Genomic DNA, 72,089 nt, shown 5'->3' with positions numbered 1-72,089 from the left:
GTGATTCCAATACTTTCGAGAATATTTTAATTTCGAATTTGAAGTCGGATAACAAATGACAAAATAAATATTTTTTCCTGTGTTATAATTATAAATTTACAATTATCCGTTTTCTTTCCCTTTACCTGTACTGTGAAATCTTCCTTCTTGCCAAATTTAATGATTCTGCGTCAAGTAGAAGTACCCTATAGACTTTAATAAGCGAATTTGCGTGGCTCAGCAAATGTGACATAAATGGCCGTATCTTTTGAATGCATCGACGTAGAAGCTAAGGTTTATTATAGCGCCAAGGGACCATATATCTTAATAAGTGAAATAAATTTCAAATTGACATATCTACGCGTTCCTGAGAAACAGGAGTCTTAACGGACGGACAGACTGACAGTCAGATAACAGATGACAAAAAAAATGTTTTTTCGTGTGATGTAATTAAAAATTAACAATTTCCAAATTTTTTCATTTACTTGTAGTGTGAAACTTTTCTTTTTGGAAAGTTCCATGATTCTAAGTCAACAAGAAGTAACCTGTGGGTTTTTGTGTCTGAGTTTGCGAGAATCAAAATATGTGACATAAACGGCTGCATCTTTTGATTGCGTTGACTTAGCAACTTCACTTTTATACATCGCAAAGGTACCGTAGACCTCAATACGTGACATAAATTTCAACTTGACACGTCCGCCCGTTCCTGAGAGAAAGGGTTTTGAACAGTCGGACGGACAGTTGGACAACGAAGTTATCCTATAAGGATTCCAACTTTTGCAGAACATTTGAGAGAAAATAACCACAAACCTACTACATGAGAAAATATGAAAATAATTAGAATAAATAATGACAGACATCTCCTAACATTACAGGAAAATTATCATATGTACAAAACAAACGCTGAAAAGAAACCACTACTAAATGACCAAGTAAATATGACTAACAACTCACTGTTTACACTGATTGATCATATAATAGACAGAAATCCCAACAAATGATTACACAACAGATTCCTCTCATACGAATATACAGGAAAATATAATAATAATAATTATATTATTATTTTTAAGAATAAATAAATGAATAAAAAATTGTAATAAAAATAAAATAAATAATTTTTATTTTATTAAAAAATAAGAAATCTCTCTCCCTCTCTAATACACACACACACACACACACACACACACACACACACACACATATTCGCAAAACAGTTGCAGGCCGGAGTGGCCGAGCGGTTCTAGGCGCTACAGTCTGGAACCACGCGACCGCTACGGTCGCAGGTTCGAATCCTGCCTCGGGCATGGATGTGTGTGATGTCCTTAGATTAGTTAGGTTTAAGTAGTTCTAAGTACTAGGAGACTGATGACCTCAGAAGTCCCATAGTGCTCAGAGCTATTTGAACCATTTTGAAGCACAAAACAGTTGAATGCAGAAAACTGAGAATGTTGGTAACAGAAAAACAAATGAAACTCTTTATTAAAAAGATGGCAGCTACAGTGATGTGTGACGTAAACAGTGAACTGAAAGTGAACTGTAAGATGTCCACCTGGTTGCCAGATGAGAAAAGCAGTCTGATTGGATGCAATGAATTAGAAGTTACCTGTAAGTACCTTTTCATTTCATAAAAAGACGTTAAGGAACTGTTTTTAAATCTATAACCTAGATGTGAAACCATAACCTATGTGTAAAAATGGACAAATCATGTAATATTTCAGGACACCCACTGAAGATGCCTTTAAAAAAGACGAAACGCGTGTGGGTGTATAAATAAAAATTTCGATGTGCAGCATGCAAAATAGGCATTTTCTTTGAAACAACGGCAAGGATTCCTTTTTTACCGATTGAGGTACAGAACCGTAAAAAACAGATTCACTGGCAGACTGACATTGAAGAGCCAACCAGAAATAAAGAATTACATTCTGGAACACTGATACATTCCTCAGGGTTCGCGTTGGTCGAGATTTCAAGATTGTCAAGCGAATTTGGAATCGATGGGTACATGAGGGCCATACTGAATATCATTCAGGATCTCAACGGCACCACGCGACTTGCGCCCAAGAGGAGAGACATTATTCATCGCTTGGTCGTGCAGAATCTTACAGCCACGTAGCGTAACGTAAGTTAGGAAATGAGACTGTTAGCAGCAAGATACGTATCCACACGGACAGTCCGATGACATCTGCAGTAGCCCAGACTGTAACCACGACAACCATTGTTGTCAGCTGCGAGGCGCGCCGACATTGATTCGCCCAATGACAGCACTGGACACAGGAGTGTCACCACGCTGTCTTTCGCTACTAATCTCGAGTCTGCGTACATTATCCCGATGATCATACCCGTGTGCGGAGGCTCCGAGGAGAACGAAAGTTCCCAGTTTGCTATCGTACTGTGCGCTAAGAGCCTGGCGCTATTGTTTCGGCTGCTATGGCGTACGCAACACGATCTGATTCGCCTAGCCGTCACATTTTTGGCGTGTTAAGGCCAGTAGCTGAGCCATATCTTCGAGGCCTCCTTGACTTTGTCTTTCAGCAAGATAGCAAAAGACCGCTTGTTGCCCGTACTGCCCTGACGTATTTCGAAACGGAGGGTAGACGAATGTCGCCCTGGCCAGTACGTATCTCTCACCCATCGAAATCATCCGGCTGTAGATTGGTGAAAGACTGGCACGCCGTGACTCGCCAGCCACAGCGATTGATGAAGCCTGACAGAGATAAAGCAGCATGTAACGAATTCCTCTTATCTGTCATCCAAGCTCATTACGACTCGATATCCAGTGGTCTAGGTGTAGCGACTTTGATTCATAATCAAAACGTCTTCTGTCCCAGGTTCGATCCCCGCCACTGCCTAAATTTTGATAAATAATCAGCATTGGCGGCCGAAGACTTCCGGCATAAGAAGTCAGTCTCATTCTGCCAACGGCCTTGTCAAAGAGGGCGGAGGAGCGAATAGAGGTTCAGGGCACTCTCTTGCCCTAGGGGTGGGAAACTGCCCCTAAAGGCGGAAGAATCAGCAATGATCAACGACATGAGGATGCAGAAGGCACTGGAAACCACTGCATTAAAGACACGTAACGTGTGTCCACAGGATATGTGGCCTGTAATTGAAGAAGTGTCATGATGATCTCTCCATTGGCAAGAGATTCCGGAATAGTCCCCCATTCGGATCTCCGGGAGGGGACTGCCAAGGGGGAGGTTACCATGAGAAAAAGATTGAATAATCAACGAAAGGATAACGTTCTACGAGTCGGGGCGTGGAATGTCAGAACCTTGAACGTGGTAGGGAAACTAGAGAATCTGAAAAGGGAAATGCAAAGGCTCAATCAAGATATAGTAGGGGTCAGTGATGTGAAGTGGAAGGAAGACAAGGATTTCTAGTCAGATGAGTATCGGGTAATATCAACAGCAGCAAAAAAATGGTATAACAGGTGTAGGTTTCGTTATGAATAGGAAGGTAGGGCAGAGGGTGTTACTGGCTCTGAGCACTATGGGACTCAACATCTTAGGTCATAAGTCCCCTAGAACTTAGAACTACTTAAACCTAACTAACCTAAGGACATCACACACACCCATGCCCGAGGCAGGATTCGAACCTGCGACCGTAGCAGTCCCGCGGTTCCGGACTGCAGCGCCAGAACCGCTAGACCACCGCGGCCGGCAGAGGGTGTTACTGTGAACAGTTCAGTGACCGGGTTGTTCTACTCAGAATCGACAGCAGACCAACACCGACAACGATAGTTAAGGTATACATGCCGACGTCGCAAGCTGAAGATGAACAGATAGAGAAAGTGTTTGAGGATATTGAAAGGGTAATGCAGTATGTAAAGGGGGACGAAAATCTAATAGTCATGGGCGACTGGAATGCAGTTGTAGGGGAAGGAGTAGAAGAAAAGGTTACAGGAGAATATGGCCTTGGGACAAGTAATGAAAGAGGAGAAAGACTAATTGAGTTCTGTAACAAGTTTCAGCTAGTAATAGCGAATACCCTGTTCAAGAATCACAAGAGGAGGAGGTATACTTGGAAAAGGCCAGGAGGTACGGGAAGATTTCAATTGGATTACATCATGATCAGGCAGAGATTCCGAAATCAGATACTGGATAGTAAGGCGTACCCAGGAGCAGATATAGACTCAGATCACAATATAGTAGTGATGAAGAGTAGGCTGAAGTTCAAGACATTAGTCAGGAAGAATCGATACGGAAAGAAGTGGGATATGGAAGTACTAAGGAATGACGAGATACGTTTGAAGTTCTCTAACGCTATAGATACAGCAATAAGGAATAGCGCAGTAGGCAGTACAGTTGAAGAGGAATGGACATCTCTAAAAAGAGCCATCACAGAAGTTGGGAAGGAAAACATAGGTACAAAGAAGGTAGCTGCGAAGAAACCATGGGTAACAGAAGAAATACTTCAGTTGATTGATTAAAGGAGTAAGTACAAACATGTTCCGGGAAAATCAGGAATACAGAAATACAAGTCGCTGAGGAATGAAATAAATAGGAAGTGCAGGGAAGCTAAGACGAAATGGCTGCAGGAAAAATGTGAAGACATCGAAAAAGATATGCTTGTCGGAAGGACAGACTCAGCATACAGGAAAGTCAAAACAACCTTTGGTGACATTAAAAGCAACGGTGGTAACATTAAGAGTGCAACGGGAATTCCACTGTTAAATGCAGAGGAGAGAGCAGATAGGTGGAAAGAATACATTGAAAGCCTCTATGAGGGTGAAGATTTGTCTCATAGAAGAAGAAACAGGAGTCGATTTAGAAGAGATAGGGGATCCAATATTAGAATCGGAATTTAAAAGAGCTTTGGAGGACTTACGGTCAAATAAGGCAGAAGGGATAGATAACATTCCATCAGAATTTCTAAAATCATTGGGGGAAGTGGCAACAAAACGACTATTCACGTTGGTGTGTAGAATATATGAGTCTGGCGACATACCATCTGACTTTCGGAAAAGCATCATCCACAGAATTCCGAAGACGGCAAGAGCTGACAAGTGCGAGAATTATCGCACAATCAGCTTAACAGCTCATGCATCGAAGCTGCTTACAAGAATAATATACAGAAGAATGGAAAAGAAAATTGAGAATGCGCTAGGTGACGATCAGTTTGGCTTTAGGAAAAGTAAAGGGACGAGAGAGGCAATTCTGACGTTACGGCTAATAATGGAAGCAAGGCTAAAGAAAAATCAAGACACTTTCATAGGATTTGTCGACCTGAAAAAAGCGTTCGACAGTATAAAATGGTGCAAGCTGTTCGAGATTCTGAAAAAAGTAGGGGTAAGCTATAGGGAGAGACGGGTCATATACAATATGTACAACAACCAAGAGGGAATAATAAGAGTGGACGATCAGGAACGAAGTATTAAGAAGGGTGTAAGACAAGGCTGTAGCCTTTCGCCCCTACTCTTCAATCTGTACATCGAGGAAGCAATGATGGGAATAAAAGAAAGGTTCAGGAGTGGAATTAAAATACAAGGTGAAAGGATATCAATGATACGATTCGCTGATGACATTGCTATCGTGAGTGAAAGTGAAGAAGAATTAAATGATCTGCTGAACGGAATGAACAGTCTAATGAGTACACAGTATGGTTTGAGAGTAAATCGGAGAAAGACGAAGGTAATGAGAAGTAGTAGAAATGAGAACAGCGAGAAACTTAACATCAGGATTGATAGTCAATGAAGTTAAGGAATTCTGCTACCTAGGCAGTAAAATAACCAATGACGGACGGAGCAAGGAGGACATCAGAAGCAGACTCGCTATGGCAAAAAAGGCATTTCTGGCCAAGAGAAGTCTACTAATATCAAATACTGGCCTTAATTTGAGGAAGAAATTTCTGAGGATGTACAGCATTGTATGGTAGTGAAACACGGACTCTGGGAAAACCGGAACAGAAGAGAATCGAAGCATTTGAGATGTGGTGCTATAGACGAATGTTGAAAATTAGGTGGACTGATAAGGTAAGGAATGAGGAGGTTCTGCGCAGAATCGGAGAGGAAAGGAATATGTGGAAAACACTGATAAGGAGAAGGGACAGGATGATAGGACATCTGCTAAGACATGAGGGAATGACTTCCATGGTACTAGAGGGAGCTGTAGAGGGCAAAAACTGTAGAGGAAGACAGAGATTGGAATACGTCAAGCAAATAATTGAGGACGTAGGTTGCAAGTGCTACTCTGAGATGAAGAGGTTAGCACAGGAAAGGATTTCGTGGCGGGCCGCATCAAACCAGTCAGTAGACTGATGAAAAAAAAAATAATCCAGTTGGATTAAATGGAGGTGACAAAAGTCATGGGATAGCGATTGCACGTATACAAATGACGGTAATATTGCATACACAAGGTACAAAAGGGCAGTGCAATTACGGGGTTGTCAGTTGTACTTAGGGTATTCATGTGAAAAGGTTTCCAATGTGTTTATGGCCGCCCAATGTGAGTTAACAGACTTTGAATGCGGAATGGTAGTTGGAACTAGACGCATGGGATGTTCCATTTCGAAAAATCATTGGGCAGTTCAATATTCCGAGATCCACAGTGTCAAGAGTGAGCAGAGAATGCCATATTTCACGCATTATCTCTCACCACTGGCAATACAGTGGCCGATGGCCTTCACTTAAACGAGAGCAGTAGCATTTGCGTAGAGTTGGCGCTGCTAACCGTCAAGCAACACTGAGTGAAATTACAGCAGAAATCAATGTGGGTCCGCAGCTCGTGGTCGTGCGGTAGCGTTCTCGGTTCCAGCGCCTGGGTTACCGGGTTCGATTCCAGGCGGGGTCAGGGATTTTCTCTGCCTCGTGATGACTGGGTGTTGTGTGAAGTCCTTAGGTTAGTTAGGTTTAAGTAGTTCTAAGTTCTAGGGGCCTGATGACCATAGATGTTAAGTCCCATAGTGCTCAGAGCCATTTGAACCATTTGCAATCAATGTGGGACGTACTACGATCGTATCCTCTAGCACAGTGCGGCTAAACTTGGGGTTAATGGACTATGGCAGCATACGACCGACGCGAGTGCCTCTGCTAAATGGACGATATCGCCTGCGGCGCCTGTCCTGGGTTCGTGACCATCACGGTTGAACACTAGATGACTGGAGAACCGTGGCCTGGCTAGACGAGTCCGGATTTCTATTGGTAAGAGGTGATGGTAGGGTTCAAGTGTGGTGCAGACCCCACGAAGCCATGCATCCAGGTTGTCAACAAGGCACCGTGCAAGCTGGTGGTAGCTCCATAATCGATGGAATGGACTGGATCCTCTGGTCCAAATGAACTGATCATTGACCATTTGCAGCCTTTCTTGGACAGTTCTCAAACAACGGTGGAATTTAATGGATGATAGTGCGCCATGCCACTGGGCCACAGTTGTTCGTGACTGGTTTGAAGAACATCTTGGACAGTTCGGACGAATAATTTGGTCACCCAGATCACCCGACATGAATCCCATAGAACGTTTGTGGGACATGATCGAGAGGTCAGTTCGTGCACAAAATCCTTCATCGACAACACTTTCGCATTTATGCAAGACTTTAAAGGCAGGATGGCTCAATATCTCTGCAGGGGACTTCCAACGACTTGCTGAGTCCATGCCATGTCGAGGTGCTGCACTAGCCGGGCAAAAGGAGGCCCGACATGACATTAGGAGATATCCCATGACCGTCATCTCAGTGTAGAGCTATACGTTTGTACGTATCTTCCATATTTGCTCCAAAATCACTGGGCCGAATTCAACTAGACTTGGTACACATATCACCTACTGTCTGGAAAATATCTCTGCTGGGGTTAGAACCACCTACCCATCAAAGTGATTTGGGTAGGGGGTGAAATAGGAGCGTAACTTACAACGCTCTCAAAATGGTTCAAATGGCTCTAAGCACTATGGGACTTAACATCTGAGGTCATCAGTCCCCTAGACTTTGAACTACATAAAGCCACTTAACCTAAGGACATCACACACAGCCATGACCGAGGCAGGATTCGAACCTGCGACCGTAGCAACAGCGCGGTTCCGGACTAAAGCGCCTAGAACCGCTCGGCCACAGCGGCCGTCTTATAACGCGCATTTAGCGGACTTTGTTCCTCTAGTATTTGAGAATGAGAGCACTTGGTCACCTGCAACAGACTTTACACGTAACTTCAAACCTTTCTCAAACTTTTTCTCTCTGACAACTCACACAGATTCATGAAAGGAAAAGTTTGCTGTGCTTGCAGTAAAACTGCCGCACCAAGCATGCCGTTTTAATGTATTACATCTTTACTGCCAACTGTATTCGCGATACATTTTGCAGACAGGATTCACATCTACCATTAAATGTACAAACGAAATTATATCATTGTACGACACAGACATCCTAAACACTGAGATGCGTGAAAAACTTCCGCGTTATGCATGACGTTTTATTTTATCACTATTTTACTTGGGTCTCTACTCGCAATACATGTCGCACATACTATCCACATATGCCATTGGATATACTTGCTAAACCATTTTGTACGACAAGGTTCAGGAGATATGACGTCATAAACATATAGCTGCGTGGAAACGAAACTGCGGGGCACATTTCGATATAGATACAGGTGAAACACGTGTACAAATATGTATGAAATACGTTAAATACATGTGAAATATATGTGACAGGTGCGTTCGCAGGCAAAGCCACTGGTAAAAAGCTCCTCATAAACGCCTTGGTCGATTTCGACCAAATTTGGTACACGTATTACTTACTGTCTGGAAAGAAATACTGTGAACTAGCAAATTCCTGTTGGGGTGGGGGTGAAATTTTGGAGCGAGAAGGGGGCAGGAGGAGATGGATAGACAGAGGGGAAGCAGGAGATAGATGCAGACAGGGGCAGGAGGAGATGGACAGCGAGAGGGAGACGAGGAGATGGACTGAGAGAAGGAGAAGAGGAGATGCACAGAGAAAGGAAAGAAGAAGAGATGAACAGCGGGGAGATGGAGGAGGAGATGGAAGGAGGTGGACAGAGAAAGGAAACGGACAAAGAGAGAGGGGAGGAGGAGGAGATGGACATAAATGGGAAGAAGATAGACGAGGAGGAAGGAGCAGATGGACAGAGAGAGAGGCTGGAGGAGATAGAGAAAGGAAAGAGTGCGAGATGGACAGAGAGGGGATGTACAGTTGGAGGGGGGGAGGAGCCAAAGGACAGAGTGGGGGGCAGGAGTAGATGGACAAGTAGTTGAGGGTGGTGGAAGTGGGCACAGAGATGGTTGTAGGGGATGTAGGAAATGGACAGAGAGGAAGGGAAGGAGAAGATGGACAGAGAGAAGAACAGAATATAGGTAGAAACAGAAGGTCGGTATAAATACATGCCCATGTACTTAGCTAGTCACCTATAGATTTATTATGGTCTTCCTGCTGTAATGCGTAGACATGGTAAGAATAATTTAGTTATTTTCTGCTTTCCCTAGCGTTACAATTTTAATGGCTAGCAGTGTACTTCTGGTTAACAGACAGAAACGCCACTAACACCCTAAACTAATGTATCAAACAATGGGAAATCCAGGATGGAATGTAACAATACCAGAGAAGGGAAGTTGCTACTCACCATATAGCAGAGATGCTGAGTCGCGATAGGAACAATAAAAAGATTCACACAATTAAAGCTTTCGGCCATTAAGGCCTTTGTCGGCAGTAGACACACACACACACACACACTCACACACATAAACGCAACTTGCACACACGTCTGCTGTCTCAGAGAGCTGAGACCACACTCGACAATAAAGGCAAAAGATGCGAAGAGACTAACAGCCTGAGAAATTAAATTCTTGAGACGAACTGCTGGTTGCAGCAAATGGGATCACAAAAGGAAAGACGATGTGTTGAAGGAACTGAAACTGAAGCCTATCATACATTATACACGGTGATTCAGCTGCCCCTACCGATCTCGTTTTATGCAACCCGCGATATTATCCTGGCCGTCAACTATTAGTGCTACAGAAAAAAAGAACACACGTTTTTGAAGGACATTTATAGTAGTTATATTTTGTATTGGGATGCATTTATGCTGGAGGCCACGGTTTTCGATTTATTCAGGAAAAACATACAAAAGTGACCTACAAACGCGCTCCCACCGTTGAGGATTTCTAGTATTTCATTCATGGCACTTCCTCATAACGCTGTACGAATTATTTCCCACCTTGGACCTTTTTCTTGGCACTCATTGACTGGTCTTATTACGCCACCAGCTTAGTCGACCACTTACAAATTGTAAAGCTGATGTTTGAGTACATTCTACCTAACAATTTTGAGAATTTAACAGCATAAAACAAACAATTACATAATTATATTCCGTAGGCCTTCTAACAACAAAACTATTGTGTTTGTGACGGTTAAGTATGGATGAAATTGTCAACGCAATTAGGTTTAGCGTAACGTTTATAAAAGTCGATTTTGTCTCATTACCCTCACAGGCACGTTTAAATTAATATCGTTTACGAAATAGCCAACTAGTGCACAATATTCCAGTCAAAGGAGATCAAAACAAGTCGAATATCGGGAATAGGTCGTTTAGTCGGAAATTTTTGTCCAGTGGTAGGAGGGAGTGCCGGGCACAACATACTAGAAATCCAGGCTGGTTAGGGGTGACTGTGGCGGTGGAGGTGCGTTTGAGAATTGAGATCACTTTTTTTATGATTTTCTTGAATAACTCGAGAACTGTGGCCTTCAGCGAAAACAAATTCAGTACAAAATTTAACTGCATTAAATTTTCTACAAAAAGATCCTGTCAATTTTTTCTCTAGAAGTAATAATTTGCGCGTGGCTAGCGAGAGAATATATAAAACTCACGCGTGGTTTTTGAAGGCCAGATGTAAAACTGCGGGTTGCATAAAACGACATCGGTAGGGTCGGCTAAATCATCCTGTGTACAGATATACTAAAACAACTAAAGGAAACATCTACAACGAATGAGAAAAAGAATTCCAAAATCCATGCTACACTAATATTCCTACGACGTAACAGCGTTAGGACAACCAGTGAAAAGATGGCACGAGAAGTTCTCGGGGAGACCTTTAAAGGCCAAGAGGGCTAGCTAGCACTTGGATGGAAGAAGAGGTAGTTGTCAAGGTAGTGGAACCATGCACATAACCGAGGTGCAGGAATTTTTGCTCGATTTTATGCAGGATGCAACGGCGTCCGAAGTAAAGTGTTTTTTTTCTGGGCAACGTAGAAAGGGTACGGGTGAGATACATCATGGAGATTGACGGGAAAACTAGTTATAAGCCGTCATCCCCTCCCGTGATTCAAGAATGAGGAACATTTATCTAGGAGGAAATTCGATCCGTACGAGAGAGAGCCACGTGAACACGACATTGGGTGCTAGCAAAAGCATTCGACGTTCATTTTGTGTCCCCTCCATCTCCCCCACCCAAACCTCTGCCCCCACCTAGAGAGCCGCGCTCCCTCTTCAAGGTAATGGTGATAGGGCTACGTGGCGTGCTTGCTCTTTAAAAAGCTTTTTACGACAGCTGTTAAATATTAGCCGCCCCGAGGGCCACTTGCAAGCGAGAACCGTAATTTATACACAGATTCAAGGTGAACCGCTGGACTAGCATTTTTACGGCGCAGCGGCGGACTCGCGAAGGAAACTAGTCATTTGGCGCGCTCTAGCCGGCCTAGGCGGCCCAACGCGCCGCCACAGGCAGCCAGCAGGGCCCTCGCCGCCCACCTGCCGGCTTCTGCCCGCTGCGTTCCCCGCATAAATCGGCTCCCCTGTCATTTACTGCTTATTATTTCGTTCGCACTCCACTTTATTTACTCGTGTGAAATTTCTGCCCGAGGTCGGGGACGCGGTGGAATCTCTTCGGTGGAAAGACTCCTTCCGCGCGGGCATTATCTCTGTTTTCTAGTGCCAGCTGACCCAAAACAAGTCGAAAACTGCGAAATCAGTAACACGAAAAATACTGGCAGTGATACGATGCAATTTCCGTACGGATGCACAGAATACTTGCTACGGAGCAAGCGTTAAATTCGACATATATTCTACATCCACATCTACATGATAACAATTCGCAATTAAGTGCTTGGCAGAGATTCTTCGAACCACCTTCAGAGTATTCCTCTACCGTTTTGCTCTCGAATAGCGCGTGGGAGAAACTAGCATTAAAATCTCTCCGTGCGAGCTTTGATTTATTTTATTATGATGATCATTTCTCCCAATGTAGGTGGGCGCCAAAAAGATATTTTCAGACTCTGGTAAGAAAGTTGGCGACTACAGTTTCCTGAGAACAGCCTGCCGCAACAAAAAACGCCTTTATTTTAATGATACCTTTCGTACCTTTTGTGTTAGCAGAAGAGCCAACCAACACCGTGTTACGAGTGGAGACCAAAATGCACGCTTTTTAGCTCACGCAGGCTGGCGTGAGGAGGGAAGAACTATACTGGCGTGAGGTCTGGAACATGACAAGGAATGAGAATTCAGAAAGCGGACGTAATTAGTTCGATACTTAACTTTAATCCATTAATGATGAACGTCGCTCTTGACGGTACATGAATCACAATACTATTTGTTCAGAATACATTCTTGAAGAATATGGCGCCTTGCTAGGTCGTAACAAATGACGTAGCTGAAGGCTATGCTAAACTGTCGTCTCTGCAAATGAGAGCGTATGTAGACAGTGAACCATCGCTAGCAAAGTCGGCTGTACAACTGGGGCGAGTGCTAGGGAGTTTCTATAGACTAGACCTGCCGTGTGGCGGCGCTCGGTCTGCAATCACTGATAGTGGCGACACGCGGGTCCGAAGTATACTAACGGACCGCGGCCGATTTAAAGGCTACCACCTAGCAAGTGTGGTGTCTGGCGGTGACACCACAGTACCCGTCCAACTCTCTCTCAGATTTCACGATAATACAAAACGAGCTGCCGTTCTTTAAACTTTTCGGTGTCCTCCATCAGTTCTATCTGAAGTGGGTCCCATACCGCACAGCAGTACTACAGAAGAGGATGGACAAACGTAGTGTATATAGTCTGTTTAGCAGACCTGTTGCATATTCTTTCTGCCAATAAATCGCAGTATTTGGTTCACTTTCCCCACAATATTATTTATATGATCGTTCGAATTTAAATTATTCGTAATTGTAATCCATAAGTATCTAGTGGAATTTGCAGCATTTATGTTTGTGTGATTTACTGTGTAACCGATATTTCTTTGGGGAATGCCAGATATTTCTTCTGTTTTACTCGACGACTTTCCGTCAGTGCCTACGAACTGTGACCTTACTGATAGGAAATCACGGCTCCATCGCACAACTGAGACGATATCCTACAGGCACGCAGTGTGATTAGATGTCAGCTGCGGAGAACGGCGTCAAAAAGTTTCTGGAAATCCAAAATTATGGAATCAGTTTGACATCTCCTGTTGGTAGTACTAATTACTTCGTGAGAATGAAGAGCTACTTATGTTTCTCAAGAACGATATTTTCTGACTACTTGTTGGCTATTTGTTAATAAATGGTTTCTGTCAGATAATTCATAACGTTTGAACACAGTATATATTCTGAAATCCTGCTGAAAATCTTTCAGCGAAAATGCAGTGACTGAAATTTGGGGTGGAAAGGTAACTGGTGACATTACTACCCGCAGTGAAAGTGCGGAAGAATTACAGGATCAGTAGAATGAAATGAACAAAATACGGGATTGAAATTAAACCGTAGAAAGACTAAATTAACGAGCACCAGCAGAAATGAGATTAGTAATCAACTCCACATCAAAATTGGGGACTGCGGACTAGAGGAAATGCAGGAATTCTCTTACCTTGGAAGCAAAATAACAAGTGGCGGACGAAGAAAGAAAGCAGACTAGCAAAAGGCGGACTAGAACAGCAAACTAGAGCATTCATGTGTTAAATTACGGTCTTAATTTGGGAAGAATTTCTTAGAATGTATAAGGGGCAGTCGGATGAAAACGAAACAGATGGGAGAAAAATCCGGATACGCGCGAGTCGGTCTCGCGCACCGAGGGTTCCGCAAAAATTTAATTATCTGTATGGACGGTTTATCAATACATTCAGAGAACCGAGAATTCCGATGAATTTAGTCCTTTTACCGATATCGATACTGGGAAGATATTAAAATACGTGACGTAAATGACCGTATCTGTTCATCGCATTGACGCAGTAGCTTAAATTTTTTACACACGCACTTTAGTGACGTAAATGTCAACTTGATATGTGTACCTGTTCCTGACAAAGAGGGATCCTAACAGGAAGACAGGCGGTAGTATATCCGTGTGATATAATTACAAATTAACAGTTTTCGGATTTTTCCCTTAACTGCATTGTGAAACCTTGCTTCTTGACAAATTTCGTGGTTGTAGGTCAATGGGAAGTACCGCATAAGTTTTGATGAGTGAGTTTGCGAGTATCAAAACATGTGACATAAATGGTCGTATATTTTACTTGAACTGGCGTACAATCTTAAATTTTTTACGTCGCGAAGATACCATAGACGTTAGAATGGGGTATAAAGTTCAACTTGATACGCCCTATCGGCCGGCATGTGTGGCCGTGCGGTTCTAGGAGCTTCAATCCGGAACCGCGTGACCGCTACGGTCGCAGGTTCGAATCCTGCCTCGGGCATGGATGTGTGTGCTGTCCTTAGGTTAGCTAGGTTTAAGTAGTTCTAAGTTCTAGGCCATTTGAACCATTTTTGAACGCCCTATCGCTCTTGTGAAAAAGGATTCTTAACTGTCGGACGGACAGACAGGCAGAATGACTGACAGAGGGACGGACGGACAATAAAGTGATACTATAAGGGTTCCTTTTCTACCCATAGATATACAGAACCCTAAAAAGTGAGTTGTCGACATAACTGTTAATACGTTTATCCCACTGGCAGACAAGACGGTCAATGCCTTCATGACCCGCCCGCGAGTTGCCATCATTGTTTCGGCTACGCTGTTGAAGTTTCGCTGGGAAGCCCTGACACGTACTCCGCCCAGTCCCGATCTACTCCCAAGATAATTCCATATTTTTGGAGACCTGAAAAAAAGAACAATCGTGGCCGTCGATCTGCTTCGGCCGAACAGATTCACGCCTAGGTACGGTCATGATTCCGCAGGCAACTGCAAACATTTTTCCAAGGCGTTAACCGTCTTGTCTCACAGTGGGATCAATGTGTAACAGTTATGACGATTACTTTTGAAATAATAAACAGTTTACTTACAATTTTTACATCTTTCTTGTTCTCATTTGACTGCTTCTTATACATTTGGAGCATAGCATTGTATTCAAGTGAATCATGAAGTGTAGGACAAGATAATCGAAATTTGGCCTGTGGTGCTATAGAGGGTGCTAAAAATTGGGTGGGCTGACGCCGAAAGGAAAGAGGAGGTTCTCCGTGGAGTACATGAGGAGAGATAAATGTGGAAGACATTGACAAGAAGAAGGGGCCGTTTGAGAGGACGTGAATTAATATATCACAGAACCATACTGCCTGAGAGAGCTTAGAGGATAAAAACTGTAAAGGAAGATAGGAACTGGAAGGCAGGTTTCCAGCAACTGCTGGGCAGTAATTTCTAAGAGAGTATCATTCATAGTGGGAGAACGAAATGGCCAGTTGAAATGCTCCTAAAAATGACTGATAGAAAGACTTCGACGTAAAATAATTTAATACAACGGATGGAAAGTCGCGAAATCTAAAATTCGGCTGACGGTCCTCTTAGGAGTAGGCTGGCTCGTGCCCTACGTGGCGGTGTATTTCTAAAGTCGGTAGTCAGTGATTCTTAGTAATCAATTACACTGTTTTTCTAATTCGGAAAGCCTGCAGTTGCCCGAGAGCGTGTTTCCGCGCGCGGGTATGCAATATTGATTGAACCAGTACCTGTTTTCTAGGCCAGCAGTGCCATTTGGAGGGTCATGCACATGGTCAGAGGGGAAATATCTCAAATTAGGTTATGGAGACATTTAGCTAGGTCGATGGTTTTGTTTATTTAAACGAGATGTTTCTGTGTGATTTTAATTACTGACTTCCAACTATTATCCTGATCTTGTTCTTGTGAAGATTATCGACGGAGTTGAGTGATGAATGATTGGCTAGCGATATATATTTTTCAGTCCCGCGGTGGGATTTCAGAATCTTCCTCAAACTTTATACCGCTTTAATTATTGACTTTGGAGCACTGATGAGCTTAACCGTGTCTCGGGACTCAAAACGCGGCAGTCGACCTTCACTTGGGCTGATTTTATTAATACTTCAGAGGATCAATCCTGGTCCGTCAGGAAGCTATTCTAGGTAAATCTTCGTTGTCCGTAGAACCTGTTACAGTCAGACTCTGTTATTTTCCATTAGTTCAACCGAATAAATTTACGAGGGCTATCCACAAAGTACATTACGTTTTGGAATTAAAAATAAATAAAGTATTGAATTTTTTTTATTATATACAGATGAAAGCCACACTTAAATACTACTTTTCTACATAGTTGCCATTGAAATTAAGGCACTTATCGTAGCGATGGACGACCTTGGAAATTCATTCGTCGTAAAATTCGGCCGCCTGCGCCTTCAACCACGTAATGACTGTTTTTTGGAACAGAAAAGGTGTGATTTTTGTGGATTTCCTGGAAAGAGGCACTACAATAAACTCTCAAAGGTATTGTCAAACTCTGCACAACCTCAGAAGAGCAATACAAAACAAGCACAGGGGAAAGTGGGGCTCGAAGATCTTGCTGATTCACGACAACGCCCGGGCCCACACGGCAAATGCCACTCGTGAAGTTCTCGAATCTTTTAAGTGGGAGTTGTTTCCTCATCCGCCGTACAGTCCCGACCTGGCACCGAGCGACTTCCACTTATTCCCAGCAATGTAGAAGTGGTTGGCTATGCAGCGTTTTGATGACGACGCACAGCTTCAAGAAGAGGTAACCAAGTGGTTGAAGGCGCAGGCGGCCGAATTTTACGACGAAGGAATTTCCAAGCTCGTCCATCGCTACGATAAGTGCCTTAATTTAAATGGCAACTATGTAGAAAAGTAATATTTAAATGTGGCTTTCATCTGTATATAATAAAAAAAATTTCCAATACTTTATTTATTTTTAATTCCAAAACGTAATGTACTTTGTGGATAGCCCTCGTATTTTAACAAGATCGAACAGAAGCTCTGAAACCGCTGTCACGCCCACATACCGTGCAAAATTATACAATGAGCATACTTTTATCATGTAAAAGATAAGTCTTTCTACGCACTTATTTCAAAGTAGATATAGTACTTGGCGAGTGGGTTTCTTCTTCATTTAAGGCATGAGGTGTAAGTAGGTGCCGGCAACGGGGGCTGAGCGGTTCTAGGCGCTCAGTCCGGAACCGCGCGACTGCTACGGTCGCAGGTTCGAATCCTGCCTCGGGCATGGATGTGTGTGATGTCCTTAGGTTAGTTAGGTTTAAGTAGTTCTAAGTCTAGGAGACTGATGACCACAGATGTTAAGTCCCATAGTGCTCAGAGCCAATTTGCACCATTTTTTGTAAGTAGGTTGTTTATGTTTTTATGTTGGTACCGCCACGTAGTGCTTTGTATGAAAATCGCTGACTGCGCCATGTGCAGTCTGTGGCTGGTTTGATTCATTGTTGGAATATTCGCTAGTGTAGTGTCGGGCAGTTGGATGTGAACAGCGTGTAGCGTTGGGTAGTTGGAGGTGAGCCGCCAGCAGTGGTGGATGAGCGGAGAGAGATGCCAGAGTTTTGAGAGGTCACTATGAACGGACGATCTGGACGTGTGTCCGTCAGAAAAAGGAGATTTGTAAGACTGGATGTCATGAACTGATATATAATGACTTTTGAACACTATTGACGTAAATACATTGTTTATTTATTTTTTATTTATTTATTTATTGTTCCGTGGGACCAAACTAAGGAGAAGTCTGCATGGTCATGGAACAAGTCAATACATGAAATTATAACACGATAGTACAAACAGATAAAATGAAATATAAGAAACATATTCAGGCGACAAGTCGTAAGTTTAAATAAAGAAAATCAACAATGTAACACTGGAATTTGCTTAATTTTTCAGCTCTTCCAGGAGCTCCTCGAGAGAATAGAAGGAGTGATCCATGAGGAAACTCTTCAGTTTAGACTTAAAAAGTGTTTGGGCTACTGCTAAGATTTTTGAGTTCTTGTGGTAGCTAATTTGTTCTCCATCAAAATCTTTCATTTGCTAACTATGCCTATCAATAGTTAGTTCCTTCAGTAGTCAGAATCTTTTATTTAGCTGGCAGTATTGGCGCTCGCTGCATTGCAATAGTTCGAGTAACGAAGATTTTTGTAAGTTATTCATGAAAGGTATAGGTTATTGTTAGTCAGGGCCATTATTTTGTAGTCAGATTGCGATGCGCCAAAAATATTGTGTGTCAGTTTAGTGATTATCAGAATAAGTAAAGAGAGAACTGCCTGAGTACGTTCAGTTTTGCTCAGCTGTTTGAAAATCAAATAACGTAAGAGTTTTTCCAGCACTGTCATTCTTTACATTCAAAGGAGATGTTTCAGAGGGAGCTGACCGTCCCAACTTTACAGTCTGGCTCATATTCTACGTATATTTTCCTACATTCTTCTTCCTTGTCGAATGTAATTCCACGACTTGTTTGCATAAAATGTCGTCGTCCATTCGTTAGTGCCAGGTATTAGATTGTATCTATCAGAAAGTAAAAGAAGACCACCAGAAGCGTGTCAACAGGGCTGAGCGCGGCTCGCAAACTGCGGCAGCGCTGGCCAGAATCCAGGTTTCTGCCGTCCCTGGACACAGCTGACCTTCCGGCTCTAGCCAGAAGAGAACACAGCCACGCGCCATTTGTCTGCCGGCATCGGCTGAAGGTGACCCAGCGTTATCCGTATTAAGTTTTCCCTTGCTCCGCTGTCTATCATTCCAGTCACGGGTAACAAACACGGAGAGCCAGAGTATAAGTCTTCACTAAAAGAAAATAACTCCCCTCATAAAGTACACGCTCTCAACCATCGCGCAAGAGTTTACAAAGGTGAGGCTATTTGTGTGCTTATTCAATCCGAGCAGACAACCACGGACATTTATGCAAGAACGTAACTACTCTTTTTCCGAAGTGCAGAAAAATTAAGACAATGAAGAAACAATAAGGCTGCCTGTCCCTCCGGTATCTCTCTTTTATACGAGTAACTAACTTTTCAGTGCTTAAAAACTTAGGTAAGTGAAAGCTTTGAGTTACAAGTTTCTCCCTCAATCACAATCCGGTATTTTTACGATCACTCAGCCGATTTTACCTCACGTCTTTCTTACAGCTCTGATGTGAACACAGTGATTGCAACTGTAGTAATTCTAACTGTGGAACACTGAGACTAGTAGCCTTGTCCTGTTGTCTCCTGAAGATGGAAATTAATTCTATGCTCAAACGACGATAGGACAAGGCCAGTAGTTTCGATGGTTCTTTTGTGTTTCTTTACAGTTAGAATTACAACACTCTCAGTCATTGTGTTCATTTCCAGTTTAATAGCTAACTAAAGCTATTTTATACTATACGCTCGTACATCAACGGCTTAACATCGGTACAGTTAGGATGCAGATAGATAAATAACGTTTTCCGAGAACTTTTCACAGCATATTAGACAACTTACGTAAAACAATCTGACGTTGAATGAGTTAAAATGTTATCCATTACATACACTCTTTAAACACTTATCAGATGAACAGAATTAAGTTCACAATGGAGCAGGTAGACACGGTTAGAGACATTAGCACACACAAACGCTGTTTCAGCATTTATTGAAAAAAATATAGTTACTAATGCAGTAATCCCTGCAAGCTCCCGGGACGCAGTACGTTACATGCATGTAACTTTCTGCTCCATGGGGCATCACTTGAAATCTGCGTCATTACCCGAATCAGTCGCTCAAACAGAATGCCCCATTCAGACACTTACCATTCAGTAGCTGTTATAATTGAGGCCTGATTTCCTTCTGTGTAGACGTTTACAAAGATATAAAATTACTTAAACTCTTTCTGTGTGCTGCTCAAAATGAACCAATCATCAGTGAGAAAAATGGTTCACTGTCCTATGTATTCATATATTTTCAAGGGCTGCAGCAATAAAAATTGCCGGACGTTGTGGCCGAGCGGTTCTAGGCGCTTCAGTCTAGAACCGCGCCACTGCTACGGTCGCAGGTTCGAATCCTGCCTCGGGCATGGATTGTGTGATGTCCTTAGGTTAGTTAGGTTTATGTAGTTCGAAGTTCTAGGGGACTGATGACCTCAGATGTTAAGTCCCATAGTGCTCAGAGCCATTTGAACCAATAAAAATTATAAATCCCACAAATACAAGTATGCATTTTATAATAATGATATAGTTAGGATTTTTTCAACAGTAAAGATACTACACAAATATAGGTTGCATGTATAGATACCGTGGAAAGTTGTACGGAGGTTGACACGACAGTGCTGCGACAGTTAGGATGTCTGAACATGAAAGAAGATGGCTACAGAAGACAGATTCGCAATATCTTGTAACGGGAAACCATCCATTTCAAGTACTTACTGACCTCCTTCACACATGGAAGGAAGGCAGAACCTTGACACCATTGGAAATACTAGAAACAATAACACGGGATATCAGCTTAGTTTTAAATAAAAACAATAAATTTCTTTTCCTTCTCCCTACTAAAATCCATTTTAATTTCTCTGTACACAATGCACCTAGATATCAGTCAAATCTGTTGTAAAATGTAAAACTATGATTTTGTTTTACATTTGTATTTACCATAAACTTCATAATTTGAAGTCTCATATCGTCTGCATCACCTAGTTCCTCGGGCACCCAAGACGCTTCATTAGTGGTTTCCACAGTCATCAGCTGCTGACGGCCTAAGAAGCCGGAAGCTGGTTATTGAGAAAATACATGAATGAAGTGTTTGTTTTTTGTTCTTATTGTCATGTGCTGCCAAGCAAACGAAAATAATTCAATTAATGAAGAACTTGTTACGATATTGTGGTTGTTCAATATTGCACAAAGATTAGAACATTTCATAGTTTTAAGTCAGTGTATTACGTTGAAACAAAATTTGTGTTGGACTTCTGTTCATGTCAGAAAGACTCATCTCGGTGGGATTGGTAGCACATTTTTGTTTTGTTTAAGTCGTTGGTGTTTAACTGATTTGAGACTATCATCCAACTTTCCCTCTTTTGTGCGGATTTTTTCATCCCTACGTGACTGCTACCAACAAAAAAATCAAGAATTTGTTTTGTGTGTTCTAATCTAGATCCACCCCTTACTATATTTCCTTCCCTCACACTCCTTCCAGCGCCAAATCATCTTGGATGCAGTAGCACGTAGCAGACGTTATTCTGATCTGTCCCCTTCTTCCGTTAAGTAGATACGTAAATGTAGTATGCCAGTCCTAGCTGTGATATCCCACGGGATGGTTTCAGCAGCCTGAACGAAAGAGTGTTCTTCCTCTCCGTACATTGACCACTTCGTGTCTTATGTGCTTTGTGGAGTGTAGGTGACTGTAATGGATCCGTGAATAGTGTAGTGTTATGTTTGTGTTATATGATGAAGAGAGAAGGGAGAGGGTGACACAGCCCCACTTAAATAGCACCAAGGGAGCCGTCACGCCTAGTGTCGCCACCCGACGGACGGATGTATCAAAGGACGGATCGACAGTGTCACATGCCCTCACTTCCTTAGATAAAACGGAGAGGTTTTTGAAATTTATTCCAGGACATTGGCGCAAAGACTTGTGATCAGGAACTTAACGCCACAGCCTCTCGTCCTCCTGCCGGCAAAATGATTGCAGAGAAATTTTCATCCGCCACCAGGATTCGAACCGGCTTCCCTCCAAGTCGAGCGCCACTACAAAGGCGTGCGTTGGCGACCTCGCTTACAAAGGAGGTTTCTGTTATGTATTTTTATATATCCATTTCCGCAGTTATTCTTTCATGTACTTCTTCACTTCATACTTTAACTGTCCATTCAATTATCAACATCCTTCAAATGGTTCAAATGGCTCTGAGCACTATGGGACTTAACATCTTTGGTCATCAGTCCCCTAGAACTTAGAACTACTTAAACCTAACTAATCTTAGGACATCACACACATCCATGCCCGAGGCAGGATTCGAACCTGCGACCGTAGCGGTTGCGCGGTTCCAGACTGAAGCGCCTAGAACCGCTCGGCCACAGCGGCCGGCCCAACATCCTTCGATTAAAATGCTTCCATTTGCTCCTTCTTCAGATTTCTGATGTTTCGGGTTTCACTGTCTTACAATGTTGTGACCCAGGTTTCTTCTTAAGTTGCGTTTAACCATCCGATACGAAAAGAACTCTTTTACTGAAGAAACATTTCTTCGTCAGTCATCCTGATGCATTTCTTTTTTTTCGGCTGTCCTGCATAATCTTGCTTTCCAGAAGAGAGAATTCTTTCGCTTCATTCACTACTATTGTTGTGATGCTTGATGTGGAACAAGTCGGTATTTCCCTTTCTATCACTCATCATTATCTTCTTCTTCCGCTTCCTTGCCTTCTCCAGTTCTGTAAGGGGTTGGCATTGTTACATGGATTTTGGCAAAGTTAGTGATGGTGGCCGGATGCCCTTCCTGATGCCCGTTCGCGTCTCGAGTGCAAGTGTAACAACGTTTCCTAATTTTTGCCTAGCTTATATCTGAGGCGGAACGAGGGCACTACGTTGGCCGGCTCACCAGCCCTCGTAGTCAATCCGCGATGAAGATTCGATCCAGACAGGCTCGCCTATCTGATCCTAGCTTTACAGCTCCTCATCGTCTTTTAGAAAGGACAAAATTTTCTGCCTGGTCTGCTTATTATGCCATTTTCAAACGATAACTCACTGTGATGTCCTTCAGTGCATCGTCCATTTTAAGAGAACACTGCCCTCGTGTGATCCAGGTTTAAACATTCCATGCGTATAATAAGTCGTTTAGTTGTTAAGCGTCACACCTGGTAAACGCACGTAGTTAACTATGTGCAGAGATGACACTGATTCAGTATCAAAGTGCTAGGTTAATTTATGAAAATGACGTAGACTCCTGTCTTAATATATGCATGGAATAAACACGGATGACGCGAGGCCAGTCTTCTCTTAAAAGGAACGACGCATTGGCGCACGTCATGGTAAGCTATTATTTGTAAATGGCACAATAAGGCGAAATCGCAATGATGGTGGATAAATACATTTCAAAACAGTACAGGAGAAAAATTCTGCCGTTTCTAAATATTGCAAGACCGTGGACAAAGAAAAACCGGAAAATAGCCTTCGTCTTTGCTTTATTTAAACTTAAGCCATTGTAATGCTAAGAGGGATGTCCTTTCCATGCCACAGATACTACACACTACCTGATAGAAAAAGGTATATGGTCACTTGTCAGTTGACATTTATACGAAGTGTGGGCACCCTTCGCCTTTATGGCAGCTTGAACTGTACTGGGGACGTTCCAGTTCATTCCATGTCAGAACTCTGGACAAGACAGTTAATTTCAGGAATGTTATTGTCTACAAACTATTGCTTCACACATGTTTCTTTAAGACAGGTGCATTGCCATGCTCATACAAGCGATCATCGTCTTCGAAATGTTCGCCTGCTGTACGCAGTATACAGTACTGTAAAATTTGTTCATATCTTTTCGCATTTGGCGTTTTCTTAAGCGCAATAAGGGGAGCACACCTTAACTACATAAACACCTCTACACGGTAACACCAGCTCCTCCGTACTTCACTGTTTGCACTACATATGACAGCAGGTAACGTTCTTCAGATATTCGCTGAACCAAACCCCAGCATTGCTATGCCACAGAGTATCGCGTTATTCGTAATTCCAAATCAATTGTTTCCAGTCATCCGTTGCCCAGAGGCGGTCGCTCTTTATGGCACCTCAAAGGTCGCTTAACACTGAAAACAGAAATGTGAGGCTTATGAGGAGATGCTCGACCACTGTGTTTCATTCTTTTGAACTCCCTATACCTAAACCCACAGTCATTGTGCTAGACTGTTAGTGGCACTTTGGAACTCACGACTGATTCCTTCCGCTAATTGCAAGTGATTTTTTTTTATCTTTAGAAGGGTGGAAATGACCCTGATGAATTCGTTACTCAGGTCAAATGAAATGATCGTACGACATTATTGGCCTTTGGTTTATTTGACCACCTGGTACAAGTCTTTCTGTTCGATGTCATCTACGTCCATGATAATGAGATGATATGATTACTCGATCCCCGAGTGAAGAAAACATTCGACCCCATCGGGAATCAAACCCGGAACTCGTGGTCTAGAGACAGTGACACAACCACCAGGTCCCAGGCTACGGGCGTTACTCATGAGGAGAACACGGCAAGTTCCATCACCCGATTTCTCAGAAACTTCACTGAGTGGATGAGGGGCCAAAATAGGTGAACACGTATCTCGGCTTATTCGTAGACGCTCGATCATTTCTTAAAAACAGACCGTCAAAGTTTTCGAGGTTTTTTTTCAGGTACACTATGTGAGTTTTACCGAGCGATAAATTCAAACGAAATGGTGGTACAGTAGTTAGCGTCGCGGTTTCTTAATTTTGCTCCCGTGTTCGAAACCTGATTATTACTTTTACTTTCGTCTTTAATTTATATACCCACGTCTGTCGAAGATTACTACAAGAATGTTTTCTAGTGTATACTGATATAACGTTGTCCTTATTCGTCTGCTAATCGTATGTTACATGAATGAATTAAAAAAGAAAAAAAACAGAATCAGAAATTATTTAAAATTGTTCCTTTGTTCTTTAGTGTATCTTCATTCATAATCAACTGCAAGCGCTACATCTTAGAAAAGTGATCCGTTATGCATTATTGGAAACGCGCGAAATCTTGACCAATGATAACGATGTGTCTTTCCCGAATGAGATTCATACGAAGAAATGCCACTGTCGCAAACCTGCCTTCGTTCGAAGCTCGTTGTGTTCGGAATATTCGAATCTATCATCCAAGGGAATGCACAAAATGTTCATGAAGAACGAACGTTTGAATAAAATATGAGAATTAATGTATGAGAAATACCACAATATGAAAATTTAAAAAGATTGTAACCCCTCAACATACCATACACATATATATTATATAGTAACTGGGTGGCACTTATTGTGAAATCCAGTTGTAATTTTACCGTTAATACAACCTCTTTGGATTTCCTAAGTTGATAAGAAACATTCGTGTAGTAACCATCTACGGGTACGGGTAGATAAATAAAAGCAATAAAAATAAAAAAAAATTAAAAAATCACATTTCGAACACGGTGAGCAAAATTAAGAAGCCGCAACACTAACCACTTAGTCATCAGTTCGTCTGAGGACACAGCGAAGTAAAATACCCATAAAATACCTCGAAAACTTGGAGCGTCATGTTTTCAGAAACGGTCGAGCATATACGGACAAGCCAAGACACGTGTTGGCTTACTTTGACTCCTCAAAAAAAAAGTGGTTCAAATGGCTCTGAGCACTATGGGACTCAACTGCTGAGGTCATCAGTCCCCTAGAACTTAGAACTACTTAAATCTAACTAACCTAAGGACACCACACACATCCATGCCCGAGGCAGGATCCGAAACTGCGACCGTAGTGGTCGCGTGGTTCCAGACTGTAGCGCCTAGAACCTCTCGGCCACCCCGGCCGGTTTTGACTCCTCTTCCACTGAGTGAAGTTCCTGGGATATTGTCATGGCACTTGCGTGTTCTACTCATTAGTTGACATGCAATGAGTAATCGACTTTCGATGTCAGTGAGCTCTCCTGATCAAACCAGTCTGCTGTTATAGCTTTCCTGCTGACAACAATATGCTCCCTGTGCTGGCGCCTGCGCCTTTCGTGAATCCAGTGGTCGATTGCGCATTACATACGTGTTGTACTGATACTTTTGATCGGACAGTATAAGTATTCCTTACCTGCGACTAGAAGGCCTGTGTCCTTAACGAACCTTAACATTTTAATATGTATTCTCTTACAGTTTTATTACTCTACAGAAATCTCTTCCATGACGTACAAGGCGAACAGCAATGGTGATAACCTGCGACCTTGCGCTACACTCTTCTTGCATCGATCTTGCAGACAGAAGATAATGTAACTCACCGACCAGTGCCTTTCGGAGAGGGAATGCTTGTCCAGCCCAGGTGACGCCCGTATCTTTGCACATTGCCAGCGTGGTACTGACTAGGGGAACCTCCCATCGCACAACCCTCAGATTTAGTAGTAAGATGGTCCAGTGGATATTCCGCCAAAAACTGAACGCAGATAAAGCATGAAAACAGGAAGAATGTGTACTTAACTGAGAAAGAAGAAGCGAAACAGAAACAGTGAATGGTCTACATCTACATGAACATCCATACTCCGCAAGCCACCTGACGGTGTGTGGCGGAGGGTACCTTGAGTACCTCTATCGGTTCTCCCTTCTATTCCAGTCTCTTATTGTTCGTGGAAAGAAGGATTGTTGGTATGCCTCTGTGTGGGCTCTAATCTCTCTGATTTTATCCACATGGTCTCTTCGCGAGATATACGTAGGAGGGAGCAATATACTGCCTGACTCCTCGGTGAAGGTATGTTCTCGAAACTTCAACGAAACCCCTTACCGAACTACTGAGCGTCTCTCCTGCAGGGTCTTCCACTGGAGTTTAGCGTCTCTCCTGCAGGGTCTTCCACTGGAGTTTATCTATCATCTCCGTAAGGCTTTCGCGAGTACTAAATGATCCTGTAACGAAGCGCGCTGCTGTCCGTTGGATCTTCTGTATCTCTTCTATCAACCCTATCTGGGACGGATCCCACACTGCTGAGCAGTATTCAAGCAGTGGGCGAACAAGTGTACTGTAACCTACTTCCTTTGTTTTCGGATTGCATTTCCTTAGGATTCTTCCAATGAATGCTCAAGATGCTCAAGATGTGCAATATCGAGCGAATTTGAATCGACTCGGCAAATTGGTGTGGGCACGGTGTTGGACTGCGAAGGCGAGATACGTATTCATATCTCGCTCGTGCTCCGCCCTTTCTTTTTCACAAAATTATAAACTGTCCATGCGGTCATTTATGTGTATGTTCGCTGTATTCAAATTTGTGTCTGTGTCGTGGTGTAACATCCATTTACAACAGCGAGGTATAAGGAAGGATTCTCAGACGTACGTAGCTCTCATTTGTTCTACACAAGTACGACATGTTATGACCCTTGCGTTCTGTTTTGTAATTTTATAGCCTTGAATTCCTTTGTTATGACATAGTTCACACTCGTTTACCTTTTTTTTCATTTCGCGATAGTTCTATGCGGCGTCTCGACTGCTCCCACTATTCATCACATTTACTTGCGTCGGTAAGATATTCTTACCACATGACTCATATTTTGTAACCAATGTACAGTAGGACAATTGGCAAGAATACAGAAGAATAGACGCGTCGCTAAACGGACGGAACGTTCACAATTTTGTAAAAAAAAGAGGGGGATTCGAGCGAGAGTTGAACACACACATAGCCGGCCGCAGTGGCCGAGCGGTTCTAGGCGCTACAGTCTGGAACCGCGCGGCCGCTACGGTCGCAGGTTCGAATCCTGCCTCGGGCATGGGTGTGTGTGATGTCCTTAGGTTGGCTCTAGGGGACTGATAACCTCAGAAGTTAAGTCCCATAGTGCTCAGAGCCATTTTTTGAACACATACCTCTCGCTGTGTAGTCCAACACAGTTACCGGACAACCACGACGCCGCCATTATTGCAGTTCTCTCGATGTTGCACATCTTGTGCTTGGACAGTACACTGTTTCGATTTTGCTTCTTTTTTCACAGTGCAGTACACTTTATTCCCGTTTTAATGCTCGATCTGTGTTCAGTTTTTGACGGGCTATGCACTGGGCCATTTTACTACTAAATCTGAGGGGGTTGCGGCGGGGAGTTTTCCCTAGCGAACGGCTCACACGGGCGTCCCGACAGCGCGCGGCGGCGGCGGCAGTTGGGCAGGCGAGCGTTCGCCATCCGGCGGTTTTTTCGCGTCAGAATTCCCCGGCGCGATACTCACTTCCGCGGCGCAGCTCGCCGGCGCTGTCGTAACAGCGGCGTTACGTAAGCGCGCGCCGCCCGCCCACGGCCCAAACGCCGACTTCCAAATCGATACGCTAATAGTATTAACTGGCCGCAAAGCTGCGCTGCGCACGCCGAAAAATAGGTCGGACGCGCCTGACTGGGTCGCCTCTCGGACCGAATGTGTGCCAGCCGCGGTCTGTGCCGGCGACTTCCTGCCCAGCTGGCCCACCCACCCACCCCCGCTCCAACTGCAAACACGAACGTCACTATTCCTCCGTACTGCACGTTTTCCCCTGTATCGGTCCTACTGTTCTTTTTGTGTGCGGCTGCGCTATCTGTACGATTGTGTCAGCCTCCACTTTATTTCTGCCCACGTTACATAATGCGACACCGGCTGTTCTGTTAGCTGCAGCTGCGATATGGTTTCCATAAATCAAAGACACGCGCAATCGTTTATTCTCCTAGCTAAGCCGCAGTCGATGCATCGACGCGTGATAGCGCACGTTAAAGACTCTTTAGCATCCGACCAAGGTGAAGTTCGCCTCTTTCACTGCGAGGTGCCGGGGCTAGTAGTGTATTTAACACTAAATTCTTCTAGAATCTTCATATGGAGATGATGCTCTAACCCCTCCCCCCCTTTTCTAACTCCGACTTTTGCTGTTGCACATGGATTTAGAAGAAACGCAAACTGACTCTAATCGGATCTGCAAGTGGAGTAGAAAAGAGTTTGGCACCTGCAATAATTTAATTTGATAGAAATTAATTTGATAAATAAGTTTCATTAACGTGGTGAGAAGTAAAAGGGTTGCTCTACCGAGCTGCCGGCCGAAGTGGCCGTGCGGATCTAGGCGCTGCAGTCTGGAACCGCGAGACCGCTACGGTCGCAGGTTCGAATCCTGCCTCGGGCATGGATGTGTGTGATGTCTTTAGGTTAGTTAGGTTTAACTAATTCTAAGTTCTAGGGGACTAATGACCTCAGAAGTTGAGTCCCATAGTGCTCAGAGCCATTTGAACCTCTACTGAGCTACAGAATGAAAGTTCTGCCCAAAATAACAATTTGATTTATTATGACTAAACTCAAAATAATAAACACAACACATGAAACATTTACAATACGTCAAAATGGATACTCAAATAAATGCTGTGAAGGTGAAGTTGTCCGCAAACTAGCTTGTGACGTTTATGGCCAAGTGGTATGTGGAGCCAATTCCTTGAAACTCAAATCTTAAGAGAAACACCCAGCCAACCCAACATTAATTGCTGTTACAGTATTGAGAACTCAATGAACACCCAAGACAGAACCACGTAAGAAAAGACGGGAACAGGCGCGCTCTGCTGAGCTCTGATTATCACAGAGAAAAATTCCCTAATATGCCGGTGCTGCGGACATACATTAGCAAGCTGTTTTCTTAACTGCAAGGACACGATGTGACGTACCGGAAGCGATGGGTGGTTGCTTCGACGCCCAGTCCTGGTGATGATAATGTCACGAGTATAGCCTGAAATAAATTATCCTGGTCTGGTTGTTCCAAACTAAAGACTTCCTATCACTACAAATGCGCCTCTGAGGGAGACGAAAAAGGCTCGCCACACAATCACTGACGGTACAGTGATTGATTTTAACAAGCGAAGTCACACAGTAACTCCGTTACAGTCAACTTTAGCCAAAACTGCTCAAGACTGACAACATAGGCCGCTTGTACGCAGAACGCTCAATTGCCAACTGTACTCGGAAAGTCGAAACTTCAGCAACTTCGTCAAACATTTACAATTAAATGAAAGTATATTAGACAGCCAACGGAAGGCAGGCTGTCCAGAGCAGCGAGAGCTCAGTCTTGTGACCTACCCTGACCGAAAGGCGAGAGCCGACTCCCTCAAGAGCACCCGTACAAGCCAAACACAGAACATTCCCGCCCCCACGACAGTGGCCGTGGTTAAACGTTCCAATCAGCAACTCCAAAACCGGCGGAAAATTCCACTCTATTGCCGACGCACTACTATTCCACCAATAGAGATACTTGGCCCCAATTTCTGCGCCGATTTTGCTACTTCACGGGCTATGCCCTGAGCAAGCCAATCACTGTTATGATTTTGCAGAAAACGCGGGAATTTGCCCACAAAGACTGCCTGGGAACACAAGTCATTCCCACGCCTCTCTGGTAGCCCGCCAGAAAGTGTTTTCACTAACTTTCTGCGAAGTAACGGAATCTCTAGCCCAGCCACTCCGTCAGGCCCCTGTGGGCGTGTCGCCACCGTTCTTATGACAATGTCAGCGTCTGGAAAGCATACACTCGACTCCCTCACACCCGTCGGCTTAACCCTTTCAAGATCAGCAGAACCCGCCTGTCACCGGCCCATCCGGGTGACGAGAGACGCTGCATGGTGGGAAGTCTGCGTGTGAAGGAATAGTAACTTTTCACTGCATGCAATTAGAGAGGAAAATCGAATTAGAGTAAGATAGAAATATGAGAGGGGGCTCATGCCACCTCTCATCACCTCGCACTCACTCACAGCTACACTTTCAGACAATCTTCTGGCAGGCAGCAAAGCGAGCAGTCTTCTTCTGCCACCAGGTTTATCAACAGGACATTGGACCTCAAACAAGAAATACCGGACGAGTGCGAGTAGGACGCGCTCTCAAAGGGTTTCATGCTAACTTAAACCTCTGTCCACAATGTGGGGTGGACAGCCACCTGTCCGCCCCATTTCCTTAGTGCGCATGGGCTATGTAGCTCAGGTCTTATCCCCAGCTAGTGTATGCTTCTAGCTCGTAACACTCACAGTACTGGACGGGTAGCTTGCTCCGTGCTGTGTACTACCCGGGTCGAATTCCACCCAACTTTGTTTATTCGAGGCGTGCTGCCATGGTGCTTAGGAAACTGGATAATTTTTTATTTCATCCGTCTTAGTTGCACTGATATAAAATTCAGCTGTAGTTGTTACCGATTTCGGGCTGACAAGCCCATTTTCCAATCACACACCTAGCTATTAACCGTAATTATTCATACAATATGGTGCCAAAGGCACAGCAAAGTATAAAATAGTCAACAGGTACCCTTACTGATCTTAGCCTACGCATCCGTTGCTACTGACTGACACAACCAAACTCAATGAGGGGTAGCTGTTGCCCACTGTATAGTTTTCTGTGCCTTTGGCACCATATTGTCTGAATAATTACGGTTAATAGTAATGTGTGGCGTTTGAACATGGGCATGTCAGCCCGAAAACTGGTAACCACTACAGTTGAATTTTATATCAGTTCAACTGAGACGGGCAAAATAAATTATCCAGTTTCCCCATCCAGCTTTGTTGTTTTCGACCCTCCAATCCATCTTGTGAGGAGAGGAAAATCAAGAGTCTCGACGATTTTTCCGTATCATCGATACCGACAGTGGTAAGGTATCCGTCGGGGGAATACCAAGGCTTCCGTTCAAATGTGTGTGAATCCCTGTGGGATCAAACTGCTAAGGTTATCGGTCCCTAGACTTACACACTACTTAAGCTAACTTAAGCTAAGGACAACACACACACCCATGCCCGAGGGAGAACTCGAACCTCCGGCGGGAGGGCAAGACTTCCGTCAATGTGTTAATATTTTGTTTTAAGTTTATATTCATTATACGCGTTTGCATTCGGTATGGTAATTCTTCATTTAGTTTATTTGAAGTTTTACTTTGCTAATTGGCAACTGCAGATGCTCCGACTTCCATCTGATTTCGCCCCGTTTGCGATTACTGGTAAGATCTGACGGAAGGCTCTAAAGAAGAAAACGGTAAAGCCAGTCATACGGCTGTTGTTAGGGAAATGTCTGACTGTTCTATGGAATACTTCAGTGAATATTTTATGGGTATTGGTACATCATTCCACAGTGGAAGTGCCATCGTGCGTGAATTAAATGTCTTATTTTGCTTTGAAAGAATACCGGTGCTGTATGTGTCGTAAGCAGAGACAGACTTTGAGGGAATGATTGTATGTAGAACATTACACCTGTCATCGCTACGTGCCAAATGAGTCGTTTTTCAGCGGCACGAGACTACACTTCATCATCGCTCAGCCATTTAGCAAGAGATAGTTATAAATTATATACGCAAAGCTTCCTCGTGAATCTCTCTGCCTCTTACTGAAAAACAGATCAAAATCCTTACAGTATTTCCTCAGATTTTTGACAGATGCAATGTAAGTTCGTGATCGCAAAGAAAAAGCGGCACAATTAAGATTACCAATTTCGGTTTTTTGCTTCACTTACATTGCAAAAATTTGCTTGTTGTCAAGTTCCATGACTCTAGGTCAACGGGAAGTACCTTATTGGTTTTGATGAGTGAGTTTACGAGTATCAAAAAATGATGATATTTTTTGTTGCATTTATTTATAAATTCAAATTTTTTGCACCGCCAAGGGATCGTAGAGCTTAATATGTGACAAAAATTTCAACTTGATACCTCTAACCATTCCTGAGAAAAAGAGGTTTTAATAGTCGGATAGACAGACAGTCGGAAAACGAAATGCTCTTACAAGGGTTCCGTTTCTACTGATTGAAGTAGGAAACCCTGAAAAAATGCAAAGAAAGTTGAATTAATACTAAGTTTATTCAAGCGCTATTAATTTCAATAGACGTCGCCAATGAGAAGCTTCAGTACTTACAGTGGTTTCACGAACAGTGTGGTTTAAGTTCCAGCGACTGTGTCTTCTAAAAAAACTTCTCTCGGTTATTACGTGTTTGCTAATGTTGCGGCTATGTTATAGTGCAACGAATAGCAATCGCAAGGCCTTATTTGAACACGAACTACTTCTAGGTATTTTGTTAATGAAACTTCTGCCATTTGACTGTATAGATCGTTTATTGGACTGCACAATCAAGATTTCGGCCCGGCATTTGCTCATTTTCAAGTACCAATGTTGGGCATTATGAGACTTCTATAAACGAAGTCATCGTTAAAATACATCAAACTTAGGTGCACAACGCAGATGTCACAGCTGTGCGTTACATAACGAAGTTTAATAGACACATCAAAAAAAGTTTTGCATCACCTCTGTTCCGAGAGTTCCGGAACTTGTACAGAAAATTGGAATAGAGATCAACATAAACATCATTTCCGCCATTTTTATTGCTCATGACAACCACACATTGAATGTTGTACCACCATACAGCGAGACCTTCAGAGGTGGTGGTCCAGATTGCTGTACACACCGGTACCTCTTAATACCTAGTAGCACGTCTTCTTGCATTGATGCATGCCTGTATTCGTCGTGGCATACTATTCACAAGTTCATCAAGGCACTGTTGGTCCAGATTGCCCCACTCCTAAATGGCGGTTCGGCGTAGATCCCTCATACTGGTTGGTGGGCCACGTGGTCCATTAACAGCCCTTTTCAATCTATCCCAGGCATGTTCGATAGGGTTCACGTCTGGAGTACATGCTAGCCACTCAAGTTGAGCAATGTCGTTATCCTGAAGGAAGTCATTCACAAGATGTGCACGATGGGGGCGCGAATTGTCGTCCATGAAGACGAATGCCTCTCCAATATGCTGCCTATATGGTTGCACTATCGGTCGGAGGATGGCATTCACGTAACGTACAGCCGTTTCCGCGCATTCCATGACCACCAGCGGCGTACCTCGACTCCACATAATGCCACCCCAAAACAGCAGGGAACCTCCACCTTGCTGCACTCGCTGGACAGTGTGTCTAAGGCGTTCAGCCTGACCGGGTTGCCTCCAAATACGCCTCCTCCGATTGTCTAGTTGAAGGCATACGCGACACTCATCAGTGAATAGAAAGTGATGCCAATCCTCAGCGGTCCATTCGGCACATAGTTGGGCCCATCTGTACCGCGCTGCACGGTGTCGTGGTTGCAAAGATGGACCCTGCCGCGGACGTCGGGAGTGAAGTTGCGCATCATGCAGCCTATTGCGCACGGTTTGAGTCGTAACACGACGTCCTGTGGCTACACGAAAAGCATTATTCAACATGGTGGCGTTGGTGTCAGGGTTCCTCCGAGCCATAATCCGTAGGCAGTGGTCATCCACTGCAGTAGTAGCCATTGGGCGGCCTGAGCGTGGCATGTCATCGACAGTCCCTGTCTCTTTGTATCTCCTCCATTTACGAACAACATCGCTTTGGTTCACTCCAAGACGCCTGGACACTTCCCTTGTTGAGAGCCCTTCCTGGCACAAAGTAACAATGCGGATACGATCGGACCGCGGTATTGACCGTCTAGGCATTGTTGAACTACAGACAACATGAGCTGTGTACCTCCTTCCTGGTGGAATGACTGGAACTGATCGGTTGTCGGACCCCTCCATATAGGCGCTGGTCATGCATGGTTGTTTACATCTTTGGGTGGGTTTAGTGACATCTCTGAACAGTCAAAGGAACTGTGTCTGTTATACAACATCTACAATCAGCGTCTATCTTTAGGACTTCTGAGAACTGGGCTGATGCAAAACATTTTTTGATGTGTGTACATTTCGACTTTCATTAATGAAAGTCTCATCATGCCCAACACTGTCGTACTTGAAAAGGGTCAAAATTCGAAACTGCAATTGTACTGTACAAATACGATCTCTACAGCCAAGTGGTGCAATTTTTATTTAAAAATGTATTGCATGACTGTGGCCCCAAAGCATGGTGAAATTATCACACTTCCAGATACTAGAAACTGGTTTAGCTGTAAAATGTGAGCAACGTGTGATGGAAGGCAAACATAAATGCAATTCTTTTCGTTATTACGCCAGGTGTAGAGTTTTATGCTTAATAATAAAATACTGTAACACTTGTCATTGCGTTACATATAACTCCCGTGAGCTCGATCTAGTCCCTCAGTTACACGAAAATGGAAAATGAAAGTATGCGTCATTTCCCTTACATTAATTGCACAGTAAAGAAACAGACTACTGCATAGTAGATGTAAAACAAAGCGCAGGGCTGTAGACAGGGGGTTGCTGAATGAAACTCATTTGGCTGTCAAGACGGCAACGACTATTATAGCAGAATATTATAGTAAGATCTCTCACAACCCCGAGGAAATACTGGCCAGATGTAAAGGCTCCTAATAGTACAGAGGTTAGTCTCCAGACACTCAGTGACGAGACAGTAAGTAAAATTGAAGTTAGTAAAACAGAAGCAGAAATGCTGAATTTCGAGGGTATTGCCCATTTTTAACTATCACAGGACTGAAAAGATGAATGAAACATATATTAGTGTCAGTGGCGATGAGAAACAGCTGAAATTGCTAAAACTGAATAAAGCTACAGGGCCTGATGGAATTCTCGTCAGATTCTATATCGAAATTGCGGCTCAGTTAGCCCCTCTTTTAACTTCATCTAATCTTGACATTCCATTGTTGCAAAAATTTTAGAACATGCTCATATTCTGAGTTCGAACATAGTGAAGCATGTTCACAAACACTCATCTTTTCTCACATGACATACCGAAAGCAACAGCTTAAGACCTGATTTCGGAAAAGCGTTTGACTCAGTACCACACCCATTTTTGTTACAGAAAATACGGTACCAAGCGGAATTTGTGAAAGGATTAAGAATTTCTTAGTAGGTAGTACACATCAGTCATTAACAAATGTAGAAGTAACTTTAGCCCCGCGGGGTAGGTGGCGGCCTAGGGTGTGTTGTCATGGTTCGCGCGGCTTGCCCCGTCGGAGGTTCGGGTGTGTGTGTGTGTCGTCCTTAACGTAAGTTAGTTTAAGTTAGATTAAGTAGTGTGTAGGCTTAGGAACCGAAGCCCTCAGCAGTTTGGTCCCATAAGACCTTACCACAATTTCCAAGTAACTTTAGACGTGCTCCGCTGACCCTTCCTGTTCATATTGCATATTAATGATATTGCAGATAATATTAATGGAACCTCAGATTTTTCGTAGATGATGCAGTTATCCTTAATGAAATACTGTCTGAAAAAAAGATACACAAATATTTAATCGGATCTCGAAAAGATTTCAATGTGTTTGAAAAATTAGATAATTGTTTAAAATGTTTAGAAATGTAAAACTGTGCATTTCATAAAACGAAAGAATGTAGTATCCTTACAATATCAACAAGCCACGTTTGGAATTGGTCAACTCATACAAATACCTGGGAGAAAAAATTTCAAGAATACAAAATGGAGCGATCACTGAGTCGTAGATAAAGCTGGTGGCGACTACGGTTCCTGGTAAGATATAAGGAAAAAGTAGGAGTCTACGAGGAACGTTCTTACCACAAACTCATGCGACCCATCCTGAAAATTGCTCAAGGATGTGGGACCCAAGCCAAATAGTATTAACAGGAGATACTGAATATGTACAGACACGACAGCACGAATGGTCACGTGTTTGTTTGACCCGTGGGAGAGTGTCTCGAAGATGCTGAAGAAACAAGTTGCAGACACAAAAGATGGACGCAAAAGTATCCCGAGTAATCGTACTTACAAATTTTCAAGAACCATTAGAACGTGACGAAACTAGGAACGTACTACAACTCCTCACATGTTGCTCCTGTAGGGGTCGCGAAATCAAGATTATATTAGTTAAAGTGCCCAGTGATGCATTTAAACAGCCATTCTTCCCGTGCCGCATACATGAAAGGAATGGGGAAGATGACCTAATAAGTTGTAAAATTGAAAGTGCCTTCCGACATGCATTTCACAGTGATTTGCAGAGTACGGATATAGAAGTAAATGTTAACGTAGATACAGCATCGTTCTTTGACTTTAATTTTTCTTGTTTCGGGTTAGATTTGAAACATACATTGCGTTCACGGAATTCGGTCCGCAAGGAGGAATTCATAACCACAGCTTTGCAGAACTGAACTAAGTGAGGAGGAAAGGGATTAATTAAAGAGATCTCTTCGCCAATTCAGCTCGAAACTGTCGCCTTTCAACCTAACCTACAGCTGGGGCTAGGCTACATTCCAGAAAAATAATACAAATACGAAACAATATTTTTGATTTTTCTATTCTCATGTTTACCACATCATCATTACGCCAAAAAACGAAGCCTGCATACGGTGTCGGTAAGTTCAATTGACCTGAAAGCATCCAGCTGTGTTGTTGCCATCGTAGTTACGAATACAGAGACAATTTTAATTTGAAATCGATATTAAATAACTGATTCGCCCATTGGAGTAGATACTCGTAACATGATCTTTTCTAAGTTTGCTGGTTTCCACTTCTGCTTTCTGGTTTCCACTTATGCTTTACCATGCATTACCGAATTCAGCTTTACGAGTCCACGTATCTCCCACACACATTTTCTAATGTAATCTACCAACCTTCAGTTAGGTCAGCTCTCGATCGTTCCTTGTCTCTGGAAATTCATGAAAGAACTTCCTTCGATCCACCCACCATCTCTTCGCTTGGCTACAAGTCTGTCACGGCTTCGTTTCATTTTCACTCAGGACATAATTACATTCCATACTCAATTTAGATCCCTGATCGTTGTCTCTATTTTCCTGTCTCTTTTAGTATTTCCTAACATTCTTACTTTCCATACTTGCTGAGTAACCCTCAGTCTTGAACTGTTTTTACATTTGAAGTCCATGTCTCACAGCCTTAAATCAGAACTGCCAATGCACACTGATTATAAATTTTGGTTCTCAGACCCGTCAGGAGCTTATTTTTCCAAAAATACTACAGACCATCTTTACTCTTACATTCATTTCTTTTGCTGTCCACGCAGTCGCATTTTTCAATTGTTCTTCTTTCAAACATTCTCTAAATCCTACCACAGGAGGCACTCAATTTTGGTTTTTCACTCCTTCTGTCTACTTGCTGATACAGATTTCAATTTCTTTCGCAGTGTCGTACGGAGGACCATCATTAAACAGTTGTTCGTTCTTTGTAAGATGGGTGCTATAGCTTTGGCAGATATCTGGGTAGTTTCCAATAGTACGGACCCCAATTCCTACAATATGATATATTCGATAAATACATTAATCAGCTATCCACGTTGTACAGTTCGTAATATTTCTAATCCTCCGCATCGAGGCACAACATCCGTTTACAACGAACAATGCCAGGTATAAAACAGTTTTCTAAAACGGAAATACGAAAAAAAGATGGTATCCCTCAGAACGATAGAGAGGCTTTCCTACATTGGAACCAGGAGCGCATGATGTCTATACGGACACAGGAACGAGTTTTCTAGCACTATATGATAAGAGAAGTATAGAGTATGCGGGTATTTCACAACTTGATATCACCATTATATACCTCAGACAAACATGTGGAAACGAACTGTGACCTAATTGATTCACAAACGTCCAGAAAATGTTATATAGGATCTTATGTGAGTTTTGCATTAGTTGGAAAACATATCAGCGTCTAGGGATCAACAAATGCAAGTACTGAATAAGGATATCCTAAAAGTTAAAACGTAATGTTGACTTACGATTCATCGCATTCTTGGCCCCTTTTTCTCGCTGTAGATTTGTTTTATACTCTTAGTTACTTTATAGTGGTGGAGCTGTTTCTGTTACCTTAGTTAGATCACCTTCAACTGACAGTCATCCTACATAAATTTGATGCATCACTGTGCTTATCTGTAGAAAAGCGACACGCTTTGAACAATACTATTCCTGGACTCTTACAAGCTGTGACATAGTAATGAATAAAAACAGTGAGCCAGAAAGTACAGAATTTGTTTCTTGGAATCAATGATTTCAAAAAATTGACGTCAAACTTACGATTTCGATCCAAAAATGACCAACTTCAGATCTGTCAGGAAAAAGAGAAACTAAACATAACTGCTAGACAATCTCCATCTTGTAAACAATAAATTATGAATTAAAGAATCCCACTATTGAACCTTTCTGTTACTTCAGTCACTGCTTTTTCGATGTATATACTGAACAGTAGGAATTAAAGTCTGCATCGCTGTCTTACACTCTTTTTAATCGAAGCACTTCATTATTGGTCTTCCATTCTCATTTTTTCCGCTTGATTCATCTACATATCTTATAATACTCATACCTGTACAGCTTCCTCGTGTTTTTTGTCTGAATTTCGAACAAAATGCATCATTTTACATTGTGGAATGCTTTTCTAGATCGACAAACCCTATCAACGTGCCTTGATTTTTTTAAAAGTCTTGGTTCCAATATCTTGCTCATGGTCAGAACTGTCTCTCTGGTGCATTTAATTTTGCGAAAGGCTAGCTGATTGTCATCTAACAGATTCCCAATTTTCTTTACGACTCTTCTGTGCATTATTGTCAACAACTTGAATGCACGAGTCGCTCAGCTGACTGCGCCGCAGTTCTCGCACTTACTTGCCCTCGCTATCTTTGGGATTGTGTGAATGATATTTTGCCGGAAACCCTGATGGTACGTCTCCAGTCCCATAGAGTCTAAGCATCGCCTTGAATCATTGTTTGATTGTCACTTCCCCCAATAATTTTACAAATTCCGAAGAAATGTTTGTAGCCCTCTGCCTTATTTGATGGCAACCCTGTCAAAGCACTGTTATATTCTGATTCTAATACTGTGTCCTCTTTGTCTTCTAAATCGATTCGAATTTCTTCTTCTGGAACGCTATCAGACAAGTCTCCCCTCGTTGAGACCTTCCATGTACACGTATTCGATCTCTCTTTTGCTTTAACAATGGAACTCCCATTGCCCTCTTACCGAAGTCATTGCTTTTACTTTCTTCGAATTTTGTTTTAATTTTCACATATCTTGACCATTAATTTTTATATATGTTGACCATTTATTTTTCGATTCCTTCACGTTTGTCCTTCAGCAATTTCGCTTTAGCTTCCCTGCAGTTGTTATTTATTTTACTCCTAAGTACTTATATCTCTGTACTCCTGTTTTTCCATGAACATTTTTGAGCTTGCCTTGTTCATCGATCAGTTGAAGTATTTCTTCTGTTAACCAAGGCTACTTCGCAGTTCCTTTCCTTGTACCTATGCTTGTCTGCTCACCTTTCGTGACTGCCCTTTTCAGAGAGGTTTATGCCTCTTCAACTGAAGTGCTTACTGCGGTGTTGACTAGAGCAGTATCTACAGCCTTAGAGAACTTCAGACACGTCTCACTCCTAAATACTTCAGAATCCAACTTCTTTCTGTCTTCTTCCCGTTGATTCTCTTAAACTTCAGTCTACTATTCATCAATACTAAACATAACGTTTTAAAATAGCAGAAGCCGCACACACACACACACACACACACGCACACACACACACAAGTTAATGTTTCCCGTATGTATATATATTTCCTGTCAGATCTGAATACGGTCATTATGTAGCGAAATCGATAGGCTGACAACAAGTTTTCGTGATCGCAGATTGGAATCAAAAAAGGAAATCTGTTACTGGAGACGGAAGTGATAGATTTTATTCCGTTTCCTAAGGATCACGTTTATTAAACTCTTGCAATGAATCGGTCATCTGAAGTCTAAACTTTACGTATATGAAAATGTGAAGTTACTGATGACATTTTCCGCGTGCTACAAGAGGTGTGCATACTGAAGTGACCTGAGGAATTAGGAAAGTCGATGTATTACATCAATAGATCATTCCTCCAAATCAATTAGAAGACATTATCTTGCATGGTGAAATTGGAAAATACCTTCTCGGACACCCTGTACTTCCACTCACGTAAATTTTGCAACCTATTGCTGGACTACAGGATTCGATTTATTCGTGAAAAACTTGGCAACTTTTAATTAGTACAAGACTCAGAAGAAACTACAAGTCTCTTTTTCAACGATTTATAATGTCTTGTTGATGTGGTGCCTCACGTGCTCCAAAACTATACCGTCCAGGCCAAACAACAGAGACACTAGAGGTTCAATCAGAAAATTCATTGAGTTGTTAACTTTTAGTCGATACACCTGTTACTTGCGGATTGACAGCTATAATCAGTAGGCTTGATGAATATACGTACGCAAGTGACGTATCCACCGCAGGCACATTGTTTCCGCTAAGAAGCATGCTACCTCAAACTCACTGTCACACAATGTTCTTAGGTAATCCTATATAAAAATTTACAATTCATTTATCTGTCAAGCAGTTACATAATACAATTTTGGACATTTTTTTATCTGTCAAGCAGTTACATAATACAATTTTGTACTTTTTTTTTTCTTTTTATCATAGTGACAGCTGCCTGAAGGCCAATCAACATCTGTGTAGCGTTCACGAATTGTACCTCAAAGACACAAAAAGAAAAATGCTATTGAGAAGAAACCATGTACTTAAAGTGATTTGAAATTAACTTGGCCGGCCGCGGTGGTCTCGCGGTTCTAGGCGCGCAGTCCGGAGTCGTGCGACTGCTACGGTCGCAGGTTCGAATCCTGCCTCGGGCATGGATGTGTGTGATGTCCTTAGGTTAGTTAGGTTTAAGTAGTTCTAAGTTCTAGGGGACTGATAACCACAGCAGTTGAGTCCCATAGTGCTCAGAGCCATTTGAACCATTTTTTTGAAATTAACTTGGTTTTGCCAATTACTACTTCGACAACATCTACGCTGTATGGCTGTTAACCAATAAGACGCCGAAACATCTACTGCAAAGACACTTTCTGCTCTAAGACAATATACTGAGATACTAAAGGTTCAAAGTTGGAACTGTGCCCTTTCTTGCGAATTCCAAGCCTTTTGTCAAGGTTGTTGGAAGTTTTTCAGCTCTAAGCTACATTATCTGGCCCTGTGTTATCGCTCAATGCGCCTCCTCACACACACACACACACACACACACACACACACACAATCACGCGCGCGCGTGTAACAGCTGATAAAAAGTGGGAATCAGACAGAGTTGGCCTTCAGTGACGGTGTTGCCAGCCACTGAGGCCAGTATGAAAGACCTGAATGAGACTTGTCTGTGCTGACGTACTTGCACAGCTATCCGCACGAACGAACAAAGAAAATGGTGGGATCGTAGTTCGAGTGGAAGCTGTCTGTTGCATTCATGAATAGAAGTCTCCTGCTTGCCTATGATTCGAAGACTCGTGCTTATCATATGTGGCAGATGCAAATGGCTAGCTGCCTTTCACTGTCATCTCTGAGGCCTTCACGCCTGCGTTACCTCTCTCGTCCTGTCGACGCGCACAGATAAGAACTCCTTCTTCCAGTGTTGTGTCCACTGTGTGTAATAACTGTAAAAAACTATTATAAAATGTCGAAAAAATCGCGGATGATCACAGATGTTACTGCAAGAGATAAGGATACTTGAGAGTAGTTTATCAGAAGAATATTATCTTATGGGTTTACAGACGATTGTACTATGGCCGCCTACAGATTTCAGTACACAGGTTTCTTTTAGGACCATTAGTAAATTTTCATGAGGCAGCGGTACGGGCAATTTCAAAATATAAAGGGTAGCCTAAATAGGTGCCCCATTTTTAGTGTCTATGAAGATACGGTTACTTCGACCTCACGCTTACTGATGGGAGTAGACTGAAACAATTAACGTTCAAACGCAGCTGTAATATATGAAACAGTCGGGATTGTCGTTTTAAGCTGTTGTCGCAACGCAAATATTGCCATTTCCAGAAGGCTTTTGACACCGTTCCTCACAAGCTACTTCTAATTAAATTGCATGCCTATGGAGTATCGTCTCAGCTGTGTGACAGGATTCGTGAATTTTTGTCGTAATAACTGACGGGAAGTCTTCGAGTAAAACAGAAGTAATATCTGGCGTTCCCCAAGGAAGTGTTATAGACCTTTATTGTTGCTGATCTGCATAAACAATTTAGGAGACAATCTGAGCAGGCATCTTAACTTGTTTGCAGATGACGCTGTTATTTACCGTCTTGTAAAGTCATCAGATGATCAAAACCGCTTGCAAAATGATTCAGGCAAGATATCTGTATGTTGGATAAAGTGGCAGCTGACTCTAAATAATGAAAAGTTTGAAGTTATCCACATGAGTACTGAAAGTAATGTGCTAAATTTCGGTTACTCGATACATCACACAAATCTGAAGGCTGTGAATTCCACTGAATAGTTAAGGATTACAAATACGAATAACTTAAACTGGAACGATCACACAGATGATGTTGTGGGGAAAGCAAACCAAAAACTGTGATTTATTGGTAAAACACTTAGAAAATGTAAAAGGTCTACTAAAGAGACTGCCTACACCACGCTTGTGCGTCCTCTTTTGGGGTATTGCTGTACGATATGTTACGCACATCGGACAGGATGGACGGAGGACACCGAAAAATTTCAAAGAAGGGCAGCTCGTATTATCGTGAAATAGAGGAGAAGTGCCACGGATATGGTACAAGAATTGTGTTGGCATACAAGAATTGGGGTGGCATTCATAAAAACAAAGGAGTTTCTCGTTGCGGCAGGACCTTCTCGTGAAATTTCAGTCGCCAACTTTCTCCTCAGGAGGTGAAAATATTTTGTTGGCGCCCACCTACATAGGGATAAATTGTGATCATAATACAATAAGAGAAATCAGAGCTCGCACTAAAGATTTAAATGGTCATTTTTTCCCGAGCGCTGTTCGAGAATGGAACAGTAAAGAAGTAGGTTAAAGGTGGTTCGATGAATCCTCTGCCAGGCACTTAATTGTGAATCGCAGAGTAATCATGTAGATGTACAGATGTATATGTAAACACGTCACGTAATGACACAAGTTGGAAAGACTTTACCTGGTTGTGAAAGAACACGCTCTGCTGTTTCCTTGCAATTTAAAAAAAAATGGCTCTGAGCACTATGGGACTTAACATCTATGGTCATCAGTCCCCTAGAACTTAGAACTACTTAAACTTAACTAACCTAAGGACAGCACACAACACCCAGTCATCACGAGGCAGAGAAAATACCTGACCCCGCCGGGAATCGAACCCGGGAACCCGGGCGAGGGAAGCGAGACCTTGCAATTTAGTATAAGATTCCAATGTGTTAAATAGAGCTGGCAACAAACTTTCTAAAAATGATATAGCTCTCTGTTCCCTCTGAACGTGAAATTCAACAAAATGAAAATCGAGCGGTAGTAGTTTTTACTCCAGCAGACAATTTTCAATGAACAATAGCACGAAGAATTTCAATACTTACGAAGTTTCGGAACAGGACTAAAAGTGTGACGGGGAGAGATTCCAGAGCTCACCTTAGTAGATAACATACCCAAGCTCTTTTGGCCAAAGGTGAGGAAGTCTAAAGGCTTGTTTAGTATAACGAACAGAATAAATAGCACAGGATATGCCAGAATGAGATCCCGAGTTCGAGTCTCGGTCCGGCACACAGTTTTAATCTGTCAGGAAGTTTCAGCACAGGATATGGCTTAAGGATGAACAAAGCAAAGACGAGGGTGCCGTAGAGTAGTTGAAAGGATAACAGCGATTTGTTTACGATCGGATTTGAGAAAGCTACATTACTGGAAGAAGTAATGACATTCTAACGTGTAGAAAGCGACATCACGCGCTATGGCTGAAGCAAGGAAGACATCAGATGCATGTAGGCAAAGGAGCAAAAATCTTTCTTCAATAAAAGAGCTCAGCTAACGTGCCAGCTTCCTGTAGCCATGGGATGATACTTACGCGTGACCACTGAGCGGCGGGAAAGGACACGATGAACTTTTAGTGCCGAAAAATCACTCTCTATTTCGCTACTGTCTCAAACATTTAAGCGTTTTTTTTCCGAATGTCTCACGACTTACGAGGTGTCATTGGCTGCGTAGAACCAGCAGCTGACACACTACCTTTCGTTCTGTCATATACGTCAGCTGTTTCAGAAAGTGCACGTTCGCAGCACGGCCTTGTACGGACGTGGAAACATCGGAAACCTGGTGAAGCAGATAATAGAATCATTCGAAACATGGCGCTATGGAAGAGGGTTAACAATTAGCTGGACAGATAACGCATGAAATGAAAAAGAGCTAACAAGAAGAGATGATGGAAGAAGATTACGGAAGATCATTATCAAGGATCCTTAACTTGGAAAGGAAAGATATATCCACTAGGTTGTTTGGGTAAAATAGGTACATTATTAAGCTACTGGACAATTTTTATCTATAACTCATTTTCAGTTCCACCTTCAACAACACATTAAAATAAAAAGGAAGTAAAAAATATAAAAAGTCTACTAGATGTAGCGTTTTAGCGAATGCTTAGCGTTATTACTTACAAACGTGTCATCTCTTCTATTGACAGAAATAACAAACGCGATTTACAAAAAACTATTGACAGAGCACTTTCTTCGGTCTGGTCTTCTCTGAAAACATGGTAGTCGTGAGGGAATAGTTGTATTGTTTTACACTTATGAGCCAAAGAAACTGGTACACCTGCCTAACATCGTGTAGGGCCCCCGCAAGCACGCAGAAGTGCTCCGGCACGACGTGGCATGGACTAGACTAATGTCCGAAGTAGTGCTTGAGGGAACTAATACCATGAACCCTGCAGGGCTGTCCATAAATCCCTAAGAGTACGAGGGGGTGGACATCTCTTCTGAACAGCACGTTGAAAGCCATCCCAGGTATGCTCAACAATGTTCATGTCTAGGGAGTTTGGTGGCCAGCGGAAGTGTTTTAAACTCAGAAGAGTGTTCCTAGAGCCACTCTCTAGAAATTCAGGACGTGTGGAGTGTCGCATTGTTCTGCTGGAATTGTCCAAGCCCGACAGAATGCACAATGGACATGAATGAATGCAGTTGATCAGACAGTATGCTTACGTACGTGTCATCTGTCAGAGTCGAATCTAGATGTATCAGGGGTCTCATATCTCTCCAACTGCGCACGTCCCACACCATTACAGAGCCTCCACCAGTTTGAACAGTCCCATGCTGACATGCAGCATCCATGGATTCATGAGGTTGTCCACGAAACCGCACACCACCATCCGCTTGATACAATCTGAAACGACACTCGTCCGACCAGGCAACATGTTTCCAGTCATCAACAGTCCAATGTCGGTGTGGCGGCCCCAGGCGAGGCTTAAAGCTTTGTGTCATGCAGTCATCAAGGTCATCAAGGGTACACGAGTGGGTCTTCGGCTCCGAAAGCCCAGCATTGAAATCTGCTGTAATCTGCGGAAAGGTTGCACTTCTATCACGTTGAACGATTCTCTTCAGTCATCGTTGGTCCAATTCTTGCAGGATCTTTCCGACCGCAGAGATGTCGGAGAGTTGATGTTTTACCGGATTCCTGATATTCACGGTACACTAGTGAAATGATCGTACTGGAATATCCCCACTTCATCGCTACCTCGCAGATGCTGTATCCTATCGCTCGTGCGCCGACTGTAACACCATGTTAATACTCACTTAAAGCTTGATATGCCCGCATCTCGTGGTCGTGCGGTAGCGTTCTCGCTTCCCACGCGCGGGTTCCCGGGTTCGATTCCCGGCGGGGTCAGGGATTTTCTCTGCCTCGTGATGGCTGGGTGTTGTGTGATGTCCTTAGGTTAGTTAGGCTTAAGTAGTTCTAAGTTCTAGGGGACTGATGACTATAGCTGTTAAGTCCCATAGTGCTCAGAGCCAAAGATTGATAAACTGCCATTGTATCAGCAGTAGCCGATCTAACAACTGCACCAGAGACTTCTTGTCTTATATAGGCGTTGCCAATCGCAGAGCAGTATTCTGCCTGTTTATATATCTCTGCATTTGAATACGCATGCTTATACCAGTTTCTTTGGCGCTTCAGTGTAAAACCAGCTAGGTCATTACTGATGACACAACCAGCCCTATTCGTAAGCCGTTAGTAGTAAAACTTATCTTTGGCAGGCGGCAGTCAATGCGTTCCTGTCATATGAGCGCGTATCAATGTCTACGCTTACTTTCTTATACTTTCTGTTATGGCAGATACTGTGGAGCACCCGGCGCTTTAGCCACCGCTGTGGCCTTGGACTATTTCCTCGACTTGATAACCACAGACAGCTGCACAGACAATTACACATGTCATGATAGTCAACACCTAAAATATAACGTTTACGGTACGAGAAAATAGCACATATAATCGATATAAAAACCAAAAATTTCCACCGACAACGGGAAGACAGACCTGGAAATTAACAGCTAGAAACAACTCATAAACATTTGTTTACAATCCAGATATCTGGATTACACGAATAACAGAGGGAAAGTGTTCAAGTGTTATAATCAGATCGTCTTAGAATACTATCGATACAGGTCCAACTTACACCGTTCATCGTACGCCTACAGCTAAATGGAAGGCGGTGGAGCATACGAGTAATAGAATAATATTTATTACTCACAGTGGTTATTGATATAGATAATAATAACCAGTTGAATAGGTAAAACAGTAGCGTACATCGCTACAGGGCCAAACCTTACTTTATATATAAACGTAACTTTATATATATAAAAAAATGAGTATAGAACGTACGAGCCATCTCACGTGAATGTCAATAACTAATCGTACTTTTTTATCTTCTTTAGGTACAACACATTTACGAAGACAACGATGTTGAACAATTACAATTTTCTATATGGGTAATAGTTAGTCAAAGGCTCAGATGCGTCCTCTGGTAAAACAACGTGTGTGTGTGTGTGTGTGTGTGTGTGTGTGTGTGTCTGCGTGTAATAGAGTAACGTCGATGAATGCTCGGCTCATACAGTATACCAGTGTGTATAATAACGTATTTTTTATTATTTAAATTAGGCAAACTCTTTGATTACAGCTGCGAATCGTCAGAAAACATACATTTTCGACGTTTTCTGTTATTGCAGACATTTTTAATTTATTGACTCGTATCAGCCGAGGTTGGATGTAAAGAGAGGAAGCATTCACGATGTAATATATGCCGCAGATAAGGCGAATTCTGTTGGATTTGCAAGCAGTTGTCTGTGGTTATCAGGTCGAGGAAATAGTCCAAGGCCACAGTGGTGGCAAAAGTGCCGGACGCTCCACATTATCTGCCACAACAGAAAGTATAAGAAAGCGAGCGTAGACAGTGACACGTGCTAATATGACAGAAACGAATAGACTGCCGCCAGCCAGAGATAAGTTTTACTACTAACGGCTGACGAATATGGTTGGTTGTGTCGTCAGCAATGACCTAGCCACCTGTCGTTATCACAGCTGGTTTAGAAACAATGTAACTATTTTTTCCCCTTACGACTGACAGATGTTTTCACCGAAGACCAGACCGAAGAAAGTCTTCTGTCAATAGTTTTTTGTACATCGCGTTTGTTGTTTCTACCGATGGAAGAGATGAAATAGAAAACTAGACACTACACCTATTGAACAACACGTTTATTTTTCAGACCGTACCAATGATGCTTACGCATTTGACAACATGTTGAATCAAGTATCAAGAGGCTACAGTGACTTTTCACGAAATCAGTGCAGTAATTCAGTCAAGTCCACCACTGACCTTTATTTCTACATTAAATCTGGATACGATTTTTAAAATATCCTGTAACGAGAAGTTTTCAGAAACACACAGATACTCGTGTTCGGAGTCCCCTTTTACAGTAGTCCGTAAACAGACTCCCGATATCCAAAATAAAGTCAAAATAAAGATCCAAACTGAAAACTAATCTCTAGAAAGCACTTTAACGTGACAAACTGTAGTATACTATAGACTGAAACTACAAGTTGTATTTATTTTTTAAATATTTACTAAACGAACAACATTTGTAAATGTTTGTGAATGCCAATAAGGGAAATTAAAATCGTGTTTAGAGAATGTATTTGTGCTCTCCTACGAAAATAAAGATCTGTAATAAGGAAGCATTAAGAAACTTTAAATGCAAAATTATAAAAAAAAAACATGTACATATCCTTTGGTAAATAGCGCGATCGTTGTCTGAGCTCCTTACAGTAATCTCAAGGTCAAACAGCTAAAGTAACTCAACAAGAGGTTGTATTCCACAGGAAGCAATGGGCGAATGTTGTGGATAAAATATCGCCCTGTAATCTTGCCAAAGACTACATACTGAGCCAGTGTTTCACGTAATTCGCTGTGAATCTACTTGGTTAAATCGACTGTAGAGCCATCACTCTACTGTCAGAGGAAATCTGTTGATCTGTGCGCCTTCTGGCGTAATTGGAAAGCTCCTGCTAGATACTATAATTTCTGGGACAGCACTACATCAACAGATCTACTTCAGCGTGAAACCAGTTAACCTTCCAACTTATGCTGAACCGGGTCCTTTCGTTAGTATGGGATAAAACAAAGAGCGTATCTATAACGGGCTGATCGAATCGAATATACACGACGCTGCGAAAAGTCTGTTGATAAATTGTTATGCCTGGGTATGTCATACAAAAACAAGGAGTTTGTCATGTAAACATATATCCGAAAACTCTTCATTTTGTGGAATAATCATTTATAAGTGTCAGCCTACAGAAAGTGTTTGCAATATTTATTATCATCTCACATAAATCCTTTCAGAATAATCAAATTGTCCTCCCCTTGCTTACACATGCGCTACATTCTTCGTAGCACAGACCGTGCCACTGTGAACAATGTCAAATGCTTTCACAGACTTCCATAACAAATTGGCGGAATATTTCTCAGTCTTTTAAGGTAATATCCGTAAACTAATTGATTTAGGCGGCCTCAGAGATAGAAACCCAATGAACAGACATCGGACGAACCTGTTCAAATGGCTCTGAGCACTATGGGACTTAACTTCTGAGTCCGCAGCTCGTGGTCGTGCGGTAGCGTTCTCGCTTCCCGCGCCCGGGTTCCCGGGTTAGATTCCCGGCGGGGTCAGGGATTTTCTCTGCCTCGTGGTGACTGGGTGTTGTGTGATGTCCTTAGGTTAGTTAGGATTAAGTAGTTCTAAGTTCTAGGGGACAGATGACCATAGATGTTAAGTCCCATAGTGCTCAGAGCCACTTAACTTCTGAGGTCATCAGTCCCCTAGAACTTAGAACTACTTAAACCTAACTAACCTAAGGACAACACACACATCCATGCCCCAGGCAGGATTCGAACCTGCGACCGTAGCGGTCGCGCGGTTCCAGACTGTAGCGCCTAGAACCGCTCGGCCACCCCGGCCGGCGAACCTGTTCGTCTCTATTTTTCATGGTAGGTACTGGCCAGAGCATTCTGAAAAGTCAGAATATTTTCCTTATTGATAGGCCTAAACTCCGTAGAAGGCCTGGAAGAGTATTCTTAATGACGCCCCTGTTGACGTTAATCATAAGGGTTTTGAGATTCACGAGTGTAACATTATGAGAGCGACCAGAAACGAATGTATTCATTTGGCAAATGTAAACATATCTCCATCTCATCGTGTCGCCATGTACAATACTGTGATTTCATCAGCTACCCGACATATATCGATTACGTCACATAAATTGTTGTAATTTTCTTTCAATAATAACACGGAAATTTTACTTGCATGTGTTTAACTGCCATATTTTCCTTGCTATTATGTGAGAAGTCGTTCCTAAAGTATTCGAAGTATTTTTGATACACTCTGTAGCGGGGCGAAATGAGAAAAGATGGAAGAGAGATGAAATAAACGACTGCCACCGGCATATATCCAGAACGATTAGTTGAACAGATCTGCGTCCGGGTAGTAGGCCTTCCACGTAGTATCAAATTAGTCCTCCGCAATACGGTACTGTGTTATTACGGCCAGGTACAACAGCACGCACGTGAGGACACTGGTCATTAGCGTGTGCCGCTCGTGCTTCTCTGTCACAGGCAGTCGAGGAACAAATTGACTGCCACCGACTGCGCAGTGAGAGATCTGTACTTTACTACGGACTCGCCAAGCCCAAAACAGTTTCACTGTTCCTTAAACAGACATTGGAAGCACCTGCTGATTGTCCTCTAACACAGTCGTATTAAATTGTGCAGGGAGTGGAAACTGACCCTTAACATAGACAAATGTAATGTATTGCGAATACATAGAAAGAAGGATCCTCTATTGTATGATTATATGATAGCGGAACAAACACTGGTAGCAGTTACTTCTGTAAAATATCTGGGAGTATGCGTGCGGAACGATTTGAAGTGGAATGATCATATAAAATTAATTGTTGATAAGGCGGGTACCAGGTTGAGATTCATTGGGAGGGTTCTTAGAAAATGTAGTCCATCAACAAAGGAGGTGGCTTACAAAACACTCGTTCGACCTATACTTGAGTATTGCTCAGCAGTGTGGGATCCGTACCAGATCGGGTTGACGGAGGAGATAGAGAAGATCCAAAGAAGAGCGGCGCGTTTCGTCACAGGGTTATTTGGTAACCGTGATAGCGTTACGGAGATGTTTAGCAAACTCTGCAAGAGAGGCGCTCTGCATCGCGGTGTAGCTTGCTCGCCAGGTTTCGAGAGGGTGCGTTTCTGGATGAGGTATCGAATATATTGCTTCCCCCTACTTATACCTCCCGAGGAGATCACGAATGTAAAATTAGAGAGATTCGAGCGCGCACGGAGGCTTTCAGACAGTCGTTCTTCCCGCGAACCATACGCGACTGGAACAGAAAAGGAAGGTAATGACAGTGGCACGTAAAGTACCCTCCGCCATACACCGTTGGGTGGCTTGCGGAGTATAAATGTAGATGTAGATATAGATGTAAATTACAAGTCGGGCACCACATCACAATATGCTGAGACATAGTAAGTGTAAGGCAAAACAGAAAGCTACAGGTACTCTGAACAGAATAAGAGGCACTTGATTTTCATAATAAGTCTAAAATTGCCGTTTAGTAACAAATATTTTATTCACCATATGCAACAGAAACAGTATCTCTATTGCCTTTATGCGTCACACAGATGGAGCTGTTTGACAGACTTGTTTTTGGTGTGCTTTCATACGAACGTTGACGTTGGCAGCCCTGGACTTCAGTGTGACGTGCCCATGGCACCAATCAATGCAATTGGACAGGACGCCGGAAATAAATGGTGCGAACACGGTCCGCAGACGGCGGCCAGACACAATTGATATCGGTGACGCGACCTCCGAACACAAACGGTATTACGTCAGCATGGTGATAACAGGTGAACACGGGAGTCGGAGCCAATTGGTAAATCTATCACATCGTTATACTGACGACAAGTCCAGGACCTCTAACTTGGATTCTGTTAATCCTGTTGATTCAACCGAGTATAAAACCGAATAAAACCACTTGTCACTGGCTTTTCTCTACTTCGTCTGCATTCGACAAGCTCTTAAACGACGCTGTGAGAATAAAACCTACACGAGAATGGATACAACACACAGCTTCAGTTTCGCTACTAAATTAATGGAAGACTCAACCCAAAAATTTAACTTTTCTCCTACTTTGCCGATTTTAACGGAATTTTAAAATCGTATCAGTCACGTCAAGATGTAGTGATACCCAAGGTTTGAATTCCAAAACTTCGTTGATTTTTGAATTTTGAATTTTTAGCACGATTTTAATGATCTTTTTGAAACCCAACTGTTAGTATTTGTAATACCCCCTCCTTCTTTTCCAGTTATTGTGCTGTCCAAGTAATTAATAAGCAAAGTCTTTATGGAGATTTTGAGAGGAGCTAATATTACAATAAACTTTTAATATATCGAGATGGCTCCAGTTCTTCTTGTTTAGGGGTATGATTGTTGAATCTGAAAAATCTCACAACAGGTCCTCACGGTTGGTTTGTACTAAATAAATTTGAAGGTTGTTGCTGCAGATTTTTTTTTACGTAAATATATTTTCTCACATTTTAGTATATCATACAGTCTTTTGATTTTTCACATTAACAAAGCAGAAATTACATTGTTCGCACCTATTATACAAAAATACGCACGATCACATCAGAGGAAAGCTTACGACTCTCTCACTCAGCGGAAAGTACAATATTCCAGAGGGTTTGCAATTTTTCTTAACAAATGAATTCCTACTAGCTTTCGTATCATTATTAATTTCGATTATTATTTCACAAACGAATCCAGAAATACACATAGTAAACAGTACAGTATTGTGTAATTAATAATAGAAACTTTAACTGTGTATATATTTCGTAATTTCATGTTTTTTAAAAAATAATTTTAACTGTACATTATGAACTAGTACTTAACGATTATAATATCCAAACTAAAATATTTTAAAAAGTAATTTCTGTTCATAAATTTTAGCTTGAAATATAACATACTGTGTATAAAATTATATGAAAGTTTTCAGAAAAGCAAGTGAGATCATATTGAGCTGTCCAAAATTCGAAAAATAATACGGACAACTACTGTTGAGGAAAAGTAATGCCAGAGGACCTCAATTTTCACATTCCAGATTTTTTAGATACATTCGCAAGACACTGTTCAAGAGTTCTTTGTGTACATTTTATGAGAAAATTTATTACTTACTTTCCACAATTTTTCAAGTTTCAAACTTAAATTTCCTTTAATTATCGGTTATAAATATGATGCAAAGAAGTACGCAAATACCTCAAAACTACTTCCTGCAAAAATTTCGTTGAGACTGATTAACTTTTAGAATAAAAAAAGTTGGCATTAAACTTAGAAAATCAAATTGTACCAATAAATGAATGGTAGCACTAAACACATACCCATTAAAATTCGCAAGCACCATACGTTTTCCCTCCCTGCTCCTGTAAGGCTTCTTGTTGTTGTAATTTTAAGACCAGTGTTGCTTTTATCTTCAATTTTTTCTTCTTCATGGAGCATCTTGTGCGCTGCCTTATCCGTCGTTTATCTCCTGGGGGGGGGGGGGGGGTTAAAAAGGAGTGCTGTCACTCCAGCTTTGTTCAGTAGTCAAATATCCCATATTCGGCTGATTGCAGCTTCCGTACGACCCAAAAGTATCTTTTTCATCGAGGGGGGGGGGGGGTTCACTTGGACTAAATACTCCGCCTTCAGGCCACAAGTGGCGCATCGGTACCATCCGACCGCCGTGTCATCCTCAGGTGAGGATGCGGATAGGAGGGGCGTGTGGTCAGCACACCGCTCTCCCGGTCGTTATGGTGGTTTTCTTTGACCGGAGCCGCTACTATTCGGTCGAGTAGCTCCTCAATTGGCATCACGAGGCTGAGTGCACCCCGAAAAATGGCAACACCGCATGGCGGCCTGGATGGTCACCCATCCAAGTGCTGGCCATGCCCGACAGTGATTAACTTCGGTGATCTGACGGGAACCGGTGTATCCACTGCGGCAAGGATGTTGCCACTTGGACTAAATGACACTGTGCAAACTTCCATTTGCAGCATGTACTGTGGCAGCTGTTGGTATTCTACGGCCCTCACACTGTCCATAATTCATATATTTCAGAGACGTAATTGTAATTCGAATACATTCAAATCATTTTGGGATCTAAAAGTAAACACTCCAAATATGTGAAAGAGTTATTATAACTTTTTTGAAAAAAATGACGTTCTAGATTGGTGTCTCCTCTTAGGGCTTATTACACATTACGGTCTTACAATTTTTTTTATTCCCTACTCCTGAAGGTGGAGAGGTCTGTTCGAGTAGTGACCCACTGTAGAGGCAGGGACATTCTGCCAACCAACAGTCAAGCTCGAAGAGGAGCACAGGGAGTCCCAATTGTGCTTATTTGTGAGCTGATTTCCAGATCCAGCATTTGCCTTACAACCAAGTAAACCTTCCGAAAATCTTGGTCAGGCCTGGAAGATGAGGGCTATTTTTAATTTAATTTGGGACAATATTCCCAGAAAAAACCAAAATGAAAGCCTAGTATATGTGAATGGGTATTTGTTTTTGTGAACACAATGTAAAGTCGATGACGTGCTCGCCAAGTGCACTGTACATTCACATTTCAGCTTTACATATTGTAAATGCCCAACTCTGCATGAGAGGGCGATTAACAGATACATACGACATATGATCCGCCATGCACTATACAATGGCTTCCGAAATACACTCCTGGAAATTGAAATAAGAACACCGTGAATTCATTGTCCCAGGAAGGGGAAACTTTATTGACACATTCCTGGGGTCAGATACATCACATGATCACACCGACAGAACCACAGGCACATAGACACAGGCAACAGAGCATGCACAATGTCGGCACTAGTACAGTGTATATCCACCTTTCGCAGCAATGCAGGCTGCTATTCTCCCATGGAGACGATCGTAGAGATGCTGGATGTAGTCCTGTGGAACGGCTTGCCATGCCATTTCCACCTGGCGCCTCAGTTGGACCAGCGTTCGTGCTGGACGTGCAGACCGCGTGAGACGACGTTTCATCCAGTCCCAAACATGCTCAATGGGGGACAGATCCGGAGATCTTGCTGGCCAGGGTAGTTGACTTACACCTTCTAGAGCACGTTGGGTGGCACGGGATACATGCGGACGTGCATTGTCCTGTTGGAACAGCAAGTTCCCTTGCCGGTCTAGGAATGGTAGAACGATGGGTTCGATGACGGTTTGGATGTACCGTGCACTATTCAGTGTCCCCTCGACGATCACCAGTGGTGTACGGCCAGTGTAGGAGATCGCTCCCCACACCATGATGCCGGGTGTTGGCCCTGTGTGCCTCGGTCGTATGCAGTCCTGATTGTGGCGCTCACCTGCACGGCGCCAAACACGCATACGACCATCATTGGCACCAAGGCTGAAGCGACTCTCATCGCTGAAGACGACACGTCTCCATTCGTCCCTCCATTCACGCCTGTCGCGACACCACTGGAGGCGGGCTGCACGATGTTGGGGCGTGAGCGGAAGACGGCCTAACGGTGTGCGGGACCGTAGCCCAGCTTCATGGAGACGGTTGCGAATGGTCCTCGCCGATACCCCAGGAGCAACAGTGTCCCTAATTTGCTGGGAAGTGGCGGTGCGGTCCCCTACGGCACTGCGTAGGATCCTACGGTCTTGGCGTGCATCCGTGCGTCGCTGCGGTCCGGTCCCAGGTCGACGGGCACGTGCACCTTCCGCCGACCACTGGCGACAACATCGATGTACTGTGGAGACCTCACGCCCCACGTGTTGAGCAATTCGGCGGTACGTCCACCCGGCCTCCCGCATGCCCACTATACGCCCTCGCTCAAAGTCCGTCAACTGCACATACGGTTCACGTCCACGCTGTCGCGGCATGCTACCAGTGTTAAAGACTGCGATGGAGCTCCGTATGCCACGGCAAACTGGCTGACACTGACGGCGGCGGTGCACAAATGCTGCGCAGCTAGCGCCATTCGACGGCCAACACCGCGGTTCCTGGTGTGTCCGCTGTGCCGTGCGTGTGATCATTGCTTGTACAGCCCTCTCGCAGTGTCCGGAGCAAGTATGGTGGGTCTGACACACCGGTGTCAATGTGTTCTTTTTTCCATTTCCAGGAGTGTATGTATGTAAATCTAGAGCAGTGATTCCCAACCTGGTGGAATTACCCCCTGAGGGGTAAAATGTAATTTTATAAGGAGTAAAAACGAAAAGTTCAATAGCTTTTTTATCATGGAACTAAATTATTTAAAAAAATTAATAGCGTTGTCACTATTCCGTAAGACGATGACGCTTATTACATAAATTACCAACAACTAAATTTCTTCGAATACCATCATTAATGTGTGACATAGTGTGGTGGTTACGGCTTGTGAAATGAAAATATGGTCAACGTCTTCTTCGGATAGTCCACCCGTTACATACATACTTTGTACCACGCTTCTACGACAGTAAAACTGAAAAACACACATCACGTATGCTTAAATATTCATGAAAACAACGCCTTCTCCGTGTTGTGCGTAGTTCCCGCTATAGAACAGAAATTGTTTTTTTGTTCAGTTTGTAACAATAAACGAACTGCCTGGCAGCAGAATACAACATTAACTATGTGATTACTACACAGCTCGAGGGTCCACACTGTATTATTATTATTAGTAGTAGTATTAGTGTCAGTGGTCAGACACAACGCATTGGCAGCCTGAAGTCTTCCAATTGCCGCCAGTACAGAAGTAAGGAGTCTACAGTCAAGTGATTTACAAACAATAGGTCTAACAAGGGAACCTCCCCATCGCACCCCCCTCAGATTTAGTTATAAGTTGGCACAGGGATAGCCCATGAAAAACTGAACACACATCAATCGAGAAAACAGGAAGAAGTTGTATGGAACTATGAAAAAAATAAGCAAAATATACAAACTGAGCAGTCCGTGTGCATGATAAGCCACATCAAGGTACGTGTACACCGACGAGCACCGTGGTCCCGTGGTTACCGTAAGCAGCTACGGAACTGAAGGTCCCTGGTTCAATCCTCCTTCGAGCGAGAGGTTTTAATTTTTTATTTTCAGACAATTATCAAAGTTCATGCACCCAGACATTATCAACTTCGCTCTCCAAAATTCCAGGACATGTTCAGATTTGCTTGGACACATGCAGGATTTGACGGTCTACACACGGAAAAACTTGAAAACGTTAAAAACGTATGTTTTGACAGAGCACAGGGAAAACTGTGCGACTGTGAAACTGTTGCATTCATTTGTTGCCGTTTATGTGACGAACTCTTATGTTTTCATCACTTTTTTGGGAGTGATTACCACATCCACAAGAAAACCTAAATCGGGCGAGGTAGAAGAATCTTTTTACCCATTCGCCAAGTGCGCAAGTTAGGTGGGTCGACAACATATTCCTGTAATGTGACGCACATGCCGTCACCAGTGTCGTATAGAATATTTCAGACGTGTTTGCCTGTGGAGGAATAGGTTGACCTATGAATTTGCGATCAAATGTTTTCGGTTCCTATTGGAGAGGCACGTCATTTCGTCTACTAATCGCACGGTTTTGCGGTGCGGTCGCAAAATACAGACACTAAACTTTTACAGTGAACAGAGACGTCAATGAATGATCGGCCAGATCGTAACTTTGCGAAAATTTAAAGTAAGTAAAATTTTTACTCGAGGGAGGACTCGAAGCAAAGACCTCTCGTTCCGCAGTTACTCACTCTAGCCACATGACCACGGCGCTCCTCAGCTTATATATATCTTGATGTTGCATATCTTGCACTTGGACTACTCAGTTTGTATATTTTGCTTATTTTTTCATAGTTCCACACAACTTCTTCCTGTTTTCTCGTTTGATCTGTGTTCAGTTTTTCAAGGCCTATCCACTGTGTCAATTTATAACTAAATCTGAGGGGGGTGCGATGGGGAGGTTCCCTTGTAAGCATAGTGCAGACAGTTTAACTTGGCTGATTTTAAATTAATGGTGTGGGTGAAGCAAGTGTCGCTAAGGAGAGAAGGGGTACTGAGGAAGTTGGTGTTGTAACAACTGTCCCCTCTCAATGTTGATAGTGAGCTTCCTTTTCAGAAATAAGAAATATTAGTAATAAGCATTCCAAACGGCTTTCTTGACGCATTGCTTCGTGGTTTAATAAAACACTTATAACAACTAAACATCATTTACCTTTTCTCATCTTAAAAACGTTCAAAGTAAATTCTATTCCATTCTAAAGTTCGTTTGGCGTTAATGTTGATGGTGGGGGAATACACGGGGAGCGGAGGCGGTACTAGCTAACATGTAATTATACTCAGTTTTAACGAGTTAAGAACCACTGATCTAGAGCTTTACACTCTGCAGAGGATACACTGTATTGACATTGACTTGTTTACTAATGGTCTACAGAGAGCGAGGACTGCATTCTTCATCTGTCCCTTTCGCTCCTCTTGACATGTCTACAGATCTCAAGCAATTTTCATCGCACATCTAATCTCGCGATGAGTTCCACTGCGTAATTGCTGTGAAGGCTTTTCCCTATTCTTAACGAAGGATTGTATGCGGCACTACTGTAAACGAAGTAGTCTTCGCCACAGATTTCCATTAATTGTGATAGTTTACTTAAACTACGATGTCATCTCATTAGGTTCTAACCCAGCAATAAGAGTATTTTGGTATCGTACGGCATGGGCACCTATCATCATAGACTGCGATTACGACCTAACTCAGTTAACCAATATCCCCCGTGAAGACTTCACCAAATTTTCCGATAAGTTACGTTATCAACGAGCAAAAACGCTTTGCCTTCTTGTATTAATATCAATAACGACGATTCTAAGATGGAAATTATGCACTAAGTCTCTTACAACATCTCTGAGACGTCTTGTCACGGTTCGCGCGGCTCCCCCTGTTGGAGGTTCGAGTCCTCCCTCGGGCATGGGTGTGTGTGTGTTGTCATTAGCGTTAATTAGTTTAAGCGGTGTGTAAGCTTAGGGACCGATGACCTCATCAGTTTGGTCCCATAAGAGCTTACCACAAATATCCAAAAATTTCTCTTACAGCATCTCACGCTGTAGAAATTTCTTCCAAACCGATGTGACTGAACTGTCGCAAAATGGTCAAGTAAAAATACTGTAAAACTTGTCATTAAAGCTCGCTGCGAACGAACAGCGAAATCCCATACATGACGGAACACACTGCCCGGAGTAGCTACCCCTTTATTTCTAGGGGTCCTCACATGGTTCTCATTTGATCATTATACTATGCTTGCGATAAAAGCTAAGACTCGAAATTACGTCAGCTGAATACTGACTTTCCACCAAATGAAATGTCACGTCTGAGGCAAGTCAACGGTCACGCAGTCTTGTAGTGGCCATAAAAAGCGATGACCAGCCGAGGGCGAGCTGTGTCGCTTGTTCTTTCAATCAGTGTCATATCATTAGAACACAATCGGCGGCGACAGTACGCCATTATATGTAGTCAAAATCAGTGGTGATGCTGACGACTCAAGCAAATTTTGCCAAATTTCTGTTAGGCCTTCATTCCTCTGTTGGTCAGTGCTTCATATATAAAGCTTTAGTTCCAATGAACCCCACTGTCTAATAGAATTGCTGCCTAATATCAGCTGCAGACGAGCCCTATATGATATAGGCAACACTTATTTACAGGTGGAAGTAAATTCTGTTCCAAATTCTAATAGGTGTCAGGTTGTGCCTAATATTTAGTCCAAATTTCAACGTTTCTATCCATTATCAGAGGTAGTAACACTTTCCTTTCCACAGTGTTGTGTGTCAATCGAATAACTGGGTTATGTGCATGGCTGTTGAGTGCACGCAAGGAAAGGTGACGTGTATGTGTGATCATTTGATCAGACATGATAAAACCGAAACGGTGTAGCGTTGTTCTTGGGAGGCAAAAAGAAAAAGAATTATTATTTTATATTTTTTGAAAAATGTCGAAAAAGTGAATATTTTGGTGGGCCACTTGGCAACCACTTGGCAACAGAATCAGGGATTGATTACACTATTATTATAACATACGTTGAGCATTAAATACCTGGTCGGATTGTTTTGAACAAGAGCAGCAGATTCTAACATTCTGCGTGGTGTCTGATTGTTCTAAGTCCCTACCACTTTCGCGCAACGACGCTCTGAGCGTGTTTTTTAGGGAATTGACTAGTTTGAACCTGGGACCTGTTGCTGGTAAGGAGACGCCAGACCACACATGACATGTAGAGTTCAGAAGAGTTCAGTGAGACTAGCGATGATATAATCAAATACTTAATGATTTCAGCGTCAGCTCCACTGCACTCCCTGTAAAAGAATCTTAATACTAACTAAATTTAGTGGAAGCGGTTCAAGGCTTTCCTATTTTTAGTTAGCTGGTAAAATAACGTCGAAAAAGCAGTTAAGTTTACCACTGGAAATTTTATTCTACTCACAAAACATTGTTTATAAATTGCACTATTGATAAAAGGAAATATTTTAATACAGGATGATAAAAACCAACTGCGTTCAACAAAAATGTGAACGAATATTCCCTGAGTGGGTTTCCAAGTTCTACAATTGATCGAAGGATGACCTATGCCATATCATATCTATAATCTAGGTTTAAATTAAGTTTCACAAAAGAGAAAACTATCAAAATGGTCTACAGTGACCCTCAATTATCTTTAATTACTTATCTAACTTGTCGTAAATGTCGCTGATGTGGCTTCTCAATAATTATATAACAGAAAAATCATCGCGTTTCAGATTTTAACTTACGTAGCAAATGTGAATACCATGAGCTTTAATTGACGATCGACACTAGTATTACGCAAAAAGGGGGTGTAACAGATGAGACTTCTGCAGTTCTGAGTGAAGCTTCATGCGCTGTTATGCGGCATCGTGTGCGTTCATTATCTTGTCGTTGGTTAGGCAGTGTCAGGGGGCGGCAGGCGGCGCAGCTCCATACAGCTCGCCGTCTCGGAAGCAACTCTTTCCTAACTTCTCCTTACTACAATTTACCGAAGTTGGTTTAAAAAAACATATCTGGCTGTGTTTTCGTCTGACCAATCAGGGTCTCAATGTTAACCTTAAGCTCCGCCTACAAAAATTCTGTCTATCCAATGAGAAACGTTATACTTTTCGTTGTGGGGCAATGTTTTTAACGTTTGCAAAGTAACAGAGACGCGAAAAAGTCTCACGCTAAAACTTGCAGCTGGTGTGGCCCTTTTAGTGTTATCACAAGATCTATACTGTTCTTCTGGAGGGCTCTATTTTTAACAAGGGCTGGGGGTTGCTCCTGGCGGTTACTTTTCATGGTGGGGCAATGTTTTTAACGTTTGCAACGTAACAGAGACGCGAAAAAGTCTCACGCTAAAACTTGCAGCTGGTGTTGCCCTTTTAGTGTTATCGTAAGATCTATACTGTTCTTCTGGAGGGCTCTATCTTTTAACATGGTCTGGGGGGTGTTCCTGGCGGTTAGCTTGCGACGTGGGTGTCCGTCCCTTATCGTAGGGCCTTCTAGCTTAACACGGTTCTGCTCTCGGCTTCTGTTCTCGTTTCTCCCCTCGGAACTGCGTCTGTCTCACGGTGGGAAGGTATGACATGCATTTAGCCATTCTTGTGTTAGTCTGTGGTATTCCATTTGCTCACTCATTACTCGTATTACTTTGGTTAATTTAATGTCACGATTTATTCGGAGCTATGTGACATACTGCTGGATTTGCTTATCATGTCAGGGTTTCCATGTAAGGTGTTGGATTTTTTTTTTAAAAAAAGAAAAAATCTTTATTGACAACATCTAAAATATTTATACAAAAGGAACCCACCACCTTAATGATTAGTGGGTCGTAATAATACTACAGCAGCTATTTTTATTGTTATTACAATGGTACTATGTTAGTTATTGTGAGCTACAGACAGGATTCAATACAGGGTAATAGGCAGACTACAGCAATTAATCTATACTACTTGCTAATTGCTAGTTTTCTTACCTACTTGTTAATTCCTAACTGCTTGCAGCGTTACAGGAGTGTCAGCGTAGATATAAACCTACTACTTTAGGCCCTGCTCATCGAGCTAACCCCGATGAGCGTGCCCCTGACACTGGGCAGGCCAAGATTATTTGTCGCTGCAGGCTCCTAACTTAATATCTATATCTAAAGCTACAACTACTGTACTATCCTACGTCAATTCTGGTGCTATTTGGTCTATATTAGAGTAACCCGGTCCCCCTAGTCCTGCACGTGGCGGATTGCAACTGAAAAGTCGACCTGTCCACGAACAGGCGGTATAGGATCAGGGTAATTGGACACGTTCAGTATTTATCTTTGGTCGTGAAAGTCCCTCAAGTATGCTGTCAGTACTTTCCGTGATACCTCGTTTGTCAGACTATTGAATGTTTCAAAGGTCTCTTCATGTCTTAATAAGTCGTATGTATTGTTACGTGGAAGCTGTTATCTTAGTGTCACTGCTACATCATCGAAAAGGGGGCACTCGTAAACCATATGGTTGGGAGTGCCCTCCGAAGCGCCACAGTCACACTCGGGTGTAGCCTTTTTCCCAAACCGACACAAGTATGTCGGGTAGGGCCCATGACCAGTGAGAAAGTGTACTAGACCCCGCGTTGGCTCGAAGTACTTCATCCCTAACCTTTCTTTTACATTTGGCAGGAACCCAAAGGTTCTTCTGCCAGTTTCATCCGTTTCCCAAGACTGCTGCCATAAGTCCTCACCCCTTCTGCGTATTTCTCCCTTGTCCCTCACCAGTGCTCCCAGGATATTCTCAATTTTCCTGTTGTTCCCCTTCTTAACCCAATACCATGCTGCTTGCTCCCGTATTTTGATATCTAAAGGACAGAGCCCCATTATTATTAATAGTGCACTTCCTGGGGATGTTCTGTACGCCCCTATAGATCTTAACAGCATGTTTCTCTGTACTCTTCTCACTGCCATGGCAGGCACCACCCTCGTGAGCCCATGTGCCCAGACTCCCGATCCGTAACCAATTTGCTTGACACCTTACAAAGAGCAGCAGATTGATTTATTTGAGATCGTTCGGAAGAAACATTATCATTTCTGTGCATTTTTATAGTCGCGATGTAGTCATACCCGGAGCAACACTAAGGGACCAGAAGATTTATAGACTTCAAAAGGAAATGCAACACTACACAATTAAAAAAAGAGCTGATTCAGAAATAATAGCAAAACGATAATGTTCCTTCTGCTTCATGCTGCGTTCGGCCCATCAGCGTGATCGTAATTTCTGGTGATGAACTAACACAAAAAAATTGACATTCAAGTAAATGAGGAGATGGAAATCATCAAGGTTAATTTTCTAAAATACGTTTTTTAATGCTACGTACCTTTTCACATTAAATTACAATAGATGACCATTGTGGTTAAATACTTTATAAATAATAATCAAAATGTCCTCTTGATGCTGTCTGTTCGTAATCAATTACAAGAAACTACATGTTTCCTGATTGGAAAAATAACAATTAGCATATTTAATGAATATTTTCACATAAAATATAAAATACCGATGCGAACCGCAGCAAGTCCGCGTCCGCCTTTCATGGAATACAAACAGTAAAAGGTAAGGCGCCCAAAGCCTCATTTGTCTTGAAACAGCAGAATTCTTTTTATATCTTTAATCGATACATGTACATAGAGATTTACGGGCACCGCGCAAGAACGGCAAAGATAAAGAATAATAGATTCTGTCGCTGCTATGCGATGGTTCATTTCTTTTACTTTACAATTTTTCCATAACTTTAGGCCATCAGGCGCTCACTATTGAGCGTATATTAATGTTTGTGAGGTGAAAATTACTGATATTACAACGGTGAAACCTTGGTTCCGGTGTACAGATTATTACTTCAAAATACCACCAAGGAGGATGCCCATATTAAGGTATTCATACGACATTCAGCATATTTCATTGGTAGAATACTAGGAAAAAGTAGTCTACAAAGGACCTTTCTTAAAAACAGTCGTACAACCTGCTCTGATGAGTGCGACACATATTACGTAGTACTAATAGAGGTACCGAACGTATACAAAGAATGGCTACAAGAATGGTCAAAGGTTTGTTCGCCTTAGTGAGGATCAGCATGGAAATCCAGAAAACCCTGAGTGGGCGGTCACTTGAAGATAGACGTCAACTATATTGCAAAATCCAACTTACAAAGTTTCAAGAAACAGTAGTAATTGAGGAAGTTAGGCATATGCTACAGACCCCGCCGTATCGCCCTCGTAGGGGTTACGAAATATAGGGCTCAAAGAAACATGTAAGTAGCCAATTTTCCCGTGTTCTGTATTTGACTGGAATGGGAAGAAACCTAATATGAGGTACAATGGAAAGTACCCCCTGTTATGCACTTCATTGGTAGATGCTCTCACTCCACGAGACACTGGAGTGGCTGCAGGTTTAGCCCAGCTCATTGGAGCATGATGTGTTTACATGTAAATGGACACTAACAGCTCCCCTCATATTCTCCTCGAAATGCTGACAGTTAAAGTTTCTTCCATGAGCATTCTAAATGTCTACGTCCAGTTCGACAGCGCCTACCCGATATTGCTACTTCTGCGACGGAAGTGGGTCACGGTTCAGAGGAAAGTTTCTGTACCTGCAGACGAAATACTAAACCTCACTTGCAACACAGAAGGTCGAGGGAAGCATATAGAGACAAGGAAGAGACGTTTACACGTTGAAATACTGCTTTCGAATCTACAGGCTTCCGTCATTAGATACACAGAAAATGGATAACAATAAGGAATAAAGAGAGAAAGCCGGCCGCAGTGGCCGTGCGGTTCTAGGCGCTACAGTCTGGAGCCGAGCGACCGCTACGGTCGCAGGTTCGAATCCTGCCTCGGGCATGGATGTGTGTGATGTCCTTAGGTTAGTTAGGTTTAATTAGTTCTAAGTTCTAGCCGACTGATGACCTCAGAAGTTAAGTCGCATAGTGCTCAGAGCCATTTGAACCATTTTTTTGAAAGAGAGAAAACAATAAGCAAGTACCTTTGGAAAGCAGACCCAACGCAGTTGGCATACAATATTCACCTCATTACTTTTCAGCCATGCGCTTTGATGGGTTATTTAGCACGACTTTCTTTGTTATTCTATTGTAGTTTCTTCCCTACTCCCTTCTCTTAATGGACTGACAAGCGCGGGCCGGAGTGGCGATGCGGTTCTAGGGCCATGCGGTTCTAGGCGCTACAGTCTGGAGCCGAGCGACCGCTACGGTCGCAGGTTCGAATCCTGCCTCGGGTATGGATGTGTGTGATGTCCTTAGGTTAGTTAGGTTTAAGTAGTTCTAAGTTCTAGGCGACTGATGACCTCAGTAGTTAAGTCGCATAGTGCTCAGAGCCATTTGACTGACAAGCATTCCAAAATAAACACTCGTTTCTAACGTATTTTATGCACATTTCCTATCTCTTTCTTTGTTTTCCTGTATTTCACAAGGACTTAACGCTGCGTCTGTAATAGTGACTGCTCTGTGGATGACGCGCGGGGGGGGGGGGGGGGGAAATGGAGCGGGGTGCACTCAGCCCTTGTTACGCCAGTTGAGGGGCTACTTGACCGAGGAGTAGCGGTCGTTCCAGGTCACAAAAACACAACGGCCGGGAAATCGGCGGCTCGCCCCACGCCCCTCCATACCGCATTCAGTGATGCCATTGTCGGATGATGACATGGCGGTCGGTCGGTGCCGATGAACTCGCCAGAGCCTTTGGTCGGTGTTCTATCATAGTTGGCAAGACAGTAGAGAAGAATTTTGGTTATAAACCGGATCTCCTGTGATGTGATTGTGACCCACACTATCCCACTAAAACTGAGCGAAGACCGACGTAGTGCCAGACGTGTTCTGCCGCGATTTATGTGCCTGGACAGAGAAGTTTCGGTTATTGCGGCTAGGGCCAGGCTGTGCACGGAAGAAAGCCGCTCGGCTCTGCACAAGTGGCGAGTGCCAAGCGGTTTATCGCGCGCACTTTTCAGAAGCTGGCTGATTAGCCGAGGAGTCATGCGAACGACGCACAGATTGAGGCGCGGGCAGCGGGCAGCGGGCACGTGCTTGGCAGCCGCGGTGGCCACGTACCGCACTCTGGCACGCCGCTCTCCCAGACGCTTTTGGTCAAACACGGGGACATGTCCTCAAATATAAATGTGCCGCACGCCTGCGGCGTGACCGCGGCGAAGCGTCCGGCGCTGCTGTGACATGCAGAACCCGACCGCGCGTTGCGTGGGGCCCTCAAAGCATTCTTACCGCTGAGTGAACTGGATCAGCTTCTGAAATGCACCGACGAAAAAAAATATCCCAGTACCAAAAAATAATTAATGTAGAGTATATGAATTTCGGGAATACATTTGCCAAGGCAACATACACTTCTGGCCATTAAAATTGCTACACCAAGAAGAAATGCAGATGATACACGGGTATTCATTGGACAAATATATTATACTAGAACTGACATGTGATTACATTTTCACGCAATTTTGATGCATAGACCCTGAAAAATCAGAACCCAGAACAACCAGCTCTGGCCGTAATAACGGCCTTGATATGCCTGGGCGTTGAGTCAAACAGAGCTTGGATGGCGCGTACATGTACAGCTGCCCATGCAGCTTCAACACGATACCACAGTTCATCAAGAGTAGTGACTGGCGTATTGTGACGAGCCAGTTGCTCGGCCACCATTGACCAGATGTTTTCAATTGGTGAGAGATCTGGAGAATGTGTTGGCCAGGGCAGCAGTCGAACATTTTCTGTATCCAGAAAGGCCCGTACAGGACCTGCAACATGCGGTCGTGCATTATCCTGCTGAAATGTAGCGTTTCGCAGGGATCGCATGAAGGGTAGAAAAAATGGTTCAAATGGCTCTGAGCACTATGCGACTTAACTGCTGAGGTCATCAGTCGCCTAGAACTTAGAACTAATTAAACGTAACTAACCTAAGGACATCACACACATCCATGCTCGAGGCAGGATTCGAACCTGCGACCGTAGCGGTCACGCGGTTCCAAACTGAAGCGCCTAGAACCGCACGGCCACACCGGCCGGCATGAAGGGTAGAGCCACGGGTCGTAACACATCTGAAATGTAACGTCCACTGTTCAAAGGGCCGTCAATGCGAACAAGAGGTGACCGAGACGTGAAAACAATGGCACCCCATACCATCATGACGGGTGATAAGCCAGTATGGCGATGACGAATACACGCTTCCAATGTGCGTTCACTGCGATGTCACCAAACACGGGTGTGACCATCATGATGCTCTAAACAGAACCTGGATTCATCCGTAAAAATGACGTTTTGCCATTCGTGCACCCAGGTTCGTCGTTGAGTACACCATCGCAGGCGCTCCTGTCTGTGATGCAGCGTCAAGGGTAACCGCAGCCATGGTCTCCAAACTGATAGTCCATGCTGCTGCAAACGTCGTCGAACTGTTCGTGCAGATGGTTGTTGTCTTGCAAACGTCCCCATCTGTTGACTCAGGGATCGAGACGTGTTTGCACGATCCGTTACTGCCATGAAGATAAGATGCCTGTCATCTCGACTGCTAGTGATACGAGGCCGTTGGGATCCAGCACGACGTTCCGTATTACCCTCCTGAACCCACCGATTCCATATTCTGCTAACAGTCGTTGGATATCGACCAACGCGAGCAGCAATGTCGCGATACGATAAACCGCAATCGCGATAGGCTACAATCCGACCTTTATCAAAGTCGGAAACGTGATGGTATGCATTTCTTCTCCTTACACGAGGCATCACAACAACGTTTCACCTGGCAACGCCGGTCAACTGCTGTTTGTGTATGAGAAATCTGTTGGAAACTTTCCTCATGTCAGCACATTGTAGGTGTCACCACCGGCGCCAAACTTGAGTGAATTGTCTGGAAAGCTAATCATTTGCATATCAGAGTATCTTCATCCTGTCGGTTAAATTTCGCGTCTGTAGCACGTCATCTTCGTGGTGTAGCAGTTTTAATGGCCAGTAGTGTATTTAAATGATTAACATTGCAAGTTCACAGGGTAATGTAAGTGCAAGATAAGCCGTTGCAAATGTGAAATGATGGTACGTCAATAACCGGTGTAACCGTCAGAATGTTGAATGAAAGCGTGCAAACGTGCATGTATTGTGTTGTACAGGTGCCGGATGTCAGTTTGTGATATGGAGTTCCATGCATGTTGCTCTCTGGATGGTCAGTACAGGGACGGTTAACGCTGTTTGTGGACGACGCTGGAGTTGTCATCCGATGATGTCCCATATGTGTTCCACTGGAGACAGATCTGGTGAACGATAAGGGCAACGCAACAAGTCGATACTTTGTACAGCATGTTGGGTCACAACAGCACTGCGTGGGCGAGTGTTATCTTGTTGGAAAACATCCCATGGAGATACTGTCAGAAGTAAAGCTGTGAGACCGGGCGTGAGTCGTGCTTCGGTAGCTCAGTTGGTAGAGCACTTGCCCGCGAAAGTCAAAGGTCCCGAGTTCGAGTCTCGGTCGGGCACACAGTTTTAATCTGCCAGGAAGTTTCACCCCATGGAATGTTGTTCATGACGTACAGATTTGCGGGCAGGGTGCATAGGATAACCACGAGAGTGTCCCTGCTGTCATACGAAACGCACCACAGACCATAAATTGAGGCGTAGGTCCAGTAGGTCTAGCACGAAGACAGGTTGGTTGCCGGCCTTCAGCCGGCCTCCTCCTAACCAACACACGGCCATCACTGGCACCGAAGCAGAACCAGCTTTCATCAGAAAACACAACAGACTTACACCCTGCCCTCCAACGAGCTCCCCTTTGACACCACTGAAGTAGCAAATGGCGGTGGTTTATGTCAGTGAAATGAGCACTACTTGGCATCTGACTCGGAGCTGTCCTTGAAGTAACCATTTTGTAACAGTTAGTTGTGTCACTGCGGTGCCAACTGGTGCTCCAATTGCTGTTGCAGATCCAGTGTAATGTGTCAGAGCCACTCGCCGAACATGATGGTCTTCCCTCTCGGTAGAGCCACATGACCATTCTCAGCCCGGTATTCGTGCTGCCGTACATTCTCCTGACCACCGCTGGCAGCAATCGTCTTTCTGCAGTACCGGAGAAGGAACATCCAGCTTCTAGTCGCCCTATTACACGACATCGTTCAAATACAGTGAGGTACTTATAATGACGTCTTCGTCGCCTTAGAGGTTTTCTTCAGTTAAATCAACTCAAGACGTCAAATCTCACAAATAACTAACTCTCACGACCTTTACAGCGTAGGGGAAAGGGACTGAAGCAATGAGGGCGGCTCGCGAACCCTTACATGAGGCAAGGAGTTCGAATCCTGGTCTGTCACACAATTTAACTGGTCTGATTGTCGTTTATGAAATTTATTGAACAAATAGCTAGCTAGCCACTTTCCGTTGTATCACAGAGTTATCTTCGGTGTGCCAAAAGGAATACCAAGAGGCCACATTGCTATAATAATGACTGCTAGATCCAATATGTGGAAATACGTCAGCACATAGTTCACAGAATGATGTTTTCATCTTTTTTTTCCTGCGTCACCCGTCTTCCGACTGGTTTGATGCTGTCATGCGCACATGCTACATTTTTCGCTGTAGCGTCTCGTAGTTGTATAACTGGAAACTGTCTGTGTAAAAGAACAATCAAGGAAAATTACACTCTAGGTCATCTGTTCGCTAAGCATTTTCTGTGGCACCTGAACGGTGTAAGTTAAATTCGGATATCATTTTCCAGTTATGACAGACATAAACAAAGGGTTATGACAGACATAAACAATGGGTTCTGATGTAACTTATGTAAAAAAAAGTGGAAAAAGAAGAGGAGCACGCATTACAATTCCTTGTCGGATTACGTAATCAACGCGAAGAAAGATTAGACAACAGCGTTCATCGCAGCACAGTCTACGGACTTTAGCAAACCCATTACTACTCTCCAAAGCAAGGTTTCAGTCCGTATGTTCTGCCATTGTCGTCTTCCGATCTCGAGACGGCGTATCTCCTGTGTAAGTATAATCTGTAGATAACGGCACTATGTGATTCTGAACTTACGTAATAACTTTCTTGCTATCAGTTAAGTACTGAATGAAAGGACAGATGTGACATCTGATGTCAGTACAATCATCACATAAGTAATACTTTTCGTTCCTTAAAGTGTGTATACATTTTTCTGGCGGACTCTATAGTTACAATATGAAATTACGAAGAGATGCGAAACTTTCTTTAACAGAGGTGACAAATGTTACAAAACAGATTGCAAAAACGTAACACTACGTTATTTAAAAAACTTAGTCGACTGAAACCAGCAACAAGTTTAGTACAACATGAAAACACTTGTTTATCCCTCCCTAGTGGTGAATCTGCAAAGTAAAGCTAACATGATGCGATCGGCGTATGCATATACATTAATTTACATCGTGTCATTATAAGCCAGTTAAATGATTATTTTAATTTTGCAACTAATTTTTTAAATTCATTTCCCTTCATAATGAAGAGAGATGCCAACACAAAATAAAACGTAAGAGCTAATCTTGAAAAAGTTTTGATACCGGGCGAGCGCAAAATGATTTTGTGCTATTTAACAAATGATTGTAGGCAGACAGTTTTATTAACTCTTTGCATGACTCGTAGGCCTTTGTGACCCATGCAAGAAGTTAAATTTCTCGACTCTGGGAGTCATCAAAGACCGGAGCGCCCATATAAATAATTTTCATTTAGTTATTGAGTAGCTGGTGTAGGGGTTGCGGCCTCAGCTGTTTCAGGGTAAGCTAAAACTTAGTTTTTACTATTATACTATGAGCTATTTCGGTCCACATGTCACCCGGCTATTTTGGCATAAGCGTCACCAAATAAATTTGCACGTGTTGAGGGACTTTTTTTGTACTTCGTGAAGCACATCTAAAAGCTGTCCAGCGAGGAAAATACTTCTCGATGATGACTCAATTTTGGCGAACGCATTTTGGCAATGCATACTGCACCCCTGAATGATAATAACACTGATGCAAGTATGCTTCCTAAAGATGACGACGAAAATCAACAGACACCATTATGTCCTCCTGCTACAATGGCATTGTTAGATTCAGACATGGATCGCACACATGAAGACCCAAATTATTCCCAAGATTGTAGTTATGCTGAAACAGACATATTATGACGAAGACGAAGGGGAATCGGACGAGGAAGTAGCTACTGATAGTAATGTGGTTCACGACAAGATCTGTGTAGCTAAAAGTGGAATGGGATGGAACGCCACAGAGCCAGAATGGAGAGGGAGACCTCTCACTCACAATATTTTGAGATGTAAGTGACCTGATCTTAATAAGTATGCATTGCAGTGTTTGGGCGATGAACCTTCTGAATTGGACGTGTGGAAACAATTAATTGATGAAGAGATAATGGAACAGATTTGTTGATTCACTTCACTAAACATGAATCAAACGAAGTCATGCGTCTGCCCGCATCTCGTGGTCGTGCGGTAGCGTTCTCGCTTCCCACGCCCGGGTTCCCGGGTTCGATTCCCGGCGGGGTCAGGGATTTTCTCTGCCTCGTGATGGCTGGGTGTTGTGTGCTGTCCTTAGGTTAGTTAGGTTTAAGTAGTTCTAAGTTCTAGGGGACTTATGACCACAGCAGTTGAGTCCCATAGTGCTCAGAGCCATTTGAACCATTTTGAAGTCATGCGTCAGTTCGTCCAACGTAAGGAACTACTACGATACAACAAAGGACGAACTGGATGCGTTTACTGGGCTATTGGTACTGACCTCAGAATACAAATCCAACAGTGAAAACTGTCTGTCTGTCTGTCTCTCTCTCTCTCCGCCCCTTTCCGCGGGGTGTAAAGGGCGTCCTGTTTTTCGAGCTGCCATTTCTTTTCCCCGCTTTGTGGCAGTTCGGTTAGATGACCCTGCTGCAAGACAGGACCGTGGTGCACCAACTGCAGGAATCTGTTCTAGTTCACCACCATCAAAAAACGACGCCTTAATGATTACTCTATCGATTCTATCTTGATGGTTAAAGTACCTATTCTCTTCAAAAGTGAAAAGTAACAAGGTTGAACAGTGTATCCTCTATGCACCACACTGAAGGAACTGGCGGGAACGGTAAATCCGAAATCAACCGTCTG

General features: G+C 43.1%; 1 pseudogene; it reads right to left on the bottom strand.

The window, feature by feature from the left end:
- Positions 1 to 53,862: 53,862 nt before the first annotated feature.
- On the bottom strand, positions 53,863 to 53,980 carry LOC126253971 (5S ribosomal RNA; annotated as a pseudogene).
- Between the last annotated feature and the right edge of the window lie 18,109 nt (positions 53,981 to 72,089).

Source organism: Schistocerca nitens, chromosome 4, assembly GCF_023898315.1.
Source record: "Schistocerca nitens isolate TAMUIC-IGC-003100 chromosome 4, iqSchNite1.1, whole genome shotgun sequence".
Lineage (NCBI taxonomy): Eukaryota > Metazoa > Arthropoda > Insecta > Orthoptera > Acrididae > Schistocerca > Schistocerca nitens.
Note: the sequence above shows the minus strand (reverse complement) of the source record. Positions and strands in the feature narration are given on the sequence as shown.